Genomic DNA, 72,089 nt, shown 5'->3' with positions numbered 1-72,089 from the left:
GTGCACATCCCCTCTCGCTCAAGCAACATCTGCCGGTCTTGCAATTCACCAGAATAAAGTGGATCACGTCAGACGCTTCAGCATGCACTAATTTGATACAAGATCAACTGATCAGATATGAGGCCAGAGGCTATCCGCCTGAAATATTAACCTAAGCTGAACAAAAAGTTGCTTTGAGAAAAAGGGAAGAACTACTGAAGCCTAGTGCAAAACAATCTCATAAACGTGAGGTCTTTGTATTGAAATACTCTTCACAAGTATCCCAGATTAAAGCAATACTCAGGAAAACGTTGGGAAATTATAGATCAGGAACCCAGTGAATTATTGAAACCTGAAAATATTGGTGAAAAACAAATAAGAAAATGGAATGAGGAAGTGCCACAATTGTGGCCAGGGTAGTAATGTGATTCTGGGAGATGTATTTATGCATCCACACACAGGCAAGAAAATGAAACTACAACACACATCAGATTGCAACATGGAGAGAATGATTTATGCTATTAAGTGCCCATGTGGTTTGGTTTATATAGGTAAGACAAGCCGCAAAATTAAAACGCGCATATTAGAACACAAAAGTTGAATCCGTAACAAGAACACTACCTCCCCTTTGGTATCACATTGGCTACAGGCTTCCCATACCATACCACAATTACGATTCACTATCCTAGAACAAATAAAGTCTAGCTTAGGTACAGACACGAACACAGCGTTAACACGCAGGGAAACTTATTTGATAAAATTGTTGGGGACCGTGACCCCAGGTGGGCTTAATGATCACTATGAACTTCAATGTTTTCTTAGAGTATCTTTTCAACAACCTTAAGCTTTGTAAAGAATTTGCACTCCTCTTTTCTTTTTTCCACATAAATTGATAACTCTCACCACAGATTACATTGTCTTCTTTTGGTAATTTTTGTAGTCTTCACAAACATTGTAGGTATATCGGAGGTGTGGTGACTCTGGCTGTCCTGGCATATAACAGATAATGTATACCTTGTTTCCGTGGTATAGCATTTTCGCTAGCAATAATGTGTATTTGCACCATGGACTTTTGGACAATAAAGTTTGAGTCAAACTTGGTTACGTGGACACAGTGACATGACGTCTTTCTAAAATTCACGCGGCCCCTTTAAATTTGCAAGGGATGATGGGTAGTTTCGTATGCATCACGGGAGTGGAGCGATAGCCAGATGAAGCGAGAGGCGAAGTGGCGTCTTTGCATTTGCAATTGACATGGTGAGGATGCGTTAATTTTGAGTGTACACCACAGTATTTATGCTGTTTATTTAATACACTATCATTGTAATCGTTAGGTTAATACGATACTGTATTCTCCTTTAAGAGCCTTCTATTATCGCAGGACGACCGGCGTGTGCCACATGTTGTGGTTGTGATATAGTGCTTTGACTCACTAAGAACATCCGTATCTGGTGCTCGTAAGGCGACTGTTTGTTGCACTTGAATTTTCCTATAAGCCTGGGGTTATATAAGATTTGAACTTTCTTGTTCCCAGGACATAAACTTTACTTTGAACGAATACAAGCATGAAGTTCACGTTTTTCTCCGGGAAGACGGGTAAGAGAGATGCTCATATTTTCATTTCTTCATTGATTCAGCAAGGCACTGAGGCTGCTTCTCATATTCATTTGTTCATTTTGATTTCAGCTATAGGCTTGGCAGTCTGTTCGAGGGTAAGAATTCCCTTTGGGAACCTTTTTTATTTTTGACTTATATGGTCTTTTGAGTCACCGGGTTTCCTCGGTTGGTTAACACACAGCTAAATCAGCCTGCCCACCGGATTTTGAAGGAAAAAGTACTGTTGTGGTTCTTGCCCATTGTATTCGGGTCACGTTTTTTAGATTTTCTTTGAACTTACACATCTACACGAAAGGCATGTCGGGGACATACCCTATTACACACATATTGCTACTCACCTTTCTGCTCTTCAGGAGTGCAAATTCTATTTTCACATACCTCACATTTTCAGCCATGTGTCAACCAGTGACCACCTGTTTTCTTCAATGAATGGCATGTGTTGTCACTGTTACAGAGACAGACATATGGACTTACTCTTTTGAATGGAGAGAATGAAATCTTCCACACAATCATGTGACAGGCAAGTTTGACAGATGATCAGTCAGCATACCTGTCATTGACCCAAGAAATACATTTTATAACACTGAGCACCACGGCTGGGACCTAACATTGAGCAACCAAAACTCAGCAAGGCATCAACATTGATGTCACCTGCTGCAGGGATGTATAGCATGGCCTCTTCACATGTGTGTGCTCCAATAACATCATGCTTCACAGATTTGTGAAAACCCCACTGAGAACAGGTCATACATTAGTCAATGTGCTGGCACATGTTGGGCAAGTGCATTACTCCAGAAGGTTACCTGCATGCACATGCTGTCGTCATTTGTGGTGATCACATGAGCATGGCACTACTGTGACTTCCCTGAACATAAGTGACTCACATCTCCCTGATGAAAGGGGCATAACGGGGCATCAAGTTATCCTTGTGCATATGCACCTTACAAAACTGATCAGTGGGTTTGGCTGACCTACAACTTGTGGGAGGGGCAGCAGGATAAGGCTAAGGTACTGTAACATGCATGTTTAACAAAGGTGTGCCACAAGACACATTCTTTCCCCCTCCTTGCTGCTGTGTGGCTTTCAACTGCCCATCCAGGTCAGGGAAGCCCACAGCTAGGATGTAAAGCAGGGGTGGATCCGGCCCTCCAGGACCAGTTTGGAGACCCCTGATGTAAAGCATGTGGGGGTCATGGGTTGGTTCCTGCCCCTCACGCCTGGAAGTGACAGACTCAGCTGAACTTCCGTGATCTTGGTCCAGCCACAAAGGTCCTGCCACCTCTTGCGACAAAGACAAACGTGCCGAGTTTCCAACCCCATGGAGCGCACCTTCTCATTGGGGTTGATCTGTAAGGATGACATGGTGACAGAACCTTATTCTTATTCTTATTTCTCATGTAACATGCTTTTGAGTCTGACACCTGTAAACCTTGCTCAGTTCCCAAGCAGCGCCGGAGAGCTACTGATCTGTGCTGCCCCATTGATGTGAATCATTACCATCAAGTATCTCACTGCAGTCATTGTTCCTTTGAATCCAATCTATGGTTGACCATACCCTGAAGACCTTCCTTCCTTATTTTGGGCTGTCCCTTGGTTTGTCTTGTCCTGTGGAAGAACCGATGTGAATACCAACAACTCACGCACTTCTCTGGGTTGAAACGTCAATGTGTTTGTGATAAACCTGACCCTATTCTCTCAGCCTCACATGAAATGGAAATTTAAATCCCAGACAGCACAGAGATTTATCTACCTAGGGATGGATATCCTTTGAATAACTGGTTTTAACCAGCCATACAACCCTGTATGTATCCTGGTCACATTTAGCACTTTTTCCCCACTTTTTTCACTTTATCCCTTGCACTGTTTGAACAATTTGTATGTTCATGAATTGTGACAGCCCTTTGATGTTATCTCGACACCAAAAAGTGTAAATGAATATATTTATTTATCCTTTTGTCATAGATAACAAGAAACTGGAGGTAGTGGATAGCTATAAGTACTTGGGAATACAACTGGACAGACGCCTTAATTTTTCCTTGCACTTTGAGGTCATCGAAAAAAAGGGAATAGCACTGTTACATGCATTCAACAGTATTTCCAAGCAGTTAAAAGGCCCTCTGTTCAATCCACTTCTGGCAGTCATAAAGGCCAAGCTACTCCCTACAATAGCCTACGGTAGTGTGTTACACCATGGGAGAAGTGCCCAGCTTCTAGACAAAATTCAAACTAGAGTCTACAAGCGTATATTCCGTTTACCGTGCAATGCCTCTCCGGCACAGGTCCGACTTGAGTTTGGCCTGCAATCCCAAGATCTGCAAAAAAAGTACGAGACCATTAAGTTCTGGTATGACATCTGGATGAACAGGGAAACAGAGATCAATTCTGCTACATGGGAGGCAATGCAAAATAGTCCCAATTCTCAGTACACCAAGTTTCTAAACCTGTCTCTTGATACCACTGAACTTGCATCATTGTGGCAAACTAAGCTACCTGTATCATCATTCAAGCAAATAGTTAAAAAGGCGGCAAATAGGCATTCGCTGATTAACGACAAGTCAATCTTTAGTCACCGCGCACATGCCTGGATGGTAATTTAATCATACACTATGCCCAAAACCGCAGTCTATTTCGGGCTATCCTTTTCACCATTTGTCAAACTCAAATACCTTAGTTTAAGGATGGGAAACCTGCCAACAAATGCAGATCAACCAGCTTGGATGAAACCGGACACCAATGAGTGTGACTTATGTGGTGCCACAAAACAAGACTTTATCCACCTATTTTGCATCTGTCCCAAACTGGACCAGGAACGTCGGCGCTAGTTAAAGGCAAAATTTAATGACTATGGAATACGTACTTGTCGATCTGCCATCATACAAGTTCTGTGCACAGCGGATCCACAATTCATTTGCAGATCAGTCAAGTTTGTTATAAACTTCGAGAGCAAAAGAGGTGTCATTGTAAAGGGTCGTTAAAAATTCAGATCAAGACGTAACGTAAAGAGGCTATAAGAACCCTTGTTTTACTTTCACGTTTTGCATCAGCAAATGGATTGATTTAAATTGACATTAAGCTTTTGAAAAAATAGCAATTTCTGCATTGAACCAATATAAAACCGTATCATGTAGTTCAGTATTAATTTCACACCTGACATTTTATGAATATAAATATTTATTAATGTTTTTAAACAGGCATATATACTGACCAATTTTAAACTAGTGCACTTTTACGTTTGTAATGGGTTTTTTTAACTATACAATACATTCTTACTTACTTACTTATTTATCCTTCAATACAACTTTAGATTTATTCAATTTTTTGTTGTGTTTTGTCCACTTTTCTCTTTCCTTCTCATTGATTATTACTAAAAGTTTTGAGTATTCTATTTTTTTATTATTCAGTAAACTAAGAATTAATTCTGTACCCGACAGAACCAACATTCTCCGCATACCTGTTCACATTGGTCATGGTCAGTATGGCAACAATGTCTAAGGGCTAGGCAATGGCATATGGCATTCTGTGCATTTGTCCTAGATTCAATGATGACTCTTTTCCATAAGAACAGTGATAAGATGTTTCCCCAGTACACACACTTCTACAGCAGTGTACCTGCCCAGAACAGTCATCTACACACTTTTAAGCTTACATGAAACAGTTTACATGCTTGCCAATGAGATTCCTAATGGTAGTGTAGCATAGTGATTGCACATGTCCAATGAAAATGCAGTGTAACCATCACTCACCTGTTCCTCTGGTTTGTTATAGGGCTAGCTGTACAGTGGCAGGAGGGGGTCCAACATGACCTTGTTCTTCTCACTGTACGTGCCATAGTAGCTCCCAGAGGATGTAGATACAGCAGCAGAGAGATGGGGAGGTGCAGGGATGATGCAGGTAGTGTAGGCAAGTGAAGTCTCTAGGGAACGGACAGACATATGTAGTTTGCGGAGGCAGCCCTAATTTCATGCGTCCAAAGCGATAGGTTTGTGTCGTTTGCATTATCAGAATCAGTCTAATGCATAACATTGCTTGCAGACTACATGCTTACTGCAACATTCCAAAACTCATCATCGGACCACGATTGACTTTGATACATTGGTGATGGAAGGTTACAGAGTCTGTTTCCATATGCTGAGAACCCAATCTCAAATGTGCAACTGTCACCATAACAACCAACAGCCATGACTGAATGGATTCAGACGGGGCTATTGCCTCCTTGAAATACTCACCAGTGTCTGTCACCATAACAACCAACAGCCAAAGGCTGTTACAGAATCAGTTTGGATGCAGGAACCGCGTCCTTTGAATACTCACCCACGTCTGTCACCATTACAACTTGCAGCACATGGCTAAGTCAGAATTGGGTAGGATATGTTTACCGCGTCCCTTGAATACTCCCCCCCGTCGTTCACCATTACAACTTGCAGCCTATGGCTCACTCAGAATCGGTTAGGATACGGCTACTGCGTCCTTTCAGTAATCAGTCGGCAGGGCAGACACACCTGTAATTGATGTATTTTTGTGCATTACATGTGTGGAAACAGTTTTTTCACGATAAAATGGACCTTTAAATAAATAGCTCACACTCACATGAGGTGCTAACCTTGAGGGGCACAAGACACACTGATTTTGTGGTTAATATCAACATTAAGACAAACCTACTCCTTTTACCCTTCTAGGCTTGGTCACAGTGCCAATGTGGATACACATATGTTTTCTTTACATATTTACTACTTTTGGGGGCTGTGTGACCCAGTGTGCAATCTGTGAGATTTCAGACTGTAAATATTGGGTGTTGAAGTCATGGAGAAAACATTTACCTTTGAATGAGTAAACAGTGACATTAAGCAGCCACATCAGCTTGTGTTTGTTTTGTGAATTACTTTGTTTCCCAGACTTAAGTGGATGATGGCGTAATAAATACAGCACCTACATTGTTCATATTCATGTTCTGTGTATGTGAATGTATGTGTATTTTATACATGACAACATGACAGTGTCCACCCTGTGACAGTGGTGTGCATGATTTTCATAGTGAGACGCTGTGCGTATCATGTGTCTCACATATCTGGCATGACATGATCCTATTGTGGGTATCTTTCAACAAAGTAATTGTTGTCACAAACCTATATGTTGTCTTATTTGGTGGGGAGTTGTGCAGTATGTGATGCTTGATCACATGAACGGTGACGGAAAGCAGAGACTTTTTACAGTACAGCACTCTAATTGCTAATGGCAACATGTCTGGGAAGGGTACTAATGGCGTGATATATATATAGGGTCAGTCATTTTCATAGAAATGTGTATTAGCAAAGTTCTGTATCTTTATATGTGTGCAGATTTCCTGTTCAATTTGTATCAATGCACATTGCTTCGTACATTGTAGACTGACGCCAACTCAAAACTGACGCAAACTCTGTTTTACTGTACACATAGGTATTGTAGATGAACTCCAATCTACATGCCCTTTCCCAACCTCCAGACTATGGGAGAATGGGATACCATCAGAAAATACCAGTTAACCAGGCCAATTATTGAGGGGTTGTCTGAGTAGTTGCCAACACATTTGCAGCCTGGTCGCACATATCCTACTGCGCTGACCCCCAGAGTGAAGGTGATGGCAGCCCTACATTTCTTTGCCACTGGTTGATTCCAGTATACATTGGCAACATCTGGTGGCATGTCCCAAACCATGTTTAACCTTGTCCTTCGAGATGTGTTGGAAGCATTGCTACATTACATGGACATGTTCATTAAGCTCCCGACACCTGGAGAGTTGTCAGACATCAAGGGGGAATTGTATGGCTCAATTGATAGCATCCACGTTGCTTTGATCCCACCCCAAGCAAATGAGCAGACATACTGAAATTGTAAACATTACCACCTGATCAATGTCCAGGTGGTATGCCAGGCTGACAAGTTGATCTCCTGTGTCTGTGCATGTTTCCTTGGGTCAGCAAATGATACCTACATCCTGAGGAACAGTGTCATCCCCCATTTGATGTCTCAGCTGCAACCTGACCGTGCCTGGCTTTCTGGTAGGAGATGTTGCATGTTTATGTTGTGGTGTGTATTGATTGTTTCCAGCACTCTGTTTGTTTGGTGAACCAGTTACGGGCCACGCTGAGGAGGACATCACGCCCTTTTGTTCTTGTTCGGGATTCCCTGCACCACCTCTCGCGTGTCCCACTCTGCGGGAAATGCTCGCAGTTGAGGGCCCAAGACACCGCGAGGAGAGGTGAACCACAATGCCCACAATCCACCTGGGCCAGTGAGGCACACCAACGTCAGGTCACGCCCCCCACAGGTGTGCTCAAAACCGGACTCAGTCTCCGGCAACGCAGGAGTTTCCAGCACTCTGTTTGGTGAACCAGTTACGGACCATGCTGAGGAGGACATCACGCCCTTTTGTTCTTGTTTGGGCTTCCCTGCACAACCTCTCGCGTTTCCCACTCCGCGGGAAATGCTTGCAGTTAGGGGCCCATGACACCATGAGGAGAGGCGAACCACAATGCCCACAATCCACCTGGGCCAGTGAGGCACACCAACGCCAGGTCACGCCCCCCACAGGTGTGCTCAAAACCGGACTCAGTCTCCCGCAACGTGGGACGCACGCGGGCAGTGCCGGCAGAAGCCCGGGACAAGGGCAGGACCATCTATGGCCGTCCGGGGCCGGTCGTGGCTGGGCTGGGCCACCCCCCTAACGTTTGGACATTATCAGGCTTTCTGTCTGTTTTCCTTGCTGTTAGTTTAATCTGCTTGTCCAGCCGTTGGGTGTACTTATCAGCTAGTGTTCTTTCCTATGCCAATGACAACTCGTTCTGGGAAGTCCGGGTGGGGGGAGTGGTTATATAAGCGGCACTATGGACCAGTTTATCACTCGAGCTTTTTCAGTCATCGAGAAAGAGATCGCCATTACGGAACGCCGCCTCTCTCTCGAGCCGCTTAACCACAAACACTCCTCCATTGGGCCCCTGGCTCTAGCAACTTCGCCGGTACGTACAGCTGAGCTCTCTGATTCAGGTTCTCCAAGTGCTGACCAACTTAGAGCTGGTGCCATTAGGGTCAGCCTGGATAGACTTAATGCCTTTGAACTCCGTAGGCCCCCGGCCACCCAGCCTGATCGGGTACCGATTGAGCCCCCATCGCCTCTTGTTCCTTTGGGTATTTCTATCCACTCTGAGAGTCTTCCTGTCCAACCAGATGTAGCGCCCATTAATATAGTCAGAGCAGTGCCCCTTAAGAGGAAAAGAACCATACGTTTCCGTAGGGGTAACCACCTAAAACCGCCTAAGCAGCCCAGAGGCAATTGCTCTAGGGGTTGTGCGAAATCTTCAGGGTTGGGGGTCGGGATGAGGCAGACTCAGTCAGAGTTACAAGGGATCTCATCCTCTGATGGTCAGTTGTCATGTACTCCATCCGAGCAGGAGAATGCCAATGTACAACCTATTTCCTTAGCCAGCACCTTAGTTGAATTCCCCTTTATTACCCAAATCGAGAAATTAATGAAATCCCTGATACTCCCGGTACTCGAAAGAGTGAAAGTCTTGTCGGAGAGGCTAGATAGATTTGAGCAAGCCACTCTCGACAACTTCTTTTCACTCAAGTCCTTAATAAAATTACATTCTAAAAACCGGGAGGATGACTTTAGAATTAACGTAAGTCAACAGGTGGATTCCTCTCCCACAGAGACAAGAGCACCCATTGAATCAGGGGTAGTGCCTGGGGTAAATGTGAGCGCCGGAGTTAACATCGAGGGTGGTCTTACTTGCCCCACTGCCCCACCGAGCTTGAACCCCAGTCTGATCTTTAATAAAGGGACACAAGGTCCCCCCAAAGTCGACCTGCTAAGAGCAAAGGCACCTCTAACAGCGTGGGGGGTAGTGGGGGTCAGAATGGTAACTCATCTGTTCCACCTAAAATGACGGTCCCGATAGAGAAGGGAGTTATTAACCCTCTCCAATTAAACTTTCCCCATGTCAACCTACCGCCTGATTGCCAGCCATATGTAGCAGTGTTTACCGGGGTTCCACAACTGAAGGGGGGTAAAATCGAATCGTACGATGAATTGAAAAATAAAACCATGTTCTGGCTAAGGAAAATTAGACCGCTGCCTAGTTCACTTCATGGGCGGGTTCTCCATTGAGACAGGTTAGCTGGGTAGGGAGTAGGCCTAAGGACACGAGGGGAAATTGCATCCTGGTTAATTTCAGGGATGCTAGGGTAGCAAGGTATATCTGCAACTATCATTCTAGCCAGGGTAGTTTGGGAATTAGCGCCCAAGACCTCAGCTATTTCCACTCCTATCCAGTAAATCATCATCTTGTTAGCCCACCAACATGGGGGGAATGGGAGAGAGGGCATTATCATCATGATTTCCACCCCACATCGCAGTTCTTGCTGAATTCAGGCCTAGGCATCAACAGGCCAGGGTGTGGTTGTTGACTTGACGCCCACCACTTACCCGAGATGTTACCTGCTGCAACCATTACATCCGTGAGTTGTAGGGTGTTTGAGCAGAGTGTATTACATAACCATCTGTATCCTCTTGAGTCCACTCCCTCTCCTTCCCTTTGCCCTGTGAATAAGTCTGTACCTGTCTGTTCCCCACCTGGAGACTATTGCATGCTAGCTGCGATGGAGGGCACATTTCTGGAAACTGTTTCTGGTACTAACATGCTTCGACAGCAGCCTCCAGTAGAGCAAGTCTTAGCACACAGTAATGTGAAGATTGTTAGCTGGAACATAGCGGGAATCTTCAGAAACCTTGATCTCCCAGTCTGAAACATCTTTATTGAGTCCTTTGGGATATGTATTTTCCAAGAGACCTGGGGCCTGGAGCCCTGCTACAAGGTTGGATATTCCACCTACTTTGTTCCCACAATCTCCCCCCCCCCCCCTGCGGGGAGGGGTCGCCCCTCAGGAGGCCTTCCTATTTGGGTCAGCATTTCCCTGGGGTGTCAAATTAAGTTCAGAGAAACCAAGTCTCCTGACCTAATGAGATTATCAGTTAGGGTGCCAAATAGAGGGCCTCCCCTGGAGACATTTAACATTTATGCTAGAGGCACAAAAGGGGGCCTTCCTTCCCCAATTCTATCTGGGCTCGAAGACGAACTTAGTCAGTCCTCTCATGATATGCATGTTATGGTCACCGGGGACTTTAACTGCACCTTTGAGCCCCTTGCAACAGATGACATTTTGGGTACCCCAGAGGAGGGTGCTAAGAGAGGTATTCCTTCCCTAACAATAGCGCCTATAAAGAGGTGGTCCCAACGGGTAATCCAGCTCAATGATCTCACCATGCAATATGGGCTAAGGGCGGCAAATGGTAGATCAATTTTAGACCCTTGTGGAGCACATACGTTCAACAGGGTAGACCATTCGTCAAGAATCGATTACATTCTCCTAGATTTTAAACTTTGGCCCCATATGCGGGATATGGAAGTGTTACCCACTATGGACAGCGACCATAACCCTCTATGTCTGATCCTGACCCCTTTGTGGTCGGCATCAAAAGGCCTGCAGGAACCATTTGTGCAGCACACAACTGGGGAAGTACATCCCTCAAATTGCGGGAGGCGTCTGATATGGCGCAAGGTTGCCATGGATGAGGGGAAGGTCCAGACTATAGGGGTACTTTTGGCAAATGCCGTGACCAGGTTGGAGAACACCATCTTGCACCCTCCGGAGGTATCCCTGCTGGTTTGCGACACTATCAATGCCCTGGGAGAGTTATTTTTAATTCGCAGCCGGGGTCCTCCAGCGACAGAGTGCCGGAGATACGAGGGCGGTCTGGGCTGGTACTCAACGAAATATCTGCGGGCAAAAAGGGCACTGTTAGAAGCAGTAAAACTTGAGGGACCAGAGCTGATTCAGGTTGCAAGAAAGGAGTATAAGCACGCTGTTAACGAAGCCAAGAATGAGTGGGAGGACTTGTTCTGGCGTAACCTGAAGGAGGCTAGTGCAGGGAGGGACTCCAAGGGTTTTTGGGACATAGTAAGAGCTAGGCATAGGCCACTCAATACCCTTATAACATGTAATATACCAGAGGAGGCATGGTTCAGACACTTCTCCCTCCTCTACTCTACCAACCTGGATCCAAGGGCAGGGCAGACCAATTTCTCTCCTTTGGGCCCCTCTGGGTTGCTTGAGGATCTCACCTTTACTGGTAAGGAAGTGGAGAGTGTTATCAAATCCCTAATCCCAAATAAAACAGCAGGCCCAGATGGGCTACCGGGCTTCGCCTCAACCTCGTGGAGTGGGAGAGGCTCATTTCATCATTACTAAATGCAACTTTCTTAGGTGCGGATATCCGAGACTCTTGGATGGGAGCTGAGGTCGTCCCTGTCTTCAAAAAGGGGAGTCGGGACGACCCAGCAAATTACTGCCCGATAAGCTAATCGACTCCACCCAGAAGGTGACAGGTAAGGTGGTTCTGGGGAGAATACTCCAGTGGGTTGACGACAACGAAATCCTCTCTGAGTACCAAGCAGGTTTTAGGACCGGTACGGGGACTATTCAGCAATCATTTAGATTGCTGCTCCTTTACTGGAAGGTAGTCGTTCTTGGCAAAGGCAGTCTTTATCTCGCTTTTATCGACTTAAAGACTGCCTTTGACTTGGTGGCCCGGGATTGCCTGTGGAAGGTCCTGCATGATTTGGGGATGCCCACTTATATAGTGTCCATATTGGTAAAGCTCCATTCCGGAAACTTTGCGCAGGTGAGATGGGGTAGGCAGGGTCAAAAGACAGCTAGAGTGCCAGTGAACAGGGGCGTCCGCCAGGGTTGTGTTCTTGCCCCAACTCTGTTCTCATTGTATGTTAACGGAGTGGTGGAGCACCTTCTGGAAATTCCATCTGACTCACCAACCCTGGCGGGCACGAGAATTCCAACTCTCCTGTTCGCTGACGACACCCTTTTAATCTCCAAATCCCCCGTGGGTCTACAGAGGCTTTTGGACAGTTTCCAATCTTTCTGTGTAAGTAGAGGGTTACTGATTAACACAGAAAAGACAAAGTACTTGATATTGAACCCCACCAAAAGGCTTGGCCGGGCAACTGTACTCATCCTGGATCCCCTGGAAAGGGTAAAGAAATTTGATTATCTGGGCATACGTTTAACCGATATTATGTGGTGGAACTCTCACCTTCAGAAGATGCTATTAAGTCACAAAAGGGTGGTAGGGGCTCTTCTTAAAGAACAGCCGTCGTCCTCTTTTAAACCCATTGCCCCTGTGCTAGATATATATAAGGCGAGATATGTCAGTGCAGCACTTTATGGGGCAGAGCTCTGGGGAACCCATAATGTTGACCAGCTTTCTTGCTCCGAGAACAAATTTTTGAGGGACCTAATGGCCCTCCCTCAGAGTACCCCAATGCTCCCTCTGCTTTTAGATTTGTGATGCCGCTCTATTAAAGATCAGGCAAAGCTCCGTCCCCTATTACTTTGGGCCCGCCTGTGGAGGGTGCCAGAACTCGCCAGTTATGCGGAAGGCTTGAAGGAGGTATTGTCATTGTCTGGTTGGTCTAAAATCAGGTGGCTTAGGGACGTCAAATTCTTGCTTGGGGAGCTGGGGCTCGGGGAGGCTTGGTTAACTAGATCTGCCCCTCTGAAGTCCTTAAGAATATCTATTGGAACTGGGTAGCTGTGAAGAGTAGCACTGACCCCAACCACTGCAGAGCAACCAGTAAGTTCCTCATGATTAAGGATGTGCCCCTCTGTGAACCCTACCTTGAATTAATCTCAAAATCCAAAGATAGGGCCTTGTATTTTAAGTTCAGAATAGGTACGCTGCCAGTGGGTGAATTGACTGCCCGTTGGAAAATCCCGGCCCAAACTTCCCCTTTTTGCCCATTCTGTGTGCTAAGTCTGTTGACCACTTCCTATTCGAATGCCCCGCCGCCAAACTTCTGCGATTGAGGTGGTTGAAACCATTGTGCAAGGAGCTGGGCACCAGACACCATATAGCCACAATGCATATTCTGAAGTCCGATACTCGGACTTTGTTCGTGTGCGGCATGGCTAAGTTTCTACGTTGGGCTTGGATGATTAGATTCAAAAGGCTAAATGAAATTGTTTAATGATGGTCATTTTGTTAGACCTTTTTATCTATTTTATTGATGTTGTGTGTCTTTTTTAATCCTGTGAATGGTTTTTACTCTGTTATGTAATGCTTTTTAAGATATGTTTTTATCAAAATAAAGCCTATTTGACTTGACTTGATTGTATGTCAGATAGTGCTCTGTTGTCAGACAGTTAAAGTATTTTCTGTGCTCAATGTAGGAGACTCAGGATACCCCAGTGAGACTTGGTTGCTGACACCACTCCGTAACCCTGTCAACCCTACAGAAGTTCAGTTTAATGAGGCCCATGGTAGGACCAGGCGAGTGGTGGAGCAGACTTTTGGCCTACTGAAGAACCGATTCCGCTGCCTGGATTGTACAGGAAGAGCCCTCCAATAAGCCCCGTTGAAGGTGTGCAAGAGCATGAAAGCACCGGGATGCCCCAGGGTAAGCTGAGCGCATTACAAATTTCATATAATAATAATAATAATAATAAAGCAAAGAACTGTAGCAAACACTCAATTAATAAATGCCAGCTCTCTTTTAAGGTGAGACAAGACAAAGTGGCGACTTTAAATTTACAACTAAAGATATAGAATCGGATATTTTTTGTATAAAAAACATTTTTATTTCATTAAATATTTTGCTTCAAAACTTTTTTTCCCATAAATATTTCATTTTTCTTTTCTTTTTAGACTAATCATGCAAATAATTCTATATACAAATTCATTTTCAGCAATTTACATATACATATAACATACAAACATTACAGCAAATCACAATAAACCGGTCGATATTCTATTGAAGTAGGCAAAGCGGTGGATTTGACTACGCGTGTTTCGGCAATCTGCCTTCATCAGGTGATCGTCATTCTCAAACACAAGTTACACGACATAAATAAAATTTTAAGAAATCAATTCTAGCTACAAATATAGACAGCAGGACTTTATTATTTCTAGGTATCTCGGCAGGGCTTCTATTCTTGTCGCTTCTTGTTTGAAAGTAGATGACCAATTTGTCACACTTGTCATTCAGGAACAGTATTCTATATCTGATGTCAATGTTCAGTTGCTTCAATTGCAGGTGATTGCATACTCTTATAATTGTTCTCAAAAAGACGGACCTTAATACGGTCCACACATTTCCTACTCAGATTTTGGATCGCGAAAAGCTTCTGTGTTCTATTTAACGTTATATGCCAAAGTTCTAATTTCGGAGGCGATGGCTTCCTAGTATAAATCTTTAAATAGTGTATTATTCCCGATGTTTGTGGGTCTATAGACTGATATTTATGGGTTACTTCGGGCAGTGTCTTTTAATCCTTCGCATCTACAGATTGGTTCCTCTCTCGGGGGTTCTTTCTCGCCATACACGCTGGATACTCCGAATAATTGGGTGCGGCAACCTTTGGAACCAGGGGCACTGGGCTGGACCAAGGGCTGTTAGAGGGCTCATTTACCCCTAGTGACATCATCTTGGAGACCTCCTCCTTGATGCTAGCCTTTACCCTGTCAGTCAACATGTACATTTTGTGCTTTACATGAGGACCTTCCCCAGTGTTCACCTCATGGACACATCACTGAGTGACACCAGGGGTCAGGGAGAACAGAGCTGCAAACTGTCCCAGCAGTTAACGTCAGTCACTCTGCTGTTCAGGAGTCAGGGCAGATGAGAGGTTCATGCCATCCACTGACCCATTGGGCTCCTTGGCGGAGAGTCATGAAGAGGCTCAGTCTCCTCTTTCATCCCATCATCTGTCGCTAGGAGCATGCCTATTTCGAACCTCTCAAAGTGTGGCTTGAGGTGAACTGCTTCAAGCCCTACGTGGAGAGGTCTGAAATGGGCATGCTCTTAGCGAGACTTGCAGTCTCCCAGGAACTCTTTGCAGGGCCTACATGTAAACCACATATAGGACCTGCAAAGAGTTCCTTGGAGACTGCAAGTCCAGCAGGTAAGTGACTTTACTCTTGCGCTTCACCACCACAAATGGTCTAGTCCACTTATTTTGAGCGCACAATAATCCACTGGGGCCATGACCCATACCTTCTGGCCAGGTTGAAACTACTGCTTAATTTCCTCCTGGCTGGCTTCCAGACTCACCTGAGCGAGTTGCCTGAAGTGCCCTGTCTGGTTCCTGAATGCCAGCATGGAGCTATATACATCCTAGAGAGACTTAGAGGTCCTCTTACAGGATGTCCATACAGGAGTTCAAAGGGACTGAACCCTAAGGACTTCTGCGGCACCACTCTGTAAGCAAACCGTAGGCATGGTAAGATAACATCCCACATATGCCTCATGGGTTCACCAAGACTCTTAATCATGCCCTTCAGGGTCTGGGTGACTCTCTCAACCAGCCCATTTCCTTAGGGGTGGAAAGGAGTGGTGAACTTATAGGTATCACCGCACTGCTGCCATAGGGACTTCATATACCTAGATATGAAGTTGGTGCCCTGGTCAGGCACCACCTCTCTGGGGAACCCCACATTGGAGAGAATCCCCATCAAAGCACGACCCACCACCGGCCATTACAGTCCTGAGAGGGATGGCTTTCGGGTACAGGATGGCTTGGTCCACCAAGCCCTGGATGAAACCGTTGCCCATGGTGGTCTTGGTATCTAGAGGCCCTGCAATGTCAATATCCACCCTCTCAAAGGGGGTGATGACTACAGGAAAAGGTTAGAGAGGAGTATTGCACTTCCTCCCACTCTTACCACTTGCCTGGCAAGTCTGGCAAGACCTACAATGTGTGTCAGAGTTCTTTTGCATTTTGGGCCAGTAAAAGTGGGTGACAATCCTTTCAAAGGTCTTGTCTTGCCCCAAATGTTCTGCTAAAGGCACATCATGAGCCAGACCCAGTAGGAAGGCTCTGAAGTGCTGGGGTACCACCAGCTCATGGGCTGACCCATCTGGAGAGTCCTGGGCCAATATGGTCACTTAACTCATCCCAGGCTATTACCGATCCTTCCACCATTAACTCTCCCCATCTTATAGTCCCAGCCTCCTCCAGTGGAGAAGACAGGCTATCCCTTAAACATAGTGGTAGACCCGGGGAGTCCCATATTGGGGCAAAATTAGAATAATAGGACAGTCCCAATCATTTTCTGATGGCTATCCAGGCATTAGCCCATGACTGTAAAATTTTAAGCTTAATTTTTTTTAAAAAATTCTGGCTCCCAAACTTAAACAAAAACCCATCAGCTGGTAAATTTTCCCTGGTTAACATGGCTCTATAGATCGACCCACTAGGAAGGTTAGATGGTGTTTTTAAAAGCATCCTAGAATATGACAACTGAAAAGCCCATGCATAGTATAATAAATCAGGCAGGGCAAGACCTCCCTTTTCCCTCCTCCTCCTCAACTTCTTCCAAGCGAGTCTGGTAGATTTATAATTCCAGATAAAGGAGTTAATTTCTCGATGGCACTTATCTATCATTAAAAAATTTCAAGAAAATGGAGATACCAATACCAGTTACAACAACCTATTCCAACATCTACTTCCACATCCACTCGATCACCAACAGTTCTATATACTCTCTCATACATGTACTCAATCATCATATGTACTCATACACCTATACATCCTGTTACACACTGATACTCATCCATAGAGTTACTTACACACATACTCACACATGCAAATAAACTATCAAACATCCATTTACTTGCATATACAGCTATGCACACAAACATACGCATACTGACTCTCTTAAACGATCACTTATAGAAACACATACTTAATTATACAGGAACTCTTCAAATCTCTAACTCTCATATATACTCACTTATATACACCAATACTCACATATAGTAGTTTAATACATATGTACTTAGTCATAAAGACAGTATTGAGACAGTCATTCACTCACTAACACACCTATACACATATTCATTCACCCATACAGTCCAGCACACATGCTGTCTTCAAAACACATATAAACAGTGAGTCACTCGTTAATGCATCTATGTGCTAAGTAATATCCCCCACCAAACCATATAAACACTCAGACACTCATACTGATACTCAAAAAAACAACTAATAACCTATATAGACACTCATGTAGCTACTCACTGATCCATGCAGCCACTTATTCAGAAAATGTGTGAGACTGATACAGATATTTACATATTTAAACATTACTCACTAACCAATGTATTCGCTAAGATAAAATTAATCAGTCAGTTATACAATCAATTCTACAAAAAAAGTCATCTATTTAGACACTTACTTACCCATTTATTCTTCCATCGACCTTAAGATATACATATATAAAAAATATTTATTTTTCAGAAAGACACACATCCACTGGATGATGTCATCAGTGATGTCATCAGTGATGTCCTTTGAGATGTCATCAGTGATGTCATGAGTGATATCACTGACCATATCATGAGTGATGTAATATGTGACGACATCAGCAGTGCATTGCGGGCGCGCCAGTTATAGTTAGCTGAACTAATTATAACAGGGGAATTTCAAAGGTTTTGTATGAGTAAAATGACCAGCTAACTATAACTGGTGTGAAACCTATGGCGGTAGCGGATGAATAAAAACCACGTGACGTGGGCGGTGACGATGAAAAAACGACTGCGGCAGTCGGAAATGCTGCGGAAAAGCTACAACCGCCGGAAGCATAGCTGAGACACCACACGGGAAATTAGGAAGTCCCCGATGGTCCCGCGGTATGATCCCCTGTTTACGACCGCCGTGGTTGCATACTGGAGTGAAAGGGAGAGCCTGCGGAAGAGCAGCAGCATAGCCACCGCAGCTGACGATCCATACAAAACATGGCAGACAATGAAAAAACAGTACAACAAATGCAAATTTTGCACAAATCAAACTAGCCATGCCCCCTCAATACACCAAACACATCCCAATGAAACAAATAAATACCAAACAGAAATATACAATTTCCAGGACAACTCCCACAACACACCTGACAGCAAAATTCTATTGGGACACACCCACATAGCGGAGTATAAAACCAGCCCCTTCACTGACCACAATCCTTTGCAGCATTCCAGAAGAGAAAGGCATACACCATACCTGACAGGAGAGGCTAGAGAACACAGCACACTCCCCACCAACACCCCCACCATCACACCAGCACCATCAATCCCCAGCACATAACACACCTCACACACAAACACCACACCCACCACCCACACCCTTGCACCCACAAACACTTTGCACACTACACACCATGGCATCACAGAAAATGCCAACATTCACAGAGAGTGAGTTGACAGTCATGGTAAATGAGATAGTCAGAGTGGAACCACAACTGTTTGGGAGCCTGATCCAACAGACACCATTAGCCACAAGGACCCAAATGTGGCAAAGGATAGTCCAAAGGGTCAATGCAGTAGGGAACACCCCGTGATCCAAGAAGGAGATCATGAAGCGGTGGCATAATCTCAAGAGGGTTGCCAAAGAGAGGAGGAGCAAGAACAGGGAGCTGGCTAACCGGACTGGCAGTGGCCCTCCCATGCCTCAGAAAACATTCACACAATTGGAAGAGAAGGTGCTTGCCATACTGCATCTTGAGAGTCTCACCGGAGTATCCTTGGGAGTGAAGGCTGGTAAGTACAAACAAATGACCAAAACCCCACTGTATTGTACACCCTCACCTAACAGGTAGGTAGTCATCTTGCCTGGGAGGTCTCTTTGGGGGAGGTAGGCCTGTACCGCTACTCCAACCATGCCCCCTGTCCCACCTCTAAGCAGGATGTAGCACTCCACACTAACCCAGAAGCAGTGTGCAGCCATTGTATTGTTCACCCTCACCTAACAGGTAGGTAACCATCTTGCCTGGGAGGCCTGTTTGGGGGAGGGAAGCCTGCACTACTACTCCCACCATGCTCCCCGCCCCACCCCTAAGCAGGATATAGAACTCCACGCCAACCCAGAAGCAGTTTGCAGCCATTGCATTGTTCACCCTCACCTAACAGGTAGGTAGCCATCTTGCCTGGGAGGTCTGTTTGGGGGAGGGAGGCCTGTACCACTATTCCCACCATGCCCCCTGTCCAGGCCCTAAGCAGGATGTAGCACTCCACACCAACCCAGAAGCAGTTTGCAGCCATTGTATTGTTCACCCTCACCTAACAGGTAGGTAGCCATCTTGCCTGGAAGGCCAGTTTGGGGGAGGGAGGCCTGTACCACTACTCCCACCATGCCCCATGCCCACACCCCAGCCGGATGGATCACTTACTCACCCAGAAGCACTTGGGAGCCATTGCATTGTTCACCTTTACCTAAAAGGTAGGTAGCCATCTTGTCTGGGAGGTCTATTTGGGGCAGGGAGGCCTGTACCACTACTCCTACCATGCACCCTGTCCCACAGCATCTTCAAGATGAATCCCTCCCCCACCCCACCCAGAAGCACCTGGGAGCCATTGCATCACCCACATCAAACTTACAGGTAGGTATTCATCTTCACTGGCAGGGTGTTTGTGGGTGGGAGGCCTACAATACTACTCTCACCATGCTCCCTGCCCCACCCCTAAGCAGGATGTAACACTCCACACCAACCCAGAAGCAGGTTAGAGCCATTGTATTGTTCATCCCCACCTAACAGGTAGGTAGCATGTACGTGCAGCCACACGTCGGTCACTAATAAAATGGTGCCATATGCATAAACCAGCCTTCTCCATGCACAAATATGCAAACCGACCCCGCTTGACACGCACACTGTGCACACAGGTAAGCAAAGGGAATGGTCACAGATGACAAAGAGTCACATACCAATGGACATGCACAAGGAAGACTATGCACAACCATGCACAGCACACACTGATGAGTGCATTGCCATGTGGCCGAATCAGCAAGGAACATGTAAAATTACAGAAAGCGTGTGTGGGCTCATAAATGTAAATGTGTACATTACAGGTCAAAGTCATGCAGTACAATACAATGGCCCCTCCATGGCCAAATGCGACGTCAGCCAGGGCATACAAATCAACATTGAGAGTACCATTAAACCCATTTGTGCTGGTACCTACATGGCAACTGGTCCCTGTGAACATGATTACAGCACGATTTGCATGCAATGCATCGACATCTGACAACATGTACGAGTAATGTATGTACCTCTGCATCATGTCATGAGGCACAGCATTGCACATAGCAAAACATGTGAAGATCAGTCAATTGTGTACTGTACAGACACTGGATGACACACAGCTAACAGAATTCTTGCTGAGTGCACAACACTGACTTTTCCCCATCTAATCCACAGGTGACCAATAACTCACTGCTGAGGATAACATCAATGACCAGCAGAGCCATCTTCACCCCCGGTACATGGACTTTCGAATGTAGACTCCCAGGATTTTCAGGGTGGTGAGCTTGAGGCCGGCCCATCTGGTGTGCCAGGGAGCACCAGGTCCCAGGTCCCAGGACCTCATCCTCCTCACCACCACGTCTGCTGCAACAACAACAGCACAGCAGAGCCCTGCTGTTACGGCCTGTGCATGTACCACCACCACCACCACCAGTGCCACCTGCAACACCCTCCCTGTCCCAGGGGATGATTAGCCCACACCAACAACTGTAGACGGCAGGGAGAGTGTGCCTTGACCCACAGTGGTGAGGCAACAGGTCAGTGGCAGCAGGGCAGGTGGAAGGACTAGAGTCACCCCCAGACATCAGGAGGTTGGGACCCCATCCGTGGACCACTTCACCAGAGTCATCAGGGCCTACGAACAGCTCTCGGAACAAAGTGGCAGTACTGACGAGCTCTTATGCGAGCTCATCCTGCTGATGAGTTTCCATCAACATGGGCATTGGACAAATGGTGGACCTCATGGGCCAGCAAGTGGTGTTACTGAGGGATAGGCCTGCATCCCAACCAACACCTCCACCCCTCTCTGGTGTGCTGCAGGATGACAGTTCACCATCCTCCCCCATGGCCACTGAGAGGGGTGAGTCCTCAGACGCCGCTGGCACCACAGCAGGGCCCACCCCAGCAAAACGACCAAGTGGCCATCCAAAGAAGAGCCTGGGAGACTCTGGAGGCAAAGCACCAGCCAAACGCCAGTCACAGAGCCAGCCCTGATGGTAACCCCCCTCCCCACTGCATTGACTATTTGGACTGTCTTCCCCACACTGCCTTGGGAATGGCACCTGTCTGTTGGACTGGGTCACCACATCGATGTGGTGTCCACTCATTCATCTCATTTACCATGACTGTCACCTCACTGCTCCATCACCACCGTATTGTTTATCTGCCCGCCCCCTCACATGTCAACTGTGTAAATAAAATACCTTACACACTTTCATCAAGTCAGCTTTGTCTTTAGTGTAAGATGTACAGTCTTCAAAATGTCCATAATGTATCAGAAAATGTACTGTATGTAGGAATGGATACATTTGAGGCACCTAGGGAAACACAACAGAACAACATTCACTGGTGTGAGTGCGGCATCACAGACATTACACTACATAAACCATCTACATAACCTAACATGCAAACAACACAATAGTGTACAAGTGTTTACAAACATGTCCCGCATATGTTCACAGATTATATGTCACTGTCACACATCCACAAAGAGGCAACTTTACATCTGGCTGTCTGTACCATTTGCATATAGCCCTTCACGACAACAGCAATCACACCAGACAATGTACATGTTGTACTTTGTCACCCACCTTCAAGTGAATTAGCGGGTGATGAGCTGTTGATGTATGTCACCTCCTTCCTCCTCTCCACTGTCCTCATCACTGGACTCAGGTTCTTGTGCAGGCGGGGTCCTTGGGTCCTCATCATCATCCAGGAGCAGGGGAATCTGCTTGCGAATGACCAGGTTGTGGAGCATGTAGCATGCCACTACCATCTTGCACACCTTCCTAGGCGAGTTTGACAGTGCACTTCCAGTTTTTTGTCAAGGGAGCGGAAACGTGACGAGCAGGCCAAAAGTAAAGTCAACCATACGACGTGTCCTGTCATGGGCCTCATTGTATCTAATATCAGCCGGGGTCCTGCGATTACGCAGTGGGCTCAGCAGCCATTGACGGCGGGGATATGCAGAGTCACCTAGGAATGCCAAACACACATTGCAATGTTGCACAGGCAGAGGGCAGCAGGTCACACACCCAGCACTCCATACGACTAGGCATACTCACCCACAATCCAAGCACGCTGGGAAAGCAGATTAGCCATCAGCTGGGGCACAATGCTATTCCTCAGAACATAGGAGTCATGGGCAGAGCCAGGGAATCTGGCACACACATGCGAGATGGTCATATCTGCCAGGCACAGCACCTGCGCATTGATCAAGTGATAATGTTTTCTATTGCGACAAATGTGCTAACTTGCCTGTGGTGGCACAAGACCAACATGTGTGCAATCTATAGCACCAACAACATTGGGGATGTGCCCAAGGGATAGAAGTCTCCCTTCACAGCTGCCAATTCTGCACCCGTAGGGAAAATGTATATATCTGTCCTTGTGAATCACCATGGCAGACAGAACTTCCCGCAGCACCATGCTGAACATGGGTTGAGACATTCCTGCAGCTCCAGCCACAGTCTCCTGGAACAATCCAGTGGCAAAAAAAGGAGGGCTGCCATCACTTTGTAAGTTGGGGTGAAAGCTGTTGGGTATGTGAGGCTGCAGGTGGGGCTCCAACAGATCACTAAGGATGTTCAGGGTAGCTCTATCGAGACGGAATTTGTGAATGATCACCACATCCTCCATGTCCTCCAGCAGTGTCAAGTGACGCATCAGATTAGGCCTCCTCCTAGTCGAGATGAAAGTGGACACATGTCAATGACATCCATCATGAGATTGCCACAGCATATCCAGTTCAGGATGAAACAAAATTAAAAAAATACTGACTTGAGGGATGTGTGACACACCATGTAACATGGGTGGACGTTTGAGCCACTCAAAGGGCACACCTCTCCATTTACAATACACCAGTGCGTAAAACACCACATAGGTCAATGTGAATGCATATATTTCATGCTAACATTCCACATGAGCATGCCTGGGAGTGTGGCCTCCAGCCATTGTGTAACAAATCAACACAACTGTCTCATATTGATCTGCTGAACCTGTCACACCTCAATGCATCATTCAGACTTGGCACACATCCACAACACAAAGATCACAGTTGGAGGTGAATTGACAATTATTTGTATAAGCACAAGCAAGTAACAACATCATACAGTGAGACAATCCTTGCCGAGGTCATCACAGCACCACAACACATTCATATGTGTACACATTGTAGAGTCCACCATAACACTGTCCTACCACATCAACCATGTCTAGTGACATGTAAGGGACTACCGACCAATGTCTGTCATACATACACAACCATGACCCATGTAGGCACCAGTGGAGTCAATGGAACTTTGACATTGTGTGCACAATGATGTGTCCTTCACTATGTGGCCACTGTGCACTGTTGAAATGTTCCCGATGGACATTGCCATTGTATGTGCCCCAACTTGCGTCAGCTACCGTCTGGCCCAGGGGGTGTATCACCAGCACCCCCCGTTCACACAAGTGCAGTAGTCATTGGCATAGACATATGCCCAAATGGCGGTGGGCATGCTCTGCCACCCAACTCGCGGTAGCTACTGTGTGTCACCAGCACCCCCATTCACACAAGTGCGGTAGTCATTGGCATGGACACATGCCCAAATGGCGTTGGGCATGCTCCGCCACCCAACTCGCTGTTGCTACTGCCTGGCCCTGGCGGTGTGTCACCAGCACCCCCCATTCACACAAGTGCAGTAGTCATTGGCATTGAGACATGCCCAAATGGCGGTGGGCATGCTCCGCCACCCATCTCACGGTAGCTACCGCCTGGCCCCGGTGGTACATCACCGCCATGGAGCTCTGCCTACAGCCAAAGGGAGTGATGATTGCGGTGGCATGATGCAATTTTGAAAATCGCGGTAGGTGTGCACTGCCACTGCTGAGGCAGACATTGGATGCTTTTGAAAGATGCACCTTCATGGTAGCACACCCCGGGCCCCTTCAGTGCATCACCGCCATGGAGCATTGCCTACAGCCAATGGGAGCGATGATTGCGGTGGCATGATGTATTTTTGAAAATCGTGGTAGGTGTGCTACGCCACCGCGGAGGCGGTCATTGGATGCTTTTGAAAGAGGCAGACCTGGACAACCATTTGTTGCAGCTTGGCACCTTAGAAATTACCTCAGGGGGCTATGTATGTGTGGGAGCGAGCCTCACATTTCCACTGCTCACAGAGCCTGCTGCCAGAGACCCTCATCTGCTGCTGCCTCCAGAGCCTGCTGCCTGAGACTCTCATCTGCTGCTGCCTCCAGAGCCTGCTGCCTGAGACTCTCATCTGCTGCTGCCTCCAGAGCCTTCTGCCTGAGACCCTTCACCACCCAATTCCACCACAGGTGTTCCATGTCCACAGGGATGGCAAGGACAGAGAAGATCTGTGCCAGTCCATTGACAAGCGAGGAGCTGGAGGTCCTGGTGGACGAGGTGCTTGGACAGTACCCAAGGTTGTATTGTGCCCCAAATGTCGTGGTAAGTCATCCAAAAGGGAGGTGTAGGGCAGGGGGGGCAGACATGTAGTTGGACTGCTGCAGTATATGCCTGAGGCTGTGGGGTTGTGTCAGGCACTGACAAACATGATGTCTCCAGGGGGAAGGAGTGTGTGTCCCAATGTCACATGTTTCCTTGCCTGCAGGTGTATGTCTGTGTGGAGTGTGTTACATTGTCAGCCATACGGAGGCACAGTATGTTGGACATGCAGGTGCCAGGACAGTAATTTCTTGGCTGAATGTCTCTGTGTGTCCCTGTTGTCCGACTCAGTGTGAACTCAGATGCTCTGCACAGTGCCTGCCCACGAAGACAAGATCACATCACTGCACTTACTGTGTCCTTACTCTTGTTCATTCACACTGAAATCCAAATCTGCACCATCTCAGCCCTGTATAATTGCACACGACCATACTTGTGTAGATCTATATTTTGTTTGTGAGTCCATGTACCCCGATGCCACACACATGACATACAGATATGTTCACAGGACATGCTCATTGAACAGCCATGCACACAGTGAGTCTACCACAGACACAGGTTGATATGTGATGTATGTAGTGGCCAGACATACATAGGACTGGAGATGTGTGCAAGCCACAGAGGGGGTTCGGTGCAGTCATCCTGCATGTGTGTGAGATTAGCAGGGACCCTGTATGCCCTCATACATGCATGCAATCACATCAGCTTAGCCCATGCAGAGTGCCCATGTGAGGTGTACCCCAGGGTGGGATGGACAGAGATTACATTTGGTAATGAGTCTGTGTCTTGCTACTGTATTGATAGATGTTGGTACATGACACTGTGTCACTGATCATTTCCTCCTCTTTTCTCCCATGTCTGCAGCTCAAGGTACACCAGTGTAAGGCAGAGTGGAGGGCCATTTCAGCAAAGGTGCAAGCCCTGGGGGTTATCTAACCGACGACTCACCCACTGCCACAAGAGGTGGGACGACATCAGATGGCTGGCAAAGAATGTGGCAGAGATGACCTTGGAGCTGCTTCCATGCACTGGGCATTTGGCACGGCGCAGCTTGACACCACTGATGGGCCACATCTTGAGCTGGATGCACATCTGAAGGAGCATCGGCAACAAGGCAGGGATGAGTATTTGGGGAGGGTGAATTTGGCAGGAAGTAGATGCATGTGTACACGGCCTGTGGCAGCGGTGGCCTATGTGATGTTTGACGGGTGATGCGGTGCTGTGTCATGTGAGTGGCGGCTGGGATGGGTGCCAGTGTCATGCATTAGCCCAAACTGGCCTTCCAAAGGTGATCCTCCATTCTGTGCATTCCCATAGCCATATGTGTTAGGATCGTCATGGTCATTCAGCATTGGGATAGTGTGGGGAATCAATTTGGGGGGGAATAGCAGTGTCCACAATCTGAGTGTGACTTCATGTATGCGTATATTGCATGCACCATGATTGTTGAGGCCTACACATCTGACAACAATGTGCCCCAGAGTACAACATGGTGTGTGGCATGGGCTACTTGCCATTGTGGACTGTCATGTTCTAATAGGTGTCTGTGTTGTCCCCCTTCTGTTCCCTCAAGGTCTGTCAGTGGCAATAAGTGGTGTGCCCACATCATGTCCCTAGGTGTGGGCAGAGCAAGTTGTGTGTCTGGTAGACTACATCCACGGGTAGGGTGTTGGGCTGTGTGGTCTTAATATGGCTCAGTCATGGCAGATATTCAGGGTTAGAGGCACTGTTGTGGTCTATGCAGTGAGTTTCTGCAATGTGATTGCAGAGTGTGGTGGTCAACAGGTAGATTAGGTCATCTTCTGAACTGCATTGATTGAATTGCTTTGTCCTGTTGATGACACTAACCCAACCCTGCATCTCTCTCTCATGCAGATTCGCCAGTGGATTCGGAGGAACAGGAGCCGGACACCAGTAATGGCGAGACTAGCACTACAGTTGCACAGGAGCCCAGTGACACAGAGGTCACCAGCTCATCAGAGGGGGACCGGAGTATGCAGGCGGAATCCCTGCCTGAGACACAAAGTACAACATCATCTGATGCCAGCGGGGATGCATCCATGTTGGCAGGCACAGGAAATGGGGACTCTGCATCATCTTCTACCACACAGCGGCCAGTGCCCACCCTCCCATCCACTTCCACTGGTGCTGCCCGTGTCCGTGTTAGTAAGATAAGACGAGTTACATTCATACCTGGCACCGCTGCCCCTGCCCCTGTCCCTCCTGCTGCCCTCAGTGCTGAGTCTGTTGAGCTCCTGTGCCAGCTTTGTGTGGGCCAGACAGCCCTGTTTAATGCCTTCAGTGACAATGACAATAAATGTGGCCAGATGATTGCCTACATGGAGGGCATACACTCTGATGTGGGTCCAGGCTTTGTCCTACTCAGTGACGTCTGCCCTTCATCAGGTACATACTCCCATTGCTGCTCCAGTGCCTTTGTCCACCCCCCCAGTCAGTGGCCACATCTGATATAGTGGCCATGGTTCCCATGCGTCACAGTCACGATACAGCACAAGAAGCACCCTGCAGAAACAACCCAAGTGGGCCCACCATCACACACCATCCCCACAGAAGAGCAAAGCCACCCCAGAATGCAAAGGGAAGAGCAAGGCCACAAAAGCAATGAAGCAGACATAAGGCTCACATGCCTCAGGGGCATCACCATCAAAGGACTCTCCTGTCCCTAAAACTTCACACAAAGCTAGGCGTGTAGTTTCTATGCCCTCTGAGGAGGTGTTGTATGGCAAGGGTACACCGAGGAAGGACTCAGAGCCACATTCACCCACCACATCGACTCCCATTCCAAGCACTGTAAAACAGAGGACGGAGGGCACAGTAGGGAGTAAACATGGCAAACAGGGAAAGGTGGCCCAGAGGCATAGCCAGACAAAGTGTTCCACAGGATAAAGCACGTCACCAGAGGGAGTGCAGGTGTCTGCACCTGATGCGGATCTGTTGGTGTGTGTGCCTGTTGTGTTATCACCAGTTCTCATTAACCTTGGTACAGGGAAGGCATTTCGAATTCCCAAGAAGTGGAAAGGCACCCCTCAAACCTCTATCACCCACACTATGTCACAGGTCTGCATGACTCCACCTCCAAGTGCCACTACACCACCTGGTCCAAACAGCCCTACATCTTGCCAAGCCACTGATAGCCCTACATCACCTGGGGCTCTCTCTCCCCAGTCAAGTGGTCCTGTTGACCCCGACGCACAGCCAGCTCCAAGTCTGCCTGACAGCCAAGAGTGAGTAGTAGTCCCCCTCACACACCTGTCTCTCATACATGTGTGTACTCCTGCCCATTGGTTAGCACCTGAGTGTGTTGCTGGCCATAGAAAGGTCAAACACACTCACTCTGCAGCTTCTCATGTCCAGACTCTGTACTTTGCCATGCCCATTGGCCTTGTCATTCACTGCTGTTCTGCCCTTGACTGTGCAGATTCTCATGTACTCATGCTGCACTTTGCCATGCCCACTAGCCTTCCTGTTCTGCCCTTGACTGTGCAGCTTCTCGTGTACTCACTCTGCACTTTGCCATGTCCATTGGCCTTCCTGTTCTGCACTTGACTGTGCAGCTGCTCATGTACTCACTCTGCACTTTTCCATGCCCACTGGCCTTGTCCTTCACTGCTGTTCTACCCTTGCCTGTGCAGCTTCTCATGTACTCACTCTACACTTTGCCATGCCCACTGGCCTTGTCATTCACTGCTGTTTTTCCCTTGACTGTGCAGATTCTCATGTACTCACTCTGCACTTTGCCATGCCCAATGGCCTTCCTGTTCTGCTCTTGACTGTGCAGCTTCTCATGTACTCATTCTGCACTTTGCCATGCCAACTGGCCTTGTCATTCACTACTGTTCTGCCCTTGCCTGTGCAGCTTCTCATGTCCTGACTCTGCACTTTGCCATGCCCACTGGCCTTCCTGTTCTGCTCTTTGCCTGTGCAGCCTCTCATGTCCTGACTCTGCACTTTGTCATGCCCACTGGCCTTCCTGTTCTGCCCTATGCCTGTGCAGCCTCTCATGTCCTGACTCTGCACTTTGTCATGCCCACTGGCCTTCCTGTTCTGCCCTATGCCTGTGCAGCTTCTCATGTCCTGACTCTGCACTTTGTCATTCCCACTGGCCTTCCTGTTCTGCCCTATGCCTGTGCAGCCTCTCATGTACTCGCTGTGCACCCTGCCATGGACACTGGCCCTGTTGCTCTGCTGGGTTGGACTCTCCCATGTGCAGCCTCTCATGTATTTGCTGTGCACCCTGAACTGGCCACTGGCCTTCCTGGTTATAGTTTGCCTGTGCAGATTCTCTTTCATATGCTCAGCATTTTGTGCCTTGCTCTTCTCTACTGTTTTTCTACTGTCACATCTGTGCAATATGTAAATAAAGACAGTTACTCGTGTTGTCTGTTTTGTCAGTGTCTTTGCTGATTAAAGTTCTTCTGGTGTGTGCATTTGGTTGACTGTGCCCCATGCTCTATGTGTCACTTCAACATTGCCAAGCTCTTTACCCCATCACATTTTTTAACAGGGTTGACAGGGACTTCAGTCCATTCAGACACTGATACTTGTGTTATCTGTGGTGTCATTTTTAGCTGTTATGCAATTCTCTTTTTTGTGGTTTGTTATTGTTGACTACATTGTTCACATGTCAGGTTGGGGGACACTGCCAGCACAGTGTGTGATATTGTGCACAGGTTTGCATGCAGGCTGGACAATGTCATTATGTATATGTGTTATTCATTTATGTGTGCTCAACTGTATATCTGTATGGTCATCTTGTGATGGCCCTTAGTCCTGGTCCCATGGCCTACATGAGATGTGTGCTCTTGGGAAGTCAGGAGGTGTGCAGTGTGAAGGGTGTGACTTTGTAGGGGGTGTGGATGTGTGTGTGCCCCTGGATTGTGAAAGACACACGTGTCACCCACGAGTTGTGTGCCTGTTGTTTGGATTGTTCAGCACTGTGGATTTGGTTGTATGCACATGTGTGAGTTGTCTGTTCTGCACTGTGCAGTGTGTTGGTGGGTCTCTGCTGTTCTGTCTGACTCCTACTTGTTGTTTTAGTCACTTGTGAGTGTGCGGAGTGTGTGACTTGCACATCAGTGTTGAGTTTGTTTGATCATCCATGTGTCTTGAGTCTGTTTGTGCAGACTGTGCAGCCCTGCTGCTCCACACTGCCATTGTGGTTGTGTTTCTCACGCATTGCAGGCACATGGTGCCTTTTATCCTCCTGTGTGGCATGGTGTGTGTGATGGAATGCCAGTCCCTATGTGTGCTACTTTTAACTACCCATTGTGAGTCTGCACTCCCTCTATTTGTGTATGGTACACCCTTACATGTCGACTACTGAGATGCAAGACAGTTCACTTTGATGTCAGCTGTACCCTTGGTTTACATGTGTGTGTGCCTCCCCATCACTTCATTTGTGATACTGTGCTTTGAGGTGCAGTTCTTGGGCCAGGACAAATGTTCCACTCTGGACATTACTCCAATGATTTATGTGTGATGTTCTTGAGCTATTAATCAGTCACGATTGCTCATGTGCACTTCAGCTGTGTGTGCTGCCCAGTGCTCAGGTCAAGATGGTTCTGCTCTTTTATCCCAGAGTGGTGCATCTGTTGTTGTGTTGGATGTATGTGTGTTGGCTGTGGTATTGCTTTACTCCCTGGGTGTGCTGTTGTGTTTGTGCTATGCTGATTTGTGTTGTGTGTGTTGTGGTTTTGTCAGTCATGTCTGTGTGTGACTGTTATGCTAAGTGTGCACACTGCTTGTTGTGCTTACAGTGCTGTGTGTATGTGGCCTTGGCATTGCCTGGTCTGCATACCCTGATGTCCTGCAGTGTTTGTTCAGTTTTTATTTCATATCCATTTGTAGTTGGTTTGATGTGGCAATGTTGTTCTGTAATGGTGCACTTCTGGTGTGATTTGTGCATATTGTGTGTGTTTTGGTCCTGGGTGATGGGGTTGTGCACTCCTGTTGTGTCTATGCTCCCATTGCCTTTCCACAGTTTGGCTGACAGGGGATGCCTGTTTCTGATGGGGTTCTGTGTGTGTTTCTGTTGGGATTTGTGCTTGTGTGTTGTTTTTGGGCAGACATCTGTTCTGGCATCCCTGTGTGTGTGTTATGTTTGTGGCTACACCCAGGGTGTGTGCTTGTTTGTGTGTGTATGTACTGGCAAGTATTGGCAGCCTTCAGTGTGTGTGCCGCTGGTGTTGTGTGTTGCTGTTGTGAGGGGGGGTATGTGTGTAAATTCCTCCTGGTTTTTGTCAGTAATGGAGTATGTATACGGGCCCTGTGTGTTGTGTTGCAGGTGTACTCCTGCTGGGCTTTTGTATACACGTGTGGCTGTTCCCTGTCACACTACCAGGCCTTCCTTCCTTCCTTGTGCCTTTACTTGGTATGCCTTGCTGTCTCCCTGTGTTGTTGCACTGTGTTGACTGTGGTCACTGACTGTAGCAGCCATGTGTGGTTTGATGGGCTGAGGGAGATGTTCTGTGTTCCTGGTCCTGGATGTGATGTGCACATGCTTGTTGTGTGTCTCCATGGCCTCCCATTTGTGAACATCCCACTTTGGATTGCTGATTTTCTGTGCTCCATTGTTGTGGACATTTTTTGTGTCTGTGTGTGAGTGTGTGGTATGTATGTGTGAGAATGCAGGTTGTGTGTCCATTTGTATGTTTGTTCCTTGTATGTGTTACTTTGGTACTTGTATTCATGTTTGTTTCCATGTGTGTGGTGGTGTTGTGGTGCGTGTGATTCGTGGCACTGTGCTGTGTGTTGTGTGTTCCTGAGCAGCCACTCTTGCAGTGGCTGTCTCCCTGGTTGTTTGTTGTGTGGTGCAGGGTGTGGATTGACCTTGCTTGTTGCTGTGCATGGGGGTGCACAGGATGGGCACCTGGCCTGTGCCTTCATGGGGTGTGATGATGTGTGGTGGGGGGAGGTGTGTCCCTGGGGTCTTTGTGCCATGCCCATGGCTTGGACTGGTCCTGCCTTCTGCATTGTGCACATGTATTCACCGCTGCGGTGATATGACTGGGACATTGCTGCAAGTTCATGGTCAATGTGTGTCCAGGATGCAGAGGAGTGACTTTGTGGCAGGTGGGTCATGTGTGGGTGCCCTTGTGGATGTGCAGATGCCCCCAGCAGGGTGTCTGGTGTGGATTTGGACCCTTTGTCAGCCCGTGTGTTGTGTGTTGTATTTGTGTAGTTGCATATCCGCAGCGGCGTCCGCGGCGGCCCATTAGATGATAGTGCTGTAGCAGGTACAGCACCGGGAACACATGTAGAGCTGGGTCCATGTCGGTCCTGACCGTGTGGTGTGAACCGGGACTCTGGTATCGCGCTCCGCTGTTGAGTTTCCGTTGTCTCTGGTTGGGCGGTGTCTCTGCTGCGGTGTGTCTGCTTGTTTGGGCCGTCCTAATTTGTGGAGCAGGCGGACGTCGTTCCGCACGGCAGTGAGTCTCCATTGCCTCACACCGCCGTGGTGGCGGGTGCACTTTGATGGCGGTGCGCGTCGCTCTGCAGTGGTCGGAATTGACCTAAGTGTTGCAATACCAATATGGCTGACGTGTTTCCCGCTGCTCACGGGTGGAAAAATGTGTTTTTCTGCCTCACCAGCACCGCGGTGGTGCCACCGCCCGACATCCTGATGGGTCTCTAGGTTTCTACGACAGTGGGTGAACTTGGGATTGCTCAGACGCCGGCAAGTTAGGAATTCAAGAAAAGTTAAGAACATTATATGGGGTTAGACACGCACCATTGAGTAAACAATAAGTTGAATTGATAAAAGGTTGTCGCGTGCAAACCAGGGCTTCGCTGTCTGAACAAATCAGCGTTAAAGTCAATACAATATCGCAATCTCCCAGTGGGAGTTGTCCCCCAGTGCACCGCTTTGAAAGATACCCGAACGTATAATGAAGTTCAAACAAAGACCAAGTTCATTCCAAGTCAATTTGTAATTGTAATAATCGTCTCATCATTACAAATTTCTTAGTTTTCATCCATGAGATAAAGTTAATTTTTTAAATTTGAAACAATACATCCAAAGTCATTATTTCCATATCCCTATGCATTTCGGGCTTGTCCAGCTCTTCATCAGGGGAATAGTCTGTGAAAAAATAAAAACTGACTGATATCAGTGGTGATATCTGCTGTACACATTTCACATTTAAACAAACATTTTTTCAATAAGAAAACAACTATTGTTTAAACCTCAAATCATCCTCAAAAAGCTTCATGCATGATCGTACATTTAACTGCGAACCTAATGTTCAATGACTGTCCATGTTATCGATGTTAATGGTGAGCTACGTTGTATGACAAAATATAAAGAACCACCACCAAACGATTGTCATTACAAACATCAAGTAAAAGGCATCAAATTAAATGCAAATTCAATGAAGGCAGGTAAGTTGATAGCTATCTGATTTCAAAACAAGGGTTAAACTAAAAGTCGCGTGCACGGAGTAAGGAAAATACACCCTCAACCACATTAAACAAATCATGACAAGTCGCGCCCGACTTTTTGTGCCAAAATAGGTTGTCAGAGATACGGAAAATACACACAGGAAATGTGTTACCAAGACGCTATGAATCACAGCTTCCCATTAGCGTTTAAGGTTCATGCTCACGCGAGTTTAAAAGTAGCACGCCTAGTGCATTAGTATTTAGACAACAACGATGGACTGATTACTCGTCTGAGGTGTGGGGGCCATTTTGGAACAGGTAAAGAGTTGTAAACAGAATCATACCGGGGCCATGATAGAGTGGTGAAGAACCAGTGATAAGGAAATTGAATGACTCACTCATGAAAGATTAGTGAAGTAAATAACACCAGAGTAAAAAAACAAGAGGATAAACGTGACCCAATCCTAAAGTTAATCAAAAAACAATGTCTAAATATGGGAGAAAGAACAGTAAGATATATAAGCATATAGGTACAATGATACATATGAAAGTACATGACAATTCAGGATAATCATGAGTTAAAGGCATAATAAGTCTGTTTAAAGATAGCAAAGAAATTCCATGCGATCATTCAGCCCAGTGGGCTGCATCGTGCTCAAATATCGTATCCAAAAATTCTCTCTTTGAAGCAGTTTATTTTTGGGGTTCATGCCCTCCTGGTTGACAACGTTCTCCAAAATCATGAATTGTAGCTGAGCTACATTGTGTCTGTGTTCAGAAAAGTGCATTGCTACAGCTGATTTATTATTAGCAGTTCCTATATTGCTCTTGTGTTCCAAGATTCTGGTTCTTATTTTTCTTTCTGTGTGCCAACATAGCACAAGCCACATGAGCACTTCAGTAGGTAGATCACATTAGGTGTGTTACATGTTGCATTGACCTTAAGTTTAATTTTGTAACCTTTCATGGGGTGATGTAAGGTATTGCCCTTGATGACGTTGTAGCAATTACTGCAATTGTAGAGCAATCCAGAGTGCAAGAATAAACTATGCAAATAATTTGTGTTTTCCCAGGAATAACACCTTTGGACAGAGGCGTTAAAGTGTTGTGGAATCCTTATGTCCTTTGACAATATGCTTCTGAACTCCAATCAATAATCCCAACATAGGTTTGCTTTAAAAATCTTTTCTAGTTTTAAGCCTCGAGTAAATGAAAACCAGTTTATAAAATGAAAGCCTCAAACATCCTCATTGAGCCTTGTCCATCCACTATATTAAACACTTACTACTCTGCTCTGAGCCCGGTATGAACAATGATCATAAATGTTTTCCCCCAAAAAGAATTAGGCAAATTTTTTCCCAAACATGTTGTAATTATTTTGCTACTAAAAACTGTTGGTCAACCCACTTGAACTAGATTAATTTATACTAATCTTGAAACTCCATTTATAGCAAGATGGAAGATGCGGTAACAGGAGAGCAAGGGCACGATGTAGGTAAATCTTGTTTACCACTTCATAAATACCGATTCATACCGAATCGGTATTTAAGAAGTGGTAAAAAAGAGAAGGGCAGATGTAGGTAATTTTATTTTAAAAATTACCGAATCGGAAGGAATCGGTATTTACCGATTCGGTAAACACCGAATCGGTAATGCCCATTGATTCCTATGGGCATTGAAGCCCATAGGAATCAATGGGCATTACCGAATCGGTATTTACCGATTCGGTAATTACCGATTTATGCAAGGGTGCAGGGGGTGTCACTTTGACACCCTCTAGCACCCCCAATACTGGCTTGTGTGCCATGTGGCACACAGACATGCCCTAAGGGCATGTCTGTCTGTCACATGGCATAGGTGTGCATGCACGCATGTGCATGCACACCTGGATTCGGTATTTTAACACCCAATTGGATTGGGTGTTAAAATACCAAATCTGAAGGGCCTGTGGGACTGAAAGTAGTCCCACCTACATCCCGAATTTTTAAAATCGGTAAACTTACCGATTCTGTATTTTTCCGATTCGGTAATTTTACCGAATTGGTAAAATACCGAATCGGACAAAAAAAGGTCCCCCACATCTCAAAAGGCCAAATACTGGTCGGAAACGGCCGAATTCGGCCGTTTCCGACCGGTATTGGCCACCCAAATGTGCAACCTAATTAACTTTTGCATGACAGACAATCCGGTTTTAAACCAGGTTGAGAACATTAACTAAATTGAATTTGGTTTTAATATGATCGGCTATCCTCTTTGGGCTTGGCAATCCTGAAATTCTAATCATATTCGATATGCCCTCTGCTTACCAAACTATGGATCACAAAAACTTGATGGTGAATCAGTAAACATTGGATGGCATAGCTGGAATAGCCAACTGATGTTGCCATTAGGAAACCAAAGTCAGTAAATCATAATTGGCTCCTCCTCTTCATCTGTGAAGTAAATTTGATGTGAGGTCCCAGATTATCTCTGCTGTCCCCCCATGTTAAAAACTGTACAATATAGCTAGCTCAGTATACCCCCCATTACAACCTGAAGTTTCAAATGTATGTAGACTATATCCAACTGTATATCAATGTGAGCAGAGATAATAAGAAGTGTTGATACATTACTTTGGGTATAACATAATTTTTCAACCTGTTGAAGGAAAGTTATCTCAGATTAAACAGGTCAAAACTGTACACCCTTCTCATGATCATTTTCCTTTCAACTGCCTGAAAGTACCAGGAGAAACCTTGACTTTTAATCAAATTCAAATTTAAATCCTTTATTCGATCTTACACATAAGATCATAAAAGTACTTACAATCACAATTTAAAAAAAGACAAAGATAAAAAATATCATCATACATCCAGATAATTAATAAAATACTATCATCCAATTTATCATAAAATCAATTTCATCTATATATAATTAAGCTAGATACAATAAAAATGTAATAGACAGTCCTTAATCATCTTATGGGCCAACCTGCTTTCTCTATTTCAAACATGCCCATATGTAAATGTAAATTGATACTTGTATAGCGCACTACTCACCCGCAAGGGTCTCAAGGCGCTTGTACGAATACCGCTGTGGAACCCGTCCTGGCATTCCCTGTGAAGAATCTGGAGACCTTTGAATCAATTGTAAAAATAGAAATAGGTCTCTTGTTAGAGAAAGATCATTTCCAACAGCACAATATTAGTAAAGCTCAGAGAGAGGCCATCAAATCCCTGTCCGAGGATAATAGTATAACTATAAAACCCGCGGATAAGGGGGGAGGAGTAGTAGTTTTTGATACACCTGACTACGAGCAGAGAGCACTCACCCTCCTCACAAATGAACTACACTATTCGAGAGTCTCCCAATCGAGACTAAATAAATTGAAAAAGGACGTAGAGACACTACTCCATAGAGCCCTGGAGGAGGATAAAATCACTGAGGAAGAGTGGAAATTTCTGAACAATACTAACCCAAAAATCCCCGCATTCTATGGACTACCCAAGGTCCATAAGAATCTAAATGACCCCCCCCTCAGACCAATAGTGGCATCTATTGACTCTTTGTTGGAGCCACTAAGCCAATATGCAGATAGATTCTTGAAGCCCTTAGTAGCTGAACAAAAATCGTATATCCGAGATACAGCGGATATGATATCCAAAGTGGAAGGGATCCCCTTTAATGAAGAGAATGAACTGTTGGTGACTCTCGACGTAGAGTCACTCTACACCAACATACCACAAAAAGACACCATAGTGGCAGTTAAGAACCTTTTAGAAGAGACAGACATACGAGGTGGAAATAAAGAGTTCATTGTTCAATGTGTATCGATGGTCCTACTTAATAACATCTTTCTTTTTAAAAAAGACCTCTACATTCAAAAGAAGGGGACCAGCATGGGCGCAACATGTGCGCCCAGTTTGGCCTGTATATACGTGAGCTTATTTGAGAAGAAGCATGTGTATAATGAAGTGAGCCCTTTTTTCGAAAATATTCGAAATTGGGCTCGCTTCATTGACGACATATTCTTCATTTGGCAGGGAAGCACAGAGCTCCTAGAAGAATTTCTCAGTTGGCTTAATCTAGGGGACCCAAATCTTAGGTTCACAGCAGTACACAGCAGGTCCAAGGTCAATTTCCTGGACATATGTATTAAGAGCCAAGATCAACATTTAAAAGTGGAACTGTACAAAAAGGAGTCCGATAGGAATACAATCCTACATTACTCCAGTTACCACCCCAAGAGCCAGAAGGACTCGATACCATTTGGCGAGTTTCTTCGACTCAGGAGAAATTGTACGGATCTAACAGATTTCCACAAACATGCCCAAGAAATGAAAAAGAAATTTAAGGACCGGGGCTACCCCAAAAAACTGATAAATCATTCTCTCAAAAGAGCACAATGCTACAATAGGGACTGTCTGATCAAAAAAACAGACAATAAGAAAACGCAAGACAAAATAGTGATGGTGAGCCAACATTCAGTCATAGCCAACCAAATCAAAAATATTATAAACCACAATTGGAAAATTTTAAACAATGGCCCAGACGTGACTCCTCTGGAGCGTCCCCTGTACGCATACAGGAAGAACAAGAACCTCAGGTCGAACCTTGTGTACACATACAGAGAGGACAAGACAGAAACCCAAACCACCTTGAATGGACAGAAAGCAACGGGTAACAACAAATGTGGTACCTGTTGCATCTGTGAGCTATGTATAGTGACTAAGACAGTGGAACATAACGGTGCGAAACACACAATCACCACCTTGAACAACTGTAAAACAAAGAATGTAATATATATGATCCTGTGTCCATGCAACCAGGCATATATAGGTGAAACTGGCAGAGAAGTGAGGCTTAGGATAGGGGAACATAAGTCTGCGATAAATAACAATAAAGAAAATGCCCCCCTTGTGGCCCACTGGAAAGAAAAGGGACACAAAATAAAGGACCTCAGATGGGTCATTCTGGAAAGAATTAGGGAACTCACCAGATCAGGAGATAGTACAAAGAGACGAAAGTTACAGGAACAATGGTATATGGTTAAATTTAATACCATCAGAAAAGGTTTAAACTCCAGGGAAGAATGGGAGGCTCTTATTTAGTATGCCGTTCCCATTCAGTGACTACCTCTTCACCACTCTGTACCATAGACAAGCAGCACCTTAAACACTACCTACACTGGAATCTATTTCTGAATCAAGTGAAGGACCCTCCTTCACACACAAATACTGAGGTTTAAGAACAATGTTATTACTTCTATGAGAACCTGTAACCTTTTTTGGCACCCATATCCGGTGGGACAACATTGTCATTAAGCACACTTACCACCAGTCCAAGATGGCGCCCACAGTCAGGGGTTGATCAGAGCGACCGATTGGTCGGTTTAAGAACTACTAGTATTGAACCCAGGATCTTTGAATCTCCACTTGAGAGCATAAATTGGGATAATTAGTAAATAAACGCAGCGCGGGGCATAATAAGAGAGTATTTAGAGTAAAGCGGCAGAAAAGGTTTTTCTATGCCGATCCGGCGAGCGAGGGCAACTTCTCATATACGATTGTTGTGCACTGCTTGTACAAATAGGAGATACAAGTAGAGACACTTCATGTCAAGCGCGAACTCAGAGAGACATCAGACGGGCAGGTCCTGTGATACACTAGTAGGCATATTACACCATTCAAAGATGGCGCCCACGTTCACGGCGGTCCCGGCAGCGCGTTAACAGCACTCCTCTCTTGACAGGTGTGGACAATCAGTCAATTACATGGAGCTATAAAAACACACACCAAACAAACACACTCTAGATCGAGTGAAGGAACGAGGCAGAAGCTAACAAACAGCGCTAACCCGGTAAGTGGAGACCAAACCCCTATGGCCCCCCCCCCTTTTTTATATGTAGCAGGGTAACCATTGATCAGTATAACTTTAAGGACAGGACATTAGGCCCTGTAGGTAACTCAAATAGGGGATACTCTTAGCCCTACAAAGTCTATACTCCATACTGAATACCTGTAGTTAGAGACTCTAACCTGGGTGGGATGTGGTAAAACTAATTAATTTTACAAAAATTTGGCCCATCTAAACAGTAGAACCTAGAGTCAATAAATAGGAACCTGGACATTACGGGTACCAAACAGGTATCTTGGGCACCATGGGTACTGAGCAAGTGATACTGGAAATACCAGGAGCAGGCATTAAAATGTGAAAAATAGAAAGGTGCTAGTTACATTGCAAATTTTTCAACAGAGCTAAGAGCATATTATCTTGTAGTACAGAATAGACATATGATGGTGTTATACTTGCCTTTACTCAACAGAACACATCCAGTTCAGGAGTAGACCAACGACTTTATATGCCCGTTCTAAGTACGTTTTAAAAACATTTGAGGTAAGACACTACCATTATAAAACTATGCGATTTAAGAAATAGTACCTAAGAAATAGTAGAGTGAAAAAGTGCAATGTACTCTATTACCACAGATATACGACAAGTGGGCAACCGCCTGATAAACAAAAAACCAAGGAACCCCATCAAAAGGAGCTCCCTTTACAGGAGAGAGGTAAATATGAGAAAAATCACCCCCTAGTGAGTAGATGATGGTAGATTTTATCTTACACCTAAAAAAAGTTTTTTTAATTAACAGAAGGCTCCAAGAACTACATCTGTAGTACCAATAAGTGATACTTCAAATAGACCCCATCTAGGAACGTTTCCTACACGGTCCCGAGGGTGAGAATCTACATTTATCTATTTTCCCGGGCCCCTGGGTTCATTAGTTCCTCCCATACCAGTTGGTCTTCAACAATGAAAAAGACTTGGAGGGCCCATATGTCATATGTGAATCACATGTTTGCTACTTGGCGAATGGAATTGTCGAACAAAAAAAGTAGAGGACAAATCACCTGCAATTGAGCCACTGTATACATCATTGTGCAATTAACTGTATTTTATAATTAAGCGGATTTGTGTCAGGAATTATAAATTGTCAAGAGAACAATGGCAGCTATAATTAATAGTGTAAAGTCAGAGTGGGTATGTGTTAATCCTAGCAATCCAGCCCTTAGAGTAAATGAGACAACAGGTTTCAATGCACGATATTTGACTGCGCATATTTCTCCTAATATATTCACAGATACGGTGTTTCCATCCGTTCCCCGAAACCCCAGAAATAAGAAGTCCTGAGGAAGGTGCCACGATATCAAGTGTTAAGCACCGAAACGCGTCGACGCACTGTTTGGTCTAAAAGAATCCAGTTAGGGCCGGGTAAAACTTTAGATGGGTATCACATCTTTCCACTAAAGCTTTAGAGTAACCAAATTGTCCACGGCCATTGGATCTAGTGAAGTACAGTGGCAGAGATATCAAGTGGGCCACTTATACGTGAGGGGTTTGTTGTGATTATGTTTAGTCTGTTGTTTATTGTGAACATATTTTGATTGTCTTTCCATTGATCGTGTACCGTAATATTCTGTTTGTGTAATACTGTTGAATAATCATTTTTATCCCTCCAAGATACTTAATCTTGGATTTTAATTGTCTCGGAAGAATTGTATGAATTTATCTTGTTTTTATTGTTTATTTAAATGTAATTTTAATAAATCTAGATTGTAAACAAGATTATTTCTTTGTGGAAACCTATTTTTATGTTTGTCCGAATACCCATGGCATATTGTGACCTTTCCTTTTACAACAAGAAAGGCCTATAGTGATTAGTGGACTAGTTGACTCCAGGGATTTCCCCTTTGACTAACTGATTCCCTGTGAGGCATCCACTCCTGGGCACCCCCAGGGTGAAGGCCAGGCATCCTTAGCGTTGTGGGGGCCATTGTGGAGATTAAGCAAGCTATTGCCCAGAGTTGCACTCCATGATTGGAATAGGCACCGAGGTGAGAATTATCAGGTCCGAGGAATTTTGAGCCCAAGACCCACCGAGGCGGGAATTGAACCCTGGTCCTGGGCTAGACCTCTGCATCAGGGTCTGCCGCTCTAACCATTGAGCCACACTTCTCCACATGAATGATGCTAGAGAAGAAAATCAATGCTACACAACAAAATTTTAAATTGTAGCACTTGCAAATTTGTCCAATAAATGTATGTCTTTCTTGAGGATAAAAACTACAAAAGAATAAAACATGAAGATCATTTTGTGGGGACATGTTGTCGCATGGACACACGGAGAGATCAGAGTATTTGTATTGCTTACCTGGGTAGCCTACCATCAAGGTAATCAGGTTTAAGCAGAATCTTAATAAAATGTATTTGCGGTGTTGCAATGTGAACTCAGCCAGGTAAATAAATGTCCCTTCTCCAGGGCTGGAGTTAGTTCATACAGGAGAGCTGTCTAATATGGATTTTTTTTTCATTTCTCAAGAATTTGGCCCTCAAAATGGATATCTCGGCCAATTTCCACTTTATTAGGGACTTGCAGGTGGATGGATCTCAAAAAGGCGGCTTAGGCCAATTGCAGTTAGTTTTGACTCCACATACTTTAGCCACCTGATCCTGCTGTAGTTGTCTGATTATTAAATAAGTGTTATTAAATTTTGCGTAAGGGGTACTGTCTCCTTGCGCCAAATAGAAAGCCACAGCAGGAGTGGTACCATTGTCATTGAATCAATAATATATGGTAGAGCCAGTTCCATGTGTAGGACATCATTCGAGTATGACTGTCGGAGGGAAGTGAAAGACTTAAAAATGTTATTCTTGATGGTTTGCAAAGAATCACTGGGAGTCATCCCCCATACCCCTGCCCCATACACCGCTGCCGCCTTTGTTTTTGCATGATACATTTTTTTCATTCGGATTAGAAGTTTGGCTCGCAACCTTTTGGAGAATGTTTTCAATGCCATTAGGCCTCTCTGCATAGCCATTGCTCTTCCCTCTAGCAATTTGGACCATGATTGATTTCTATGAAAAAGGACTCGAAACGAGTCCACCACATCAATTTTACTGGAGTCCATAAAAAAAGAAGGTGGTGTGTCACATTTCCCCGTCACCGCAATGATAATAAAAGCTTTGCTCTGGTTGATCATAAAATCTAATGAGTTCATAAAAACCACATTCGTGGATATAAGGTGGTGGAGCCCCATCCCATTTCGGGCAATCAGGACAGCGTCATTGGCATACGTCAAAATCAGTAACCGCTGATGGTTCAAAAGCACAGGGACATCCAAGGCTGCGCCCTCCAAATGTTTCCCAACACCATTAGTATAGATGGAGATTCAAAAATGGTGCCAGGACGCTGCCTTGCCTTACCCCTCTTAAGATCTTAAATGATCGAGTGCACTCTCCGTTCTTCCAATAACGGACTTAGGAGGATGCATCAGAATACAGCTGTCTGATGAAGTTGACCAATGCCTGATCTATTCCCATCTCCTCCATTAACTGCCAGAGTCTAGGGAGGGACATGCAGTCAAAAGCTGCAGATAAGTCCATAAAGGCAAGATAAATCTTCTCACCCTTGGCTCTGACATATCTGCCTATGATCAGTGAGAGGTTTTGGCATTGGTCTATTGTACCTTTCCCCGCTTGGAAGGCATATTGGGACGCCATTAAAATGTTTTTGCTACTCACCCATGCCTCCAGTCTCGTGAAAAGATGACAGCCCATATGTTTGGCTGTCGTATCGATCAGCAAGATTGGTCGATAATTTTTAGGATTACTATTGTCTCCTTTTTGTCAATTGAGACGATTATACTTGTTTTCAAGATGTGAGGGGGCCCACTCTAACGATTTTGTTAAAAACATTGGTTAAAAGGGGGATCCATATATCCATGTTCTCGAAGAAAAAATCCATTGGGACACCATTGGTACTCTGGGCTTTTCCAATACTGCATGCCTCAATCCCATTCTGAACTTCATTATAATTAAATGAGAGAAGAATCCTGTAGGTAATACAAACAGGTGGTATTGGGTAATCAGTTGGGGCAAAAATACCTTTAAAATGAGCCACCCACTCTTCCTCCCTTACATTAACATCAAGCACCGGGTCGTTCGGAGTTTTAAAGTGTGGGCCATTTATTATTCTCCAAAACCCCTTTGAGTTGCCAGAAGCCGAAGCCTGTTCTAAGTTGGCCCAAGTTGCTTCCCATTGCACCTTTTCCCTAGGCCGTTTTATATTCCCTGCCGAGAATGGGGGTTTCAGACAAATTCCTTGGTTTGGAGCCTAGAGCTTTGGTGTGGACTTTCTTTTTTTTTGGAACAGATAGAGCAAAACCAGCCCTTATCCTTTTCTGATTTATCAGTATTTTTCCTAGTGATTGACTTCCTTATGCATTCTAAGAACTCTACAAAGGAGGACAGCACGATTTGGGGATGGTTGTCAGGGTCTAGGCAATTACTAATATTGTGGAGGGCATTACTAATTATTTTGGGTATCACCTTTGTTTAATCATTTTTGGGCCACTTCAGTTGCTATCCGGTTCACCTAGCTGATATAGGCTGACCAATTACTTGGGGGGTTATCACAACAATCTGCATGAATTGGATTTCACACAGTAGAATCACATGGTAACTGAAGGGGTTAAATTGGAAAATTACTTTGCTGCATCTGATGTTTAAGGGGATTGTGACCAATATAAAGTTGATAGTCGATTCCTGATGATCCCTGTGAAATGTTAGAGACAAAGGGGCCCGTTAGGATGGTGGGCGGACTTCCGTCCGCCTGCCACCCTATCGGTGCTGGGACCGGCCACCAGTGGTGTGGCAGTCCCGCACCGGCGATTAGGATTCCACAGCCACTGTGGCGGTGGCACCCTCATTTCCCAGCATTGTGGTGGGCGGTGCTCACAGCACCACCCGCCACAATGCTGGGAATGCACTGCGTGCATTGTCATGCACAAGGTGACAGGCACTGCAAGGTGACTGCCACCATATCCATGACATATCCATGACAATGCAGGGGGGTACCATAGGTACCCTCATGTGCACCCCCACACCCCGCAATGGGTCCCCATAAGAGAATTCTGCATGCCTTTCCCTGGTGGCTACGCCACCACAGAAAGGCATGTTTCCACCCCCATGCGAATATGGATGGCAGTGTCTAGCAGACACCGCCACAATATTAATCCCTTTTCTGCTGTGGTAAATGGGTGGCGGGCAGGGAAGGATGTAGGGCGGATCACTACTGCCATGCAGGCGGTGGCGATCCTCCCTACATCCTAATGGGCCCCAAAGTATCACTAATAGTGGATAGGTTATTGACCAGAAGCATGTTTCTCATTGAAATTAACTTATTCAGGGTGTTTCCATAGGTATTATGCGAGAAATGATGGACAGGATTGCCCCTCATATTCTCCACAACACAAACCTGCTCTAAGTTATAATTACACAGGTGTATGTTAAAGTCTCCCAGCCATACGATATTTAGGACAGCCTTTTGTTCAATAAAATTGGTCGCCTTATCAATGGCACAGTTCACTTCATCCAGAACTTTATGCATATTTGGGCCGAAGTTTTTATTATAAAAGTAGAAGCCATTGGTCTTGATTAGAGAACTCTAGAATAATGAGATGAAAATATGGGGAGGTTCCTTCAAGCATCTTTGCTTTTGTTGGTAGTGTATTTGGGATCAGAGTTATTAAGTCCCCTTTAGCTCTTCCCGAGGTGGACGGGGTGGCTTTTGCCTGATATGAAGGGTAACTATTTACAGAGATCTCTTCTGTGGCCCAGGTGTCCTACAGGCAGGAGATATCTTGATCCTGCCACAGTCTGAGCCGATGGGCGTCCCGAGTTTATTTAAAATACCTGCGACATTACGATTCTTAGTCTGAGTACCTCCTCTTGTTATTACTGGGGGTAATAGTCGCTTCTCTGTCGGTATTGTTTGCGGGAGCTTCCGTGGGCAAAACGGCCTGCCTACTCTCAGGTAGTCAATCACACATTTCTAGCCCTAAAAGAGGGGCCAATCTGCTCTTCAAGGAAATTTCCTGGTTATTCATCTCATTGTACGTCCCTGGGTTTTCCTTAGTCTGAAGTGTTGGTTCCAAGACCAGCGGTAAGAGAGACCTATATAAGTAGCCCCGTGAAAATGCAGTGATCTGCGTCCCTACAGGAAGAATGCTGCGCAAATAATCTAAAAGAAATTTTACGACATGGGTTTATTAAAGTTAATCACAATGCAATCACCCTGAGTCACTTTCGGAGACACACCTGACCACTCTACCCTTCTGGATGATTTGATTGGCTAAATGTACCCCCCCCCCCCCCCCCCGCAACCAGAGCCCGCTGCTTAACGGTTCACTCAATGAAAGTACTTATCCACCAGCTGTGAAGTAGTTTCCACTTGACCGTCCCTCAAAGGTGGAATATTTCTCAGTACTATCAGTAAGGGCATTGTTGCCGGGAGGAAGTGAAGAGAGTGGTGCACGCTATTGGTATGGGCCAATTGGGGATTAGTTGGAAGGCTAGATCTAGTAGAAGTTGATGCAATTATAAGGGCTTCTGGACCCTTATAATTCCTAGAGTTTCACCTTGCGAGGCATTAGTGTTGTAAACATTCAGGCGGTTCCCTTCATTGCAGACAAAACTGGCCCCCCCTTCAGAAATTGCGGGCCCAGAAAACTGGTGAGAGACGGGACTGTCCGTCTCCTCTCTTGATGATATAACTAAGGTCTGTGTCTGGACCAACAACACCTCTGTTACATTTGTCTGGGTTCTATTGTCACAAGTGTGATGCAGTCTGCAGCGAACCTCTAATGATGACAGCCTCTCTTCAATTCTAGATGTTTTATACAAGAGAGGGTTCAGTAGTACAGAAACCATAGTCTCCATCTGCTTCAAGAAATCCTCCTCAGGCAAAAATATGGGTAAAGTAACAGTATCAGAGTCCCTAGAGCTGACAGGTTCAGGTTGGCCCACTTCCAAATCGTCTGTCTTGGTACGTTTCCCAGCACAGGCCCCTTTCGTAAGTTTTTGCTTAGTGGGTCTGCCTCCCCTTCTTCTCCTGACTGGGGGTCCACTATGACTTGGGCCAGGCAGGGGTGGCACTGACCTGACTTAGCCCGGGTCTCTATGTTGCCAGTTGATATTACACCCAGGGAGGAAGAGGAGGCAGAAAGTGTAGCGACGACCTGGTCATGGACGAGCTGTTTTGGAGATCTTACAGGCGAACGTTCTGTGCTAATGGTGCTAATAGTGCCAAGGGAGGAGCGCTTTTGTGTCATAAAAGTGACCAAATGAAGCCGATGCTCCGTTAATTCTATTTTGTGAGACAAGGCAGTCTCTGCCCTCGTGATAAAAGCATCCAGCGTGCCTGCAACACCACCCCCTAGTCTTTCATTTGGTACCTTCCGTTTGCTCATGTTGAAGGCAGTAATATTGTTCGACACACCCTCATCAGAGTAAAAAATGGGAAACCAAAAAGCACAGTACCTTCAGATCGTATCAGATGTGGGCCCAGCCCAGCCTCCTACGGACGTGGACGGGCCGGCCCTTGGCCTGGGCTTTGCCGGAGCGTGTCCCATGCCGCCGGCCGGCGCCTTTCTTTTATGTGCGTCCTGTGCCTGAGAATGCTGGTCGTTGCAGTCCTCCACTGACTGGCTGACGGGAAAGCAGGTAAGAGCAGATGAGGCCCAGGTGACGAACGCAGCTTTTACTAAAAAATCCTCAGAGAAGTAGTTGACATTGTTTTGTCATTTGGTCACCAAATCAGTAGCTAATAACACCACTGTTTCAGTCATCTTCAAAGCAATACATTGAAAGGAGACTTTGTATTGTCAAGGTGGAATTAATGCAAAATTGTATTTGCTGTTTCAAATTAAAAAAATCACCTCATATCACGTCGGCTGTTAAAAAAATGCGTTTGACTTTAGATATCTTCAGGGGAAAAAGTTTAAAATTCTCTGTACACTTCTTCATAGCTTTTTCACGCCACACCTCAACATAGTATAATTCTCACTTTCTAAACTACATACTTAGCAAGAACCACATAGACAGGTCAATCAGCATTGTGAAAGTTCAGCTGCGGGAAATATTGAGCCCAAATCTGACAGCATTCAAGAATTTCTTCTAATAAACCTTGTCAATCAATCCAAAAGTTAAGGGTATTCCCTCTTTCCCCAAAAACTGCAAACTCTATTGAGTGCATTCACACTCTCAATGAAGGTAAACTGAAAATACACATATAATCTCTGACAGGCAGCAGCTACAGATTTTAATTCCAAGAGCTGCTGCTAGCATTGCCATCAGCCATACGAACTGGCTATGGGTCACCAATTTACCAATGATCCCTAGCAGTATGTGAGACATTTCTTCATATCAACTCGTGAAACTTTTCCCCGGAAATTACTAATAAAAAAATAATAATTGAATTAATAGTAAAAATTCAAAGCCAAGCCTTCGCAGCTGCTGCATTTATGTTTTACAAGCAGCAAATACGCAGGTGTTAACAATCTACCTTTCTTTATGTGACGGATGTTTGGCGTAGTTATCTCCGGAATGGGAATCACAGACGATGCCTTAACATAACTCCATATGTGTTGCACGCAGGACCTTCTTTAAAAAGTACACTTCTACGGACTCCAGGTTTGCAACTTCTTAGTCTCGGTCTCTCCTTTAAAATTAATGTAGATTTCCTTTCTAATTAGCGTCCATGAATCAAGCCGCTTACCGATGCCCCTTCCACATTCACCCTGTCTTATTTTTAGATTTCAGATTCAACCTTTTATCCAACACTACATAATATAGCTGACGGAAAGCAAGCCTTTTCAATTAACGCAGCTCCAAATTTCATCCCTTCTTTATGTCTTCTCAGGGATGTACAGTATATCATTGTAATAGCAGTTTAAAAGCATCTAAGCAAATCTTACATGACATTTTATCGCTTGTTTAATAGCCAGAATCAAAAGTGTTACAGTATTTCACTCTGGCAGTTATGCAAATTGGCCTTGGCAGTGTAATGCCATAAGCCAGCCTATCAAATGATTAGGTGGCGTGCTTTCTATGTATGGACCCATACCATAATTTTAGAATACCTTCTAGGGCTGATCTCACCAAAAGGACTAACATATGACAGAGTGATGATTTAACCAGCATGTGGCCAGTAATGATGCATATGGTATACGCTTGGTAAAAATTCATACCATTCCTCTCTTTGCATTGTATGTAATACAGTGCTCTCCAAACCGAGGCAAGATTTTCTAGTTATGGCTCTAGGAAGCTACATTTTTCATTAATACGTTTACCGTCTTTTATGAATAGTCAGTCATGGGTTTACTGCAAATTTGCTCAAGGGCAAGGAGACGTGTATGCCTAAATGTGGATTGCATACATTGGTTAAATGGACATGCGGATGCTTGGGTCTTGGGCATGCTAACATGGGCATCACACCAAGCGTGCAGTAATCACATTACTTGGGTATCCTGTTATTAATTAGAAGGTGAGAAAGATAACCTTTTCCTATGTTTGAGTTCAAGAAATGTATTTTATCTGCCAGACCATGCAAATGTTCCAAGGACATTGTATTTCTGAGGCAGCCGTGGGTCCACAGCAGTGCAGAATTCGGCTCTTGTCATAATGTTTAAATGTTAGCCAGAGTATAGTTCACATGTATCACATGATATTAATACACTGAGATATACCTCTACAGGATTGCAGACACGAGAGGTGTGGCGCAGCGGCCAGGGTGCCTGACTCCGGACCATGAGGTTCCCGGTTGGGGCAGGTTTGCCCGGGCCATGTGACTCTGGGCAACAGCTCGCCTAATCTTCCTGATGGCCCCTAGCGCCAGGACAGCTCTCAGGAGGTAGCTGTGCGCATTACAAATAGTGGTATTTCATTTAATTTCATTTAATTTCATTTCAGAGCAGGAACTTTCTGGTGCTAGCCCGCTCATCTGCCACTATATAGTGCCTCCATGGTGTTTGCTATAGAGGTCTGTCTTCCATCAGCTTATAGGGGTTGTCGTTTTTTATGTGGGTGTTGGACATATTCTTCCTCCCAAAAAATAAACTATGGAATACTAATTCCATACAACTTTTGGGCGTTAGAGTCCTGTCACTGTTCTAGTAGTGCAGTCTTCGAGCCTCACTGAGTGCTGTGATCAGAGATGGCATAGTGAACTGGAGGTCCACTGAGAGTCCAACTTCTGCAATGATGTCCTCTCAAGGCACAGCCTTTCTTTTAGTGAGTTTGGTATCCCTGCAGCTTCTCTTGGAGTCAAGAGGATTCTTCATCTCTGCACACTCTTTCAGGAGAGCAGACTTGCTCTTTCTCCATAGGCGTTTTTTTCTCCTTTGAGCAACTTAAGTATGGATACATTAGTTTGGGTCATTTAATTGCCCTAGATGATAAGCAAACATTGGCCATTTCTTTGTGTCACCATTGAAGCACAGATTGAAAATTGGTTGGAAATTGCATCATCCAGAGGAATGGTCCTTGAATAGCACTAAGTTGCAAGGCTAGTGGTTGGAGGTTTAGGGTTCTCTCCTGATGGCGAAGTTTTTATTTAATTTCTTTGTTTTTCGGCCCATCTCTGCTGATCCAAGCACTAAAGGAGAACACAAATGGATATGTGACATAGTGGTTAGGGAGGTTGTCCAGCTGCCTGAACTCAAAGAGTGGGGAATGTTTCAATATTGGTTCATGAAAGGACCACAGCAGGTTAGTGGCCCACACCTTCCTCATCTGTGATGTGGCGTGTGATTGGGTGCACAGTCTAAATATCAAGTTTTTATTTCGACCTACAGTAATATCGAGGTGTAAATATCATAGGGACAGAATATCGAAATCAAGAATATCGACAACCAGAATATCGACCAGAAGGTACGAAATATCGTTTTTGTTAATATCGAAGTTAGTAATATCGATTGCAAAAATATCGATGTTACTAATATCGATATTTATATTTGTGTTATGTATTTTATTATGTATTTTATATGTTTATATTTTTTGTTAAATATTTTACTAGTTTTAGAATATATGTATAACATTTTTAAAAGTTTGTAATTTTGTTGTTGTTGTAAATTATGCCTTTTAATACCATAGCGGATTGTGGGTTCATAGGGGAATAAGGTGGGAAGTAATTTAATTATAGTAAATTAATTCGTTTTTTTTTAGGAATTAGTAATTATTTTAAAGTACATTTTGCGTTTTAGTTCTGTAGCAGGTTGTAGGTTTATAGGTGAATAGGGTGGGAAGCAATTTAATTGTAATCAGGTAATTATTTTTATTTATTGGTATTGATAAACCATGTTATGTTAAATAATTATTAATTGGTAATAGATTTTTATTAATTGGTAATTAATTCATAATAATTGATTAATTGGTAATTATATTAAGTGTATTAATTTATTATTGAAGTGTGCTGTGAGTTTATAGGGGAAAAGGGTGGGAAGTAATTTAATTCTAATTAAGTAATTATTCATTTCATTGTTGGTTATTGATAATAAATATATTGTTAATTCATTATTAATTGGTAATACATTTTTATTAGTTAATATATGTTTTTGGTTTGAAAATTAATTTATTGTTTATTAATTATAATTCGGTAATTCATTTTTAATAATAATTATTTATTGGTATTTATCATTAATTTAATTGTTAATTAGCTATTAAATGGTAAATATTTTTGATTAATTATTCACTGGTATTGTTGATTAATGTATCGTTATTTAATACCTAAATCATAATTTATTTAAAACAATTATTTGTTAGTAATTTTGACCCCTACGCTATCCAACACGTTACCTACTGTTGCCCTCTCTGGAGTCGGAATAGTAATTTTTACCTCTACGCTATCCAACACTTTCCCTACTGTTGCACTCTCTGGAGTTGGAATAGTAATTACGCTATCCAAAATTTACTGTTTTAGTTAATGTAGTGTATAATTTATTTAAACTTTTTTTTATTTTTTATATATTTTTTTTATATTTTAATTCATATTATTGTTGTATGTGTATATATATATATAATGTATAAATGTTTTTTTAACAATTTATAAGTTATTACAATAGTTATTCGTAAATATCATTAAGTAAGTATATATTATATTGTATATGTATAAGTTTATTTTGTTTTACATTATATTTATTAGTTACAATTTTACATATATATTTTTAACTATGTTTATTTTAAATATATGTATTATTTACTTTATTTTACATCATTTTTAAACATTAAAAAAACGATATTTTTAACAACAATATTTTTGACAATATTTTTTTCTCAATATTTTTGTACTTACCATAATGTAGATAGGACTTCGATATTCTTGACATCAATATTTTGCCTCCAATATTTTTGACGTTGATATTCTGTCAGTGATTCGTGTGAATGACATTGGTTTTTTATTTCTGTTGTTGATATCCTGACATCTCCAACTATAGTTTGTACCAGCCTTCTTTGAAAGGCTGTTCTCCATCTTTGGTTCAGTTGAATATTCATGTACAGAACATTTCTCTAAATTGAGAAGGACTACCTCTTGTGCTGTCAACTCAATTTCACCTATGAATACCAACATAAATCATACACCATTATCAGCAGGTGTCACTAGAACATTGCAGAAATCAGCACTGACATTACAGGAATTGATGCTAACTTCTGTTGTGCAAGAGTGTTGGTCATTACTCTTGCCTGGTGACCAGATGGCCTGATAGACCAAAAAGTGTCAGAACTCCTCCTACACTTTGGTGTCCACACCTGAAAACCAATATTTTTGCTGTCTTTATTCTTTTGATTTTGCAGCAACATATTGTGAATCATATGCCAGATGGATATTCTTCCCTATGAGCCATTTTGGTATCATACCTGGACAACCACTTTTCATGAGCCTTCCCATTAATAGAATCAGATTGTGCCAAACATGTATGACTACTTACATTGGCTCCGGGGAGTTTGACTGCGTAGCAGATACATCTCTTGATAAGCCCACCCGCCACTTCCAACCTCGCCATCGCAAGGTGCAGCCATAGACTTTTGGGTCTGGAAGCATGAGTGGGTGCTCGGTGATGTGTGGTGGTGCATGACCCCCTGTTTCGTTAAAACTGCCATTATTCTGGCATGCATGACCTCTTTGTACACTTGGATGTACTACTCTGCGGGGATTCACTGTGCAATATGGTACTACATTCTGAATACCTTGCTAAAACATTCTCAGATCACAATCCCTTCTCACTGGCACTATGTTGGGAGACACCTCCGCCCCAATTCTACTCTGGAAACTGAATATTGATGCTTTGGAGAACCCTGCCTTCCGGGTCTCCTTGTTAACCATTATGCAAGACTGCTTTGCTAATAACGAGGAGACTGCCTCTCTGAACTAGCTGAGTGGGAAGCATTTAAGTAAATTATTAGCGGCCATTTTATTGCTATGACAATAGGGATCTGAAAACAACTACTAGCCAAGGTTACTTTACATTAACGACTGTTGGATAGGCTGATAGGGAGTTACCACTTGATCCTGTTCAGTGACAACAGTTACCGGCAGAAAAGTAAAAGTTACTGGACTAGCTGGGAAGGCTAAAGGGTTCTGATTATCACCAATTTATCTCCAAAGACCAGAGTGAATAAGACAGTTCAGGCCTCCTTCTCGCTTGACTCCCTAATCCCACCCGTGATTGTGAAGGGATGTTTTCACTGATCACAGCTCAGCGCACCTTGGTGTACACCCACAAGGACAATAATGCAGATGTTCGGGACTATTATACCCACCTCTATACGTCCTCCCCAGGCCTTGGCTCCCAGGCATTACAAAGCTCCACCTTAAATGCTTGGATGGGCGCGGGTGAATCATGACATGGAGACGGTGATAGGGGTCGACATCCAGAAACAGGTGGTGTGTGGGGCAATTAGGTTCCTTACCTGAGGTAAAATCCCTCGATCTGACAGCATACCCATTGAGTTTTACTCAATTTCCAATGACATTCTGGCCCTGTGGTTGACTATAATTTATAATTCTACATGGGCCCTGGGTGTCCTGCCTCCCACCATGTGCAAGACCCTACTGGTACCACTTCTAAAGTAGGGGAAAGAGAAGGCTTGTATATCCTTTTATAGGCCTCTTGATCCTCAGTAACTCATAACCAGATTACCACTTCACCTTCAAGACTTGATACATCCTTATTAATCTGGGTTTGCCCCGTCCCACAGCACTACCACTAATATCTGCCAATTAATACATGTCTTATGTCTCCCCATCTGACGTGTGCCAGAGCCTTGGTGATATCAGTGGACATGGCAAAATCTTTTGGCTCCCTATGATGAGATTACTTATACATTGTCATGGCTGGTAAGGGGCAAGGCAGGAACTATATCACATTGACCAAAATCCTTTACACCGACCAAGTTGCCTGGGTTACATTTCAGACACTTGTAAAGGTTCCGAAGGCATGAGGCAGGGGTGCCTTTTATTGTGGTACTCTTTGCCATGGCGGTTGAGCTACTTGTGCTCACAGTTGAACGGTGCCAAGCATATCAGGGACTACCAGTTTACATTATTACCCCATACATTTCAATATATGCGTACAACATATTACTTTACCTCCACGGGGAGTGTACGGTTGTGGAGGGTGCCATTCAGGTACTCACTGAGTTCAGCACAATACCAGGCCTGGTTGTGAACTAGAACACATCCTTTATGTACCCCATTCATGAGCATGAGTTGATTGCTCAGCTTCCGGTCATGGAGGGCAGATTAAACAGGGAACCTCATACCCTTTGCTTCTTCAGTGTGCAGATCTATTGCTCTGAAACTTAGATAATAAAAGGTAACATACATGCAGCGATGACCACCGTTTGCCTTTTGACACACCCTGCCCTTGTTGGTCATTGGATGAGATGCATCGTACAAGATAGTGATGCTACTACTTCATCTTTATATTTTTATAACCCTTCCCATCCGGGTGTCCCATGCCACCACCCAAGAAATGTATAACTTACTACTAACCCTGCTCTGGGGGCACAGTAAGGCCAGAATTACTTATCTAAGCTCTGCCTCCCCTCAACTAAGGGAGGTTCACACTACCTGATTATGAGTATGGATGACTGATAAACTTCACTCTGCCAACAGAGTTCACAAGAGTTTGCCCATTGCGCGTTATGCATGTAATGGGGAATTTTAGCCAAACTCCACCAACTGCCACATGGTGGAGTTTTTTCTCATGCGCCGATCGCCAATGGTAAGTTGACGAATGCGAGCAAGAATTGGCACCCAACTGGCCCCCACGCTACCCATGATGCCCACTACCACTACGACTCCAACACCCTCATCGCTCTCAACCACGGACGCACCACCAACTGCTACAAGGCCACCCCCAAGCACACCCAAGGCCTCTTCACCTGCCAGAACTGCATCTTCTCCTGCAACAGCGACGCGGAGGCACCCACAGCAGCAGAACCCAACCTACTGCGATGCATCCTGCTCAACACCCGTTCCGCACGCAAGCACACCGTCGAGCTCTGGGACCTACTCACACCACATCACCTGACGTCGCCTTCTTGACCGAGACCTGGATAAATGAAGCCTCCGCCCCAGACATCGCAGTGGCCATCCCTCACCGATACAAGATCTTGTGCAGAGACTGCACCAACGGAGTCGGAGGAGGTATCGCCATAATCCACAAGAACACTATCAAGGACTCCACAAACACTTCAAGATCCACACGGACCCCAAGACCACCCTCAGAGGCACCCTCGTCTACAGACCACCTGGCCCACGTCCCTAATTCTGCAACTCCATCGCCGACTTCATCAGCATGCACGCACTGACCTCCATCAACTACATCCTGCTCGGCGACCTGAACTACCATCTGGAAAATAACAACGACAGCAATTCCACCACCCTGGTCGACAACCTCACCACCCTATGACTGAAACAGATCGCCACAACCTCGACCCACATCGCCGGCCACACGCTCGATGCCATCTTCACCGCCAGCCCACACGTTGCCTTCAGCCACGCCTCCAATCTCACCTGGACCGACCACCACTGCGTCCACTTCACCTTCCAGAAACGCGTCACTCACCACCGCACCCTACTGATCCCCTGCCAACGCTGGGGAAAAGTCACCAAGAAACTTCTAAAAACACACCTCCACTCAACCCACCAACCAGCCCCACCGACCCTGAGGATGGGGCCCGCACCCTCAGACTCTGGATGGAGGACTGCGTCAACACCGTAGCACCAATGAGACAACCCACCGACAGAGACACCAGCCAGAGATCCAGCTGATTCACCCCGGAGCTTCTGGCCTCCAAGCGCACCTGCCGGACACTCGAAAAATTCTGGCTCAACGATAGAACGCCCGCCAACCGCACAGCCCACAAAGAGGCCACTCGCAACCATCACCACCTCATCAGGACCACCAAAAGAACCTTGTTCAAAGAACGCCTCGACAACAGCGCACACAACAGCAAAGAGCTCTTCAACATCGTGAAAGAACTCTCCCATCCTAGCTCCTGCACCAATGACATTCCGTCATCACAAGTCCTGTGCGACACCCTCGCTGCCTTCTTCCACCGCAAGATCACCGACATCCACAACAGCTTCAACCCCTGGCTGAACCCTACCGACCCCGCCACGATGAACACTCCGAGCCCCACCGTCCTCGACCCTCTGACCACATAGACCAACGTGAGCACCGAAGACATAATCAAGACCATGAGCACCATCCACTCAGGCTCCCCGTCTGATCCTCTTCCCCACCACATCGCAAACAAAGCTGACAGCCTCCTCGCACCCCACCTGCATAACATCATCAACCTCTCCTTCGAAACCGATACCTTCCTGAAGAGCTGGAAGCACACTGAGATCAGCGCCCTCCTGAAAAACTCCAAGGCGGACCCAAGCGACTTCAAGAACTTCCGGCGCATCTCCAGGCTCCTGTTCCTAGCGAAAGTCATGGAAAAAATTGTCAACACCCAGCTCACCGGCTACCTAGAAGACAACCACATCCTGGACCCCTCCCAGTCAGGCCTCCGCGGCAACCACAGCACCGAAACTGCCCTCATCGTCACCACAGACAACATCAGAATCCTACTCGACAACGGCGAGACAGCAGCCCTCATCCTCTTGGACCTCTCCGCCGCCTTTGACACCGTCTGCCACCACACACTTCGTACTCGCCTCCACGACGCAGGGATCCGAGTCAAGGCCCTGAATTGGACCACCTCCTTCCTCACCGACAGAACCCAGAGAGTCCTCCTCCCCTGTTCCAATCCGGAACCACCAGAACCATCTGCGGCGTCCCGCAGGGATCCTCCCTCAGCCTGACGCTGTTCAACTTCTACATGGGTCCTCTCGCTCGCATCACCAGACTACACAACCTCAACATTATCTCCTACGTTGACGACACCCAGCTGATCCTCTCCCTCACCAAGGACCCCCTCACCTCCAAATCCAACCTGCACCAGAGTATGAAGACCGTTGCCGATTGGATGGAGGCAAGCTGGCTCAAGCTGAACACGGAGAAGTCGGAGATCCTTATCCTTGGGCCCAACACCTCAGCGTGGGACGACTCCTGGTGGCCAGCATCACTGGGAACCCCCCCGGCACCAACCAACCAGGCACGCAACCCAGGGGTCATCCTCAACTCCAAGCTCAGCATGACCAACCAAGTCAACACAGTCTCCTCCTCCTGCTTCCACACCCTCCGTATGCTCCGCAAGATCTACAGATGGATCCCGGTGGAGACACGGACGGAAAACCGTCACCCATGCCCTCGTCAGCAGCCGACTGGACTACGGAAACACCCTCGATGCCAGAGTCCCGTCCAAACTCATCAACAGACTTCAAAGAATCCAGAACGCATCAGCACGCCTGATCCTTGATGTCCCACGCCGGGACCACATCATCCCCGCACCTTAGAGGCCTGCACTGGCTCCCCGTCAACAGAAGAATCGCATTCAAACTCATGATCCACACATACAAAGCACTCCACAAGACCGGCCCAGCATATCTCAACAATAGACTCGCCTTCTACGTACCCAACAGGAAACTCCGCTCCACCGACATTTCCCTGGCCGCCATCCCGCGCATCCACAGAACCACTTCCGGGGGCAGATCCTTCTCCTGCCACGCTGCCAAGACCTGGAACCCCCTCCCCCTCCACCTACGACAGACCGCAGACTTCCCGGCGTTCAGAAGACTGCTCAAGACCTGGCTCGTCGACCACTAGCTGCAGCTCCTCCCCCCTGCCCAGATCCTTGAGACCCTAACGGATAAGTATTGCGCTTTACAAATCCCCTGATTTGATTGTTGAATGATTGATTGAACTAGATTTTCCCATAATGGGCGGTCATGACCATTCGCGGGGAGAAAGTTGTCACTCAAGTCAAACAGTTTGTCTTGATGACCAGATGGAGGGGGAACCACATGGGCCAGTGCTGTGTGCCAAGTGGTGGGATCCCCCCATGCACTACGTGGTTACAGGTTATTCTACTTCTGCTGTGTCGAGTGCGGGCTGTGTCTCCCAATGTTCTAGTCACTACTCTTCAATACGCCTGGTCAATGGCACTCCAAATAACACACACAAATAATCAATGACCCTCTACCAAAGGCCTCCTACTGGCCGCCCTGCCGATTTTACATTCAGGCGGGTGCTGGAAAGGTCTACAGGACTGGGAGAGAGCTGACATTGGTACCATAGGTGACCTTTATGACAGTGATGTACTATGACCTTTCCAGCAATGGTCGACCACTTTGAGATGCTCCCTCATCATTTTATCCTGTATGGGCTTTGAGGGCCACTATACAAGGGCACTGGCACACACGGATTGAGGAGCCGCCCTCTCAGGAGAACCTGCAGACTATATGCACTATGACCAGCAGGACCAACGCCATCACTTTACATTATATTGCAATCATGGGTCAGGCTAAGGGGTTATTGGGACACAGTGGTATGATGGAACCATGCATGCAATTGCCATGCATGCCTATACAACGTGTCCATTTCCAGGCAAAGACGTGTTCCCAAGTGGGTGCGCCTTCCACACTTTCAATGATGCAAAAATGAAACTCCAGTGAGACGATGCTCAGTCGAAAGGCCGTGGCTGCCCTGCTTTGCAGAAGTCCGTTGCACTTAATCAAGCTCCCGCCCTGAACGGCAACTTGAACCTTCCTCCCCATATTTCCGCTTCAGGCATGAGGCTGGAAAGGGCCCGACTTGCGGTGGGTCTTCCTCAGGTATGGTATATATAGTTAGGATTAATTCTCTATGGAACTTTTGAAAATTCTATGTCTAATAACTTTGGCGTTTGTGGACGGAATCGGCTGAAATTTTCAGGAAAATGGCACATTTTGTTTCTGAGCAGCCCTTGAAAATTTGGGAGGGGTTTGTCAAGGGGGGGCTGAGAAAAAAGGGGGGTCCCAAAACGCGTTTTTCCCATGTTCATTTCCATAGGGCGGTTGGCCTCACTTTTAGCTCGAACGGCTGAATGGATTTCCACGAAACTTGGCAAAATTGTAGGGACTGTTAGCCCGATGTGCCTTTGCTAGGTCTCAATATATGTGCTTCAGTGGATTTTGAGAAATTAACGTTTAAATCAAGATATATATCTGTAACAGCGCTCCGGGCAGCGATCCGGTTAGCGAACTTTTCGCGTATCGGAACTTTGCGATGCGAAGCTGATTGGCCCTCCGGTGTCTGTCAACATTCTAAACAGTCCGGAGCGGCCGCCATCTTATCTCTCGGTAGGATCGAGAGAGAAGAAGAGGTGAAAAACGAAGGGGGAATTTAATGAAAGGGGCAAGGTATACCTCTCTTGACCCCCTAGGAATGATGTTGGGGTTATTAAAGGGTCTCGTGGGGAAAATAAAAAAATATATATTTTTCACGGTAGAAGCGCTTCCCGAGCCGCGAACTGGGCCGCAAACTGGTAGCGAAACGGGAATTCGCCATTTTGTGTTTCGTTTTAATTAAATTACTAGGTATAAGGGGGTGCGGGAGACGTATCCTGACCCCTTATGTTTTCTGAATATGTTGATACATGTCTTCCAGCGGCTGTGCGTGAGCTTTTTTTTTTTTTTTGCTGCGTGACGTCTGTTAACGTTCGATTCGATGGAAATCAGGAAGTGTTGACCACCATTTTGTCACTGCGAGTAAATATTTTGTTATAAAAGAATCCTTATTGATAAACATTGTCTGCGCCATCTTGCCTTTTTGTCCAATGCCACAATTTTGTCGTGCACGGCAGCCATTTTAGATGCCTTGACCAGACCCACTCTCTGCACGCCGTCGATTCTCAGCACGGCTCCCTACCCTCGCAAGCATCTCCTCCACGCACTGGTCACCCCCGCTCTCTCTCTCATGCATGGGCCATATACTTCCCCCCATCTGCGCTGCTCTTCCCTGAGAATCACACCCTGTGCCCACCCGACACCTCCCTTTCACCCTATTCACTACCGCACCCTCTGACACTCCTCTTCCTCTGTGTCCGATTGTCCAGGCCGGACCCCGGCTATCACCTAGCCCTGCGGATGTAGTTTATGGCTCCAGCTGTAGAGAATCCAGACATACCAATCCTCCCGATTCAGGCGTGAGACTACTGATTTCAGTGCTAGTCTTCCGCCTCCCGATTCCTGCAAGGAAAAACCCGGGGGCATATTACCAACAACTAGCGATAATTTTTGTCTCCAACTTGTTTAGAGACAAAAATTATCGCCGCACATCGGCGAATTTTATCGCAGATAAACCTTGCTATTAGCAAGGTTTATCGCAAATGCGATAAAAAACGGCCGCAATGCATGAATATCGCTGAAAAGTCAGCGACATTCATGCATTATCCAGCAAATGCTCTTAGCCATGTTATCCACCACCCATTGGATAACATGGCTAAAAACTGCTCAGGGCAGGTGTTAGCTTTTGGAGATATTCGCGCTTAGCGCAAATATCTCCAAAAGTTGGTAATAGGAGATAGCGATGGTTAGGGACTGTTTCCAGTCGCTAACATCTTGGCAAGCCCACTTTGCATGTCATTAGTGATAAATATCACTGACATGCAAAGCGGGGCCCAAGATGGTCGCTATCTCCTTTTAGCTGTCACTAACTGGTGTTAGCGACAGCTTGGTAATAGGGAGATAATTTTATCTCCTTTTTTTGGCTTTTAAAGCCAAAAAAGCGGAAATAAACCCCCTTGATAATATGCCCCACGATTCCTCGGGGGTTTCAGCTGACAGGGTTTGGTATTGTGTTACGTGCTAATTCTTCCAGGAAACGTCAGAGGGTCGATGCAGGGGTTCTAGAAGGGGTGATAAACCATTTAAGCCTCATGAACAAGCGCATGGTCTTTTAAAGATTTGTGAAGTACTCGGGGCGGCGGTGTGTGTGTGCCCTCTTTCAAGAGCGGGCGGGGGGGCACTGCCAGCAACTTGCCAGGCCAAGCACTGTTCAAAACGTGCATCACCCTTTCTCTGCCTGCTATTGCGCTACATGCTTCGGAAAGGTAAGAAAAAGAACGTGCATTTGAGTTTGAAATGTCCGATCCTGTAGCAGTACACTTGCAAAGCCCACACATGACAATAACCCGATTCAAGGCCCCATTCACCCGATTTTTAAAAAAAATATAGTACTCCAAGACAGTTGGATTATAAAACTTTATTAACTTTTAAATATAACGAACGCAACAAAAACTGTAAATATATTTAAACATTTTTTGATTAAAAAAAACAACAATGGTCAGAAGCTGTCTTTTGTGCGAATAGTCCCAGGGCAGCACAACGTGCTGAGTTGTGGAAGGCACCCAGGTGAAGAACCATCCCTTCTTTAAACCCCATGGTGACCAACTATAGTTTCAATGAGTGCTATGTCCCAGGTTTTACATAAAGTAGTGTTTACCTACAGTGGTGCTGTGTAGGACACTCTGAATGGAAATTAACTAGAACTATAACGATAACAACAACAACAACAACAATAATATAACTTTTATGCTTAAATTACGCAAACATTTAGCTAATCTGCTAAAGGGGGGAGTCGCCATTTCTTTACAATAATCAATAATGAAAAATCAACATCAATAGGGTTGTCCGTATTCCCGATGCAGCACTATAGTGCAACATACACCGTACCTGGGGTGTCAAGAGTGAACAGGTCCTAGCTGCTTAACCAATGACTGACAAATGCTATATTAAACACTTACTATGTATAATACTTGCGTTCACAATAGTTTTACTTTACAAAACAGAACAAAAGATGTCCCCTGTAAGTAAACCCATATTAGCTGTTTCAGTTATTGAACATCCTAAGGTTTTATGACATGGGGAACAGTGGTGATATCCTGGGCGGGTGATGGAACTGGGATTGTTAATGGGAAAACATCTACAAACAAAACTATTGGTGAATTATACTTAAAAGGAAACTATAACCATAACAACAACAACAACAATAATATAACTTTAATGTCCAAATTACGCAAAGATTTAGCTAATTTGCTAAAGGGGGGGAGTCGCTATTTCTTTTGATAATTTATTTATCCATCCGTAGCCTCTCTAATCTCCATTACAATATGTTTCTTGCTGTCGCTAGCTGATGAAAAAACTAAAGTGATAACTTCCTCATCCTTATTTTGTCTTTCTTTGTTCCTTAAGATGTTATCTGTGTCAACCTCTTCCGAGAATGCTGATGCGTTAGGGATTTCCTTGTGTTTCTTAATAGCATTGGTGTCTGCACACTTCTTTGTCAATTCTGTGAACATCATAACTGCTTCATAAACAGACGATATCTTTGTTTAGTCATTAGTGTTAAGTGTGTCTGAAACTACAGTGCCCTTTTGTTTTTCTTTCTTCAGGCTGTATAGAGTTTTGTGTGTTGTTCTTTTGAGCGACAATTATTCCAGAGGTTTCAGGTTCACTTGTTTTGTCCTGCAGTGAGTTAACAGCTTTAGAGACTTCATGTTTATTTGCTATGTCCTGCTGTGCGTCAAGTGCTTCAGAGACGTCAGCCTCATTTGTTATGTTTGACTAGATCCTGGACCTGCCCGGCCGCGCCCAAAATGGCGCCGGTGTAAATGGGACTCGTAACTGCTTGTTGTGTACTGGTTGCCCAACCTTGATATCACGAGATACGTATGCAGTTTTGAAGCATATGGCGGAGGCTCGTCTGCTGTAGTGGGGCGCCCCTTTATCGTTTCAGTCGCCATTCCGCCCGCTTTTGCTACACTGTGCCTTTTCCGCCATTCAGCTGTTTACCGCCCGCTTTTACGGCTACAGCGTCTCGCTCACCATGTAGTTGAGTTGCTCCCACTCTTGCGGTGCAGCGATAGGCGGCTGCCACAGGACTCTTAAAATGGTGGCCGGCTCTTCGGATTTGGGCCTGGTCCAGTAAAATGGCCCTGGGACACCTTGGAACTCGGACGCTTGTCTGCCAGGGCTTGGGTTCCATTCTCGAAAGCGTCCCCTCAGCCTTGAAGATTGTACAAAAGTCTTGGGGGCCCTCGACTCCCGCAGGCTTCCGGTGGGGAGCGGCTGCCATGATTGCTTGCGGAATGGCCACGACGGAGCTACGAGATGGTGGTGCTCTCATGGTGACGCCAGCTTCAGTCTGAAACATCCAGAAACAAGGTGGGGCTTTCATCGTTTGGGAAAAAAAATGTTTTAATCCAATGAAAAGTGTTATTTTTAGGTCACATGACCTAGTCTTACATCATTAGGAAAACAAAAGTAAAATGAACCAATGAAAAGTTTTATTAACAAGTCACATGACCTGTTATGCTTACGTTACGCGCTGCGCGGCGCGCTCTGGATCGTTTCCGGGAAGCTGTGCCTTGCGCACCGGAGCACTTCCGGGTGCGCTAACGCGGCGCGTCATATGACGCATTACGCGAGAACGCAGGTCCAGAATATAGTCAAAATGTCTCCACCAACCAGCGGTCGGAATACAACCGCTTTCAGCAGTCCAAAAAGTTCGGTTAAATTTTAAGAGCGGGAGCAACTCAACTACATGGTGAGCGAGACGCTGTAGTCGCAAGAGAGGGCGGTAAACAGCTGAATGGCGGAAGAGGCACAGAGTACCAAAAGCGGGCGGAATGGCAACTAAAACGGTAAAGGGGCGCCCCACTACAGCGTGTCTTCAGGTCAAACGGATTGTGGGACAAGGTCCAGAATGGAAGAGTCATCAAAAGGGAAAAAATTCCGCCGGACCCCGGGAGCCGGCCGCCTATGTCGGGGGCGATGTCAGGCCACACCAGGGCAACACGACTTGGGGAGGGGGCAGGAGCCAAGCGCCCCCTCTCAGTCCGCGCCATCTCACCGCCCCTCGGGGGCCTCCGTCAAGCGGTTTAGGGAGGCACCGTATCACATTGTTTTCCAATGCAGTCAGGTCCACAAACGGACCCCACTTACTTTGAATAGTGAAGCTGCAGCAGGTGCAAATAAGGTTTAAACAGTGTTACAAGCGCTGCTTAGAACTCTGAAGTATGGCACTCAACATCCAGGACTTATGCAATTTGTGTAAGGCAGTGACATCGAAGCAACTCAGGGACAAAAAGCATGAACGAACATTCACGTATGAAAATCTTATTTGGGGAAGGGGCAGGATCCAAACGCCCCCTCCCAGTTCGCGCCACTACACCGTATGTGGAAAATCTGAAGCCATCGTTCTACAAACTCTCAACGCTTGCTATCAGTGCATGAGTCTCATGCTCGATCGATTGAGCTAGCCGGATCGGGCAATAAAAAGTATAAAATAGTTATGTAAATAGTTATTTAATAAAATGTTTTACCCTGTTTCTTTGCTGGTGTGTTGTCTATATTTATAATATTTGCATAGGGTTTGTCGTTATTTTGGGCGGGGTGGGTGGCGGAGTCGAGCTGTCTTGCAGCCCTCATGGTGTGGAGCTCAGTTCATTTCACTATTTTCGTATTTCTCATGAAGGGTTGTTCCTAATGTTTGTATTTTACCGAGGTCAAAAAGAGATCGAATTAGTGGTCTACTGATTTTGCTCGATTACTTTTATTTTTTTACACGATTTTTCACTATCTGCAAAGACTAAACAGAGTATTGCGACTTTGTGCTTGTTTGTAAATAGAGAATGATCCAAAGAGAACCAATTCTAAAACAGTAAATGCTTGGATAACAATCAATCAAATGGAGAGACAAGCAGGTACGACGGATTACAACGGGTGTAAAGGTCTGCGTTAACTACCGTTCACTATCTGCAAAGAGAGAGTACTACTAAGAGAAAAGAAGGGGGGGGGGCAGCGTTCAAAGCACATCAGCGTGCATAAACACGAAAACGTTTTTACCTATCACGTACTTGACATTTGACAGCTTTTGATATTTGCTATTAAAAAACCATTGAAATTCACAGAAAAAACCATAGGTTATAGTCCATATATAGTTAGGAATTTGCATTTACAAAACCATGAAAATTCAATGAAAAAACCATTGGTTATAGAACATATATAGTTAGGAATTTGCATTTACAAAACCTTATTTTACTCGCATAAAACCATTGAAATTCCATATATAGTTAGATGCGCTAACTATATATCGCGCACCCGCAATCCACTGCTGATAATGTCACATATTACATCATTCATGACATGGTTAGTGACATCACTGATGACATCACTGATGACATCTCAAATGACATCACTGATAAAATCACTGATAACATCTCATTTGACATGACTGATCACATCACTGATGATATCATGCATGTGATAATACCATGAACCTCTTCAGACTCTAATATAACCTTAGATACAATCGGTGTAAACAGACAGTCACAGACTGTCACTCATCCATGGAGTTACTCACACACCTAGTCAGTTATGCAAAAAATCAATCACACCTCCATTTTCTCAACTATACAGTTATACACACCTTACTTATTCAAACATATACTAACACATATTTACTTTACTCTCTTATACAATCCCTGATACATGTTCACAATGATCCATACAGCCACTCACACATTCACTGGCTCTTATGCACAGTTATTTATAGATGTCAACTCTCACATGTACTGTGTTTTACATATGTACTTACTTTGACATGTAGCACTGAGATATCCATTCACTCACTAATACACTCATGCACAGTCAACCGCCCATACAGCTGTTTCCACATGCACTTTTGAACCCATACATATAGTGAATCAACTACTCACACATCTATGTACAGAGTCACACACCTCCCAGCCACCCATACACACACACTCAGTTTCCCATACAAATACTTAGACAACCAATGAGTAACCCATACAGTTACTCATATAGCTACTGATCAACATATGCAGCAGTTTGTAGAACAACAGATATAATGATGCACAAATTAAAACAGTTTAGTCACTAACCCATGCACTCAGTGAGACACATTTAATCACTCACTCATACAGTCAGTCATGCACCTACTAAATCCTTCATCCAGACACTTATACATCCACTCATTCTTCAATATGTAAGACATATTTTAACTTTACAGAAACATACAGTCACTGGATGTTGTCATCAGTGATGTCATCAGTGATGTCATTTGAGATGTCATCAGTGATGTCATCAGTGATGTCACTAACCATGTCATGAATGATGTAATATGTGACATCATCAGCAGTGGATTGCGGGTGCGCGATATATAGTTAGCGCATCTAACTATATATGGAATTTCAATGGTTTTATGCGAGTAAAATAAGGTTTTGTAAATGCAAATTCCTAACTATATATGTTCTATAACCAATGGTTTTTTCATTGAATTTTCAAGGTTTTGTAAATGCAAATTCCTAACTATATATGGACTATAACCTATGGTTTTTTCTGTGAATATATATATATATATATATATATATATATATATATATATATATATATATATATATATATATATATATATATATATATATATATATATATATATATATATATATATATTACCTACTGGCGGTCGCCAGTAGGTATATATAGTTAGGATTTTTTCTCTATGGGATTTTTGAAAATTCTATGTCTAATAACTTTGGCGTTTGTGGACGGAATTGGCTGACATTTTCAGGAAAATGGAACATTTTGTTCCTGAGCAGCCCCTGACAATTTGGGGGAGTTTCATCAAGGGGGGGCCGAGAAAAAAGGGGGGTCCCAAAACACGTTTTTCCCATGTTAATTTCCATAGGGCGGTTGGCCTCACTTTTAGCTCGAACGGCTGAATGGATTTGCACGAAACTTGGCAAAATTGTAGGGATTGTTAGCCCGATGTGCCTTTGCTAGGTCTCAATATATGTGCTCCAGTGGATTTTGAGTAATTTAGGTTCAAAAAAAGATATATATCTGGGCGGAGCCTAACCACACATCTGATCTGATTGGCTGTCAGCACTTCATCCAAGAAGTGTTGGCAGCCATCTTGGGACCAATATACATGATAGCACCTCATTAAAAAGCATTGTAGTTAATAGAGGGTTTTAGGACTTTAGTTACATTATAAATCATTTGTTGATGGTACCATACTCGTTTTAGGAATTGTGGTGGGTTCTAAGGTGATTTTACCATGTGAAAAAACCTTCTGCTGTGATATCATGAATATTGTTTGAAAGAAAACTAATATCTCATGATTTTCCCACAGTGGTTTGGAAGGGGATCTATAAGCTAAACTGAAAGCATATTTTCTGTAAATTCACATTATCTTTTTCAGTCATGTGAAAATGAAGTCTGACATTCTCAGTAAAACATGTACATCCAACAAGGACAGAGACTGTCAGTTGATTCCTTTGTGTTCTACTGCAGCCTCCTAGAGTGTTCTAAAGAACAACTAGAGCGCTAACAGTCCTACTTATTACAAAGGTATGGCACACCTGAAGCCATCTTGATTGGAATAAAGTGGTAACTCTTAAAACATTTAATTTAAAAAGAAACAACATGAGGGGGAATATTTTGCCATAGAAAGTATGATTAGTGCTGCAGAATGAAAAATTAGGGCACATTTTGAGTGACTTCTCAAATCCTTTTCTATTTCATTAAAACATTCTGACATGCAGTCTCCCAAAATGGCCACCAGTGACAAAAGAGCCCAAATGTAGCCCAAATATCACCCAGATGTAGCCCAAGTATAGCCCAATGACAGAATGTCCCAGAGTGTTCTAAAGAACGACTAGAGCGCTAAAAGTCCTACTTATTACAAAGGTATGGCACACCTGAAGCCATCTTGATTGGAATAAAGTGGTAACTCTTAAAACATTTAATTTAAAAAGAAACAACATGAGGGGGTATATTTTGCCATAGAAAGTATGATTAGTGCTGCAGAATGAAAAATTAGGGCACATTTTGAGTGACTTCTCAAATCCTTTTCTATTTCATTAAAACATTCTGACATGCAGTCTCCCAAAATGGCCACCAGAGACTAAAGAGCCCAAATGTAGCCCAAATATCACCCAGATGTAGCCCAAGTATAGCCCAATGACAGAATGTCCCAGAGTGTTCTAAAGAACAACTAGAGCGCTAACAGTCCTACTTATTACAAAGGTATGGCACACCTGGAGCCATCGTGATGGGAATAAAGTGGTAACTCTTAAAACATTTAATTTAAAAAGGAACAAAATGAGGGGGTATATTATGCAATAGAAGGTATTATTAGTGCTGCAGAAAGAAAAATTAGGGCACATTTTGAGTGACTTTTCAAATCCTCTTCTATTTCATTAAAAAATTCTGACATGCAGTCTCCCAAAATGGCCACCAGAGACAAAAGAGCCCAAATGTAGCCCAAATATCACCCAGATGTAGCCCAAGAATAGCCCAATGACAGAATGTCCCAGAGTGTTCTAAAGAACAACTAGAGCGCTAACAGTCCTACTTATTACAAAGGTATGGCACACCTGAAGCCATCTTGATTGGAATAAAGTGGTAACTCTTAAAACATTTAATTTAAAAAGGAACAAAATGAGGGGGTATATTTTGCCATATGAATTATGATTAGTGCTGCAGAAAGAAAAATTAGGGCACATTTTGAGTGACTTCTCGAACCCTCTTCAATTTCATAAAAAAATTCTGACATACAGTCTCCCAAGATGGCCACCAGAGACAAAAGAGCCTAAATGTAGCCCAAATATCACCCAGATGTACCCCAAGTATAGCCCAATGACAGAATGTCCCAGAGTGTTCTAAAGAACAACTAGAGCGCTAACAGTCTTACTTATGACAAAAGTATGGCACACCAGAAGCCATCTTGATTGGAATGAAGTGGTAAGTCTGAAAACACTCAATTTAAAAAGGAACAACATGAGGGGGTTAATTTTGCCATAGAAAGTATGATTAGTGCTTCGGAAAGAAAAATTAGGGATCATTTTGAATGACTTCTCAAATCCTCTTCTATTTCATTAAAAAAATTCTGACATGCAGACTGAAACATGCACTTTGAATACCAGCAGCAGACGTCCCTGGTGAGCAGTAGCTTTACTACAGTGATCTAATGTGCAACTAGAGTGCTAACATTCAGAATTTATGGCAAATGTGTGACACATCTGAATGCCTTCTTGATGGAACCAAAGTAAACAAGCATTGAAAATGCAATAGATCTCGCCCTCGTTTAAGTTAAAGCCCTTCTGTTTGTAATGAGGTGGCTTTTTAGCTTTGCTTTTATTAGTGTTTTTTCAACTTTCATGTAAATAACATGCATCTGTATGCATATAAGTATATGTATGCATGAATTTATGTTTGTATTTATATAGATATACAGATGATATATGTTTATGTATGTATGTATATATATATATTCACTGAAAAAACCATAGGCTATAGACCACATATAGTTAGGAATTAGCATTTACAAAACCTTGAAAATTCACTGAAAAAACCATAGGTTATAGACCATATATAGTTAGGAATTAGCATTTACAAAACCTTGAAAATTCACTGAAAAAACCATAGGTTATAGACCATATATAGTTAGGAATTCGCATTTACAAAACCTTATTTTACTCACACAAAACCATTGAAATTCCATATATAGTTAGTTGCACTAACTATATATCGCGCACCCGCAATCCACTGCTGATGATGTCACATATTACATCATTCATGACATGGTCAGTGACATCACTGATGACATCACTGATGACATCTCAAATGACATCACTGATGACATCACTGATGACAACATCCAGTGACTGTATGTTTCTGTAAAGTTAAAATATGTCTTACATATTGAAGAATGAGTGGATGTATAAGTGTCTGGATGAAGGATTTAGTAGGTGCATGACTGACTGTATGAGTGAGTGATTAAATGTGTCTCACTGAGTGCATGGGTTAGTGACTAAACTGTCTTAATTTGTGCATCATTATGTCTGTTGTTCTGTAAACTGTTGCATGTGTTGATAAGTAGCTATATGAGTAACTATATGGGTTATTGATTGGTTGCCCAAGTATTTGTATGGGAGACTGAGTGTGTGTGTGGGTGGCTGGGAGATGTATGACTCTGTGCATAGATGTGTGAGCAGTTGATTCACTAGATGTATGGTTTCAAAAGTGCATGTGGAAACAGCTGTATGGGCGGTTGACTGTGTGCATGAGTGTATTGGTGAGTGAATGGATATCTCAGTGCTACATGTCAAAGTAAGTACATATGTAAAACACAGTACATGTGAGAGTTGACATATATAAATAACTGTGCATAAGAGCCAGTGAATGTGTGAGTGGCTGTATGGATCATTGTGAACTTGTATCAGGGATTGTATAAGAGAGTAAATATGTGTTAGTATATGTTTGAATAAGTAAAGTTTGTATAACTGTATAGTTGAGGAAATGGAGGTGTGATTGATTCTTTGCATGACTGACTAGGTGTGTGAGTAACTCCATGGATGAGTGACAGTCTGTGAGTGTCTGTTTACACTGATTGTATCTAAGTTTATATTAGAGTCTGAAGAGGTTCATCGTATTATCACATGAATGATATCATCAGTGATGTGATCAGTAATGTCAAATGAGATGTCATCAGTGATGTCATCAGTGATGTCATTTGAGATGTCATCAGTGATGTCATTTGAGATGTCATCAGTGATGTCACTGACCATGTCATGAATGATGTAATATGTGACATCATCAGCAGTGGATTGCGGGTGCGCGATATATAGTTAGTGCAACTAACTATATATGGAATTTCAATGGTTTTGTGTGAGTAAAATAAGGTTTTGTAAATGCGAATTCCTAACTATATATGGTCTATAACCTATGGTTTTTTCAGTGAATATATATATATATATTCATTGAAAAAACCATAGGTTTCACACACGTTATAGTTAGAAATTAGCATTTAAAAATCTTGCAAATTCATTGAAAAAACTATAGGTTTCACATATGTTATAGTTAGGAATTAGCATTTAAAAAACCTTGCAAATTCATTGAAAAAACCATAGGTTTCACACATGTTATAGTTAGCTGGACATTTCACGCATACAAAACCATCAAAACTCCCCTGTTATAGTTAGTTCAGCTAACTAAAAGTCGCGCGCCCGCAATGCACTGCTGATGATGTCACATATTACAATATTACATTTCTCATTGTTTTTTTTAAACAGATTTTATTGAATTTGATATTCTGAGAACATACACCTCATACATGTGATCAAATAATGTATGGCAAGCTTATAAACTCCAAACAACGATTGTGGACACAATATAACATTGCCTCGCCTCGGAGTAGTTCAGTTACCCCTTCTGCACTTTCAGCGTGCAGTGCACAGACTTTCCTTGGTCAAGTGCCACAACTTAGTTAACTTGAGACCTGCCCCCGCAGGGCTCAATCGGATTACAACTCACTCCTACAAAGCATAATTGTCTTCCACTCAACGGATCAAGCAACCGGACAATCAACCCCACCTCAACTCGAACCCTCCCTCCCATAGTCCCCCTTCTTCCTCTTCCTCTTTCTCCCCTCAGACATGCCACTTCCCTAACAACATGTGTGTCGCTCACAATGTATTCCGCACACTCCAAGCGAATCCTGTGTCAGTGACCCATACCTATCCCGGGAGAATGCGCCCATTCGAGTGATCTCTCCACCCACCTACTTGTTCATCCCACTGTCTACAGTGAAGGTCCCATGTAGCTAAAGGGTTGTGCAAGGCCAGAAGGATCAGTCCTCTTCGTCAGTCGGGTCCTTAAGCAGATCTGTAAGTGCCACCCAGGCTCTAGCTGTTTCCAATTATTTGTCATTGTCAGCTCTTCATGCTAGTTGGAGGCGGAGAGTCCCCTCGCAGTCTGCCCACTTGAGAAATTCTCTGAGCCAGCGCCCCACATTGGGGCCTGTGGGTGCCTTCCAATGGCTAGAAATGTTGTGCTTGGCTAGAACCAGCCCCAAATCCAGGAACCTGCTGGTGATTTTGTTACGGGCAGTGTGCGGAAACCAATGCAGTAGGCACACAGCCGGTGTATTTTGTAGGTCCCTCTCTGTCACCTCGTCAATTTGGCCATTATCTCTCCCCAGTACCCCTGGAGCAGAGGGCAATCCCAGAACATATGCATGAACCCTGCATCTTCCAGTCTGCATCGCGGACAGGCAACGTGAGCGCTGAAGAACTCATTAAGTTTGGAAGGAGTGAGGTACGCCTGATGAAACACATAGAATTGGATGAGTTGGAATTGTGCATTTCGGGAACACTTCCATGCCCTTTCCATCAGTATTT

This window comes from Lissotriton vulgaris, chromosome 1_1, assembly GCF_964263255.1.
Source record: "Lissotriton vulgaris chromosome 1_1, aLisVul1.2, whole genome shotgun sequence".
Lineage (NCBI taxonomy): Eukaryota > Metazoa > Chordata > Amphibia > Caudata > Salamandridae > Lissotriton > Lissotriton vulgaris.
This window is presented reverse-complemented; position numbering follows the sequence as displayed.